General features: G+C 40.1%; 4 protein-coding genes and 1 pseudogene across 4 annotated transcripts; 1 reads left to right on the top strand and 4 right to left on the bottom strand.

Annotated features, from left to right (window-relative positions):
- The first annotated feature begins 24,118 nt into the window (after nucleotides 1–24,118).
- Nucleotides 24,119–24,773, top strand: LOC104239735 (uncharacterized). Its single transcript, XM_009794453.2, has 2 exons — nucleotides 24,119–24,324; nucleotides 24,421–24,773. The coding sequence occupies exons 1-2, from the start codon at nucleotides 24,209–24,211 to the stop codon at nucleotides 24,638–24,640; spliced, it is 336 nt and encodes a 111-aa protein (XP_009792755.1). The 5' UTR covers nucleotides 24,119–24,208; the 3' UTR covers nucleotides 24,641–24,773.
- Nucleotides 24,774–25,352: 579 nt separating this feature from the next.
- On the bottom strand, nucleotides 25,353–36,263 carry LOC104239736 (WD repeat-containing protein WDS homolog). Its single transcript, XM_009794454.2, has 5 exons — nucleotides 36,069–36,263; nucleotides 34,751–35,484; nucleotides 33,716–33,817; nucleotides 26,125–26,760; nucleotides 25,353–25,812 (listed from the first exon to the last, which is right to left on the bottom strand). Exons 2-5 carry the CDS (start codon nucleotides 35,396–35,398, stop codon nucleotides 25,648–25,650), a joined length of 1,551 nt encoding a protein of 516 aa, XP_009792756.1. The 5' UTR covers nucleotides 35,399–35,484; nucleotides 36,069–36,263; the 3' UTR covers nucleotides 25,353–25,647.
- Nucleotides 35,584–52,486, bottom strand: LOC138877668 (uncharacterized; annotated as a pseudogene).
- A 323-nt stretch (nucleotides 52,487–52,809) lies between these two features.
- On the bottom strand, nucleotides 52,810–53,574 carry LOC138877667 (uncharacterized mitochondrial protein AtMg00860-like). Its single transcript, XM_070157294.1, has one exon. The coding sequence runs from the start codon at nucleotides 53,572–53,574 to the stop codon at nucleotides 52,810–52,812; it is 765 nt and encodes a 254-aa protein (XP_070013395.1).
- A 608-nt stretch (nucleotides 53,575–54,182) lies between these two features.
- On the bottom strand, nucleotides 54,183–55,211 carry LOC138877666 (uncharacterized). Its single transcript, XM_070157293.1, has 2 exons — nucleotides 54,794–55,211; nucleotides 54,183–54,676 (listed from the first exon to the last, which is right to left on the bottom strand). Exons 1-2 carry the CDS (start codon nucleotides 55,209–55,211, stop codon nucleotides 54,183–54,185), a joined length of 912 nt encoding a protein of 303 aa, XP_070013394.1.
- Between the last annotated feature and the right edge of the window lie 16,878 nt (nucleotides 55,212–72,089).

The following is a 72,089-nucleotide window of genomic DNA, read 5'->3' as shown; positions in this document are numbered from 1 at the left end:
ATATTGATTTCGGCATTGATCTGTTGCCGGGTACTCAGCCCATTTCTATTCCTCTGTATCGTATGGCTCCTCCTGAATTGAAGGAGTTGAAGGATCAATTACAGGAATTGCTTGATAAGGGTTTTATTCGGCCCAGTATATCACCTTGGGGTGCTCCTATCTTGTTTGTGAAGAAAAAGGATGGTTCTATGTGTATGTGTATTGATTATCGCTAGTTGAACGAGGTTACAGTGAAGAACCGCTATCCTTTGCCTCGTATTGATGATCTGTTTGACCAGCTTCAGGGCGCACGGATGTTCTCTAAGATTGACTTACTCTCAGGTTACCATCAATTAAAGATTCGGGAGCCAGATATCCTGAAGACTGCTTTCAAGACTCGGTATGGTCATTACGAGTTCCTTGTTATGTCATTTGGGCTAACCAATGCCCCAACAACCTTTATGTATTTGATGCACAGTGTGTTCCGACCGTATCTTGACTCGTTCGTCATCTTCTTTATTGATGATATTTTGGTTGTATTCCCGGAGTCGGGAAAATCATGAGCAGCACTTGAGGACTGTGCTTCAGACTCTGAGAGAGAAGAAATTATATGCTAAGTTCTCGAAATGTGAGTTTTGGTTGGATTTTGTGGCATTCCTAGGCCACGTGGTATCGAGTGAGGGTATTCAGGTGGATCCGAAGAAAATAGAGGCCGTGTAGAGTTGGCCCAGACCATCCAAAGCTACAGAGATCCGCTGTTTCCTTGGCTTGGCGGGTTACTACCGTCGTTTTGTGGAGGGTTTTTCATCGATTGCAGCCCCTATGACCAGGTTGACCTAGAAGGGTGCTCTGTTCTAGTGGACGGAGGAGTGTAACACGAGCTTTCAGAAACTCAAGACAGCTTTGACTATGGCCCCAATTTTGATACTGCCTACAGGTTCGGGGTCTTATACGGTTTATTGTGATGCCTCGAGGATTGGCCTCGGAGGTGGTGTTGATGTAGGACGGTGGGGTGATTGCCTACGCGTCTAGATAGTTAAAGGTCCATGAGAAGAATTATCCGGTTCACGACCTTGAGTTAGCTGACATTATTCACGCCCTGAAGATCTGGCGCCATTATTTATACGGTGTGCCTTGTGAGATCTATACTGATCATCGGAGCTTGTAGCACCTGTTCAAGCAAAAGGATCTAAATTTGCGCCAGAGGAGGTGGTTAGAGTTGCTGAAGGACTATGATATCATTATTTTGTATCACTCAGGCAACGCCAATGTGGTGGTTGATGCTTTGAGTCGCTAGGCGGAGAGTTTGGGGAGTTTGGCTTATTTACCAACATCAGAGAGGCCTATGGCGATGGATGTTCAGGCCTTAGCCAACCAGTTTGTGAGATTGGATCTTTCAGAGCCCAGTCGGGTTCTAGCTTGTGTGGTTTCTCGGTCTTCCTTATTTGATCGTATCAAGGAGCGTCAGTATGATGACCCTCATTTGCTTGTCCTCAAGGACAAGGTTCAGCACGGTGATGCCAGAGATGTGGCTATTGGTTATGATCATGTATTGGGGATGCAGGGTCAGATTTGTGTACCCAATGTTGATGGGCTTCGGGAGTTGATTCTAGAGGAGGCCCATAGCTCGTGGTATTCTATTCATTTGGGTGTCGCAAAGATGTATCAGGATTTGAGGCAGTACTACTGGTGGAGGCGGATGAAGAAAGATATAGTTGGATTTGTAGCTCGGTGCCTCAACTGTCAGCAGGTGAAGTATAAGCACTAGAGACCGGGTGGGTTGCTTCGGCAGATAGAGATTCCGGAGTGGAAGTGGGAGCGGATCACCATGGACTTTGTAGTTGGGCTCCCACGGACTTTGAGAAAGTTCGATGCTATTTGGGTGATTGTGGATCAACTGACCAAGTCCGCTCACTTTATTCCTGTATGTACTACTTATTCCTTGCAGCGGTTGGTGGAGATCTATATCCGGGAGATTGTTCGTCTGCATGGTATTCCAATTTCCATCATTTCAGATAGAGGTACTCAGTTCACATCACGGTTCTGGAGAGTCGTTCAGCATGAGTTGGGTACTCGGGTGGAGTTGAGTACAACATTTCACCTACAGACGGATGAACAATCCGAGCGCACTATTCAGATTCTTGAGGATATGCTTCGTGCGTGTGTGATTGAGTTTGGAGGGTTTTGGGATCAGTTCTTGCCATTGGCGGAGTTTGCTTACAACAACAGCTATCAGTCTAGCATTCAGATGGCACCGTATGAGGCTTTATATGGTAGACAGTGTAGATCCCCAGTGGGTTGGTTTGAGCCGGGTGATGCCAGATTATTGGGCACAGACTTAGTTCAGGATGCTTTGGAGAAGGTTAAGGCGATTCAGGATAGACTCCGCACAGCCCAGTCCAAACAGAAGAGTTACACGAACCGGAAGGTTCATGATGTTTCCTATATGGTTAGAGAGCGGGTTCTGCTTCGAGTTTCGCTTATAAAGGGCGTTATGAGATTTGGGAAGAAGGGAAAGTTGAGTCCAAGGTTTATTGGCCCTTTTAAGATATTGAGGCGTGTTAGGGAGGTTGCTTATGATCTTGCCTTACCTCCCAGCTCGGCAGGAGTTCATCCGGTATTTCATGTTTCGATGATCCGGAGGTATCACGATGATCTGTCACACGTGTTGGATTTCAGTTCAGTCTAGTTGGACAAGGATCTATCTTATGTTGAGAAGCTAGTGGCAATATTGGACAGGCAGGTTAGAAAGTTGAGGTCAAAGAACATTGCATCAGTAAAGGTACAGTGGCGGGGTCAGCCGATCGAGGAGGTGACCTGGGAGGCCGAGCAAGATATGCGCAGCCGTTACCCTCATCATTTCACTACTTCAGGTATGTCTCTATGCTCGTTCGAGGACGAACGAATGTTTAAGTGTAGGAGGATGTGACGACCCGGCTAGTCGTTTTAAGAATTTACGCCCCGATCCCCTATTAACTGCTTTCCCTGAGTTTATTTCTGCTATTTTGATTTGCCGGGATGTTCGGTTTTGAGTTTCGAAGAGTTTTGGGATACGTAGTCAATAAATGAGAGCTTAAGTGTTGGAAAGTTGACCGTAGTCGGAACAGTATGAATACGGCCTCGGAATGGAAATTCGATGGTTCCGTTAGCTCTGGTGGGTGATTTTGGGCTTAAGGGCATGTTCGGATTGTGTTTTGGAGGTCCGTAGCTAACTTAGGCTTGAAATGTCGAAAGTTGAATTTTTGAATTTTCGGTTCGATAGTGAGATTTTGATCCGAGGATCAGAATGGAATTCCGGAAGTTGGAGTAGCTCTGTAGTGTTTAATGTGACGTGTGTGCAAAATTTTAGGTCATTCGGACGAGGTTTGATAGACTTTTTGATCGAAAGTGTATTTTTAGAGTTTTTGGAATTCTTAGGCTTGAATCCGAAGAAAAATAGGTGTTTTGATGTTGTTTTGAGCGTTCCGAAGGTTAGAACAAGTTTGAATGATGTTTTAGGATTGGTTGGCAGGTTTGGTTGATGTCTCGGGGGCCTCGGGTGAGTTTCGGGTGGTCAATCGGACCATTTCATGATGTTTGAAGTTGTAGAAAACTGTTGTGTGTGTTGCAGACCAGTTGTTCTTCGCGTTTGCGAGTGGACCCTCACGTTTGCGAAGGGTTAGGATGTGGAGCTGAAGGTTTGGACTTCGCATTCGCGAGGGAGGTCCTGCGTTCGTGAAGGGCTGGGGTCTTTGAACTACGCGCTCGCGAGAAGGGAACCGCGTTCCCGATGGGCTGGAAAGCGGAGCTTTCACATTTGCGAATAAGGGGACGCGTTCGCGAAGAAGGAAAAGTGGTCAATGTCAATTTGTGCTTCGCGAACGTGTGGCTTTGACCGCGTTCGCAAAGAAGGATTTACCTGGGCAGATTATAAAATTTCAAAGTCGAGGGTTTAGCCATTTTTATCAAACTAGAGTTTAAGAGCTCGAATTTGAGCGGGATTTTGAGGGATTTTCAGAGATATCAATTGGGTAATGATTCCTTACTCTTTTTTGCTTGTAACCCATTAATCTAAACATGAATTCATCATATAATTTCGGATTGGAGATGAAAATTGGGGAAAAGTTGGAAGAAAGTTCTTAGACCTAGAATTCGATTTTTAATTGGGAATTTGACCTTGGATTTGGATAATTTTGGTATGCATGAACTCGTGAGAGCGTGAGGATTCTGAAAATATAAATTTTACTCGATTCTGAGACGTGGGCCCAAGGGGCATTTTTGTTATTTTATCTAATTTCGTGTATTAGCTTAGAATTTCTTTGTAGAATCCGTTACTTAAAGTGTTATTTACATTATGCAATTGAATTGAATAGATTTGGATCATTTGGAGTCGAGTACTCGTGGTAAGAGCGTGGTTTCGGGTTGATTTTGAGCCGGTTCGAGGTAAGTGGCTTGCCTAACCTTGCGTGAGGGACCTTTTCCCTTAGGATTTGGTATATTTGGTAATTGAAATGCCTTGTACGTGAGCTGACGAGTGCGTACTTGTGCTAATTGTTGGAAGTCCGATTTTCATTAAGTAATTACTAGTATGTTTCCTTTCCTATTTTTATTACTCGCACTATTAAGCATGTTGTTAGCTTAGGAAAGCATGTCTAAGTGATTTATTTGCTCAAACTGCCTTACCTGAATTGTGTGAAGCACGCTAGGCTAGAATTACTTGTTGCCCTAATATGAAATTTGTCATTTCTGAATATTTTCATGTTGCTGTTGTGTATTTACATTGGGACTATGGATGTGGGATTCTGGTAGTTTCCACCTTGTCTGTTTATTTGGGATTACGGATGTGGGATTCCGGTAGCTCCCCTCTTATCTGTTTATTTGGGACTACGGATGTGGAATTCCGGTAGCTCCCCCTTGTCTGTTTATTTGGGACTACGGTTGTGGGATTCCGGTAGATCCCCCTGCACAGTTATATGGAACTACGGGACTGCACCCGGTAAATTCCCCCAGTACTAGGTATTTATATTTGGGACTACGGATCGGGATTCCGATAGATCCCCGCGCACTGATAGTTGGACTACGGGACGGGATCCCGGGAGATATTTCGGATATATATGATGGACTACAGGATGATATCCTGGGAAATCCACTGGATAGATGTAATTGGTACTACAGGACGGTATCCTGGAAGGTTCCCTGGTTGTTATCTCTGTGTTGAGTTGTATTTCCTTTCCGTGATTATTTTGTCTCTATTCTAGCTGTTGTTGTTCTTTCTATTCTGTGTTATTTCTTACTGTTGCACTTATTTATACTATTTTATTCCACACTGTCAACCCTTATATTTTATTTAATTTCAGTAGGACCCTAACCTTCCTCGTCACTACCCGACGAGGTTAGGCTTGGCACTTACTGAGTACCGTTGTGGTGTACTCATGCCCTTTCTACGCATGTTTTTCATGTGCAGATCCCGGTACTTTCACTCAGTCTTATTATCCTTGAGGCGAGGCGCTTCTGTAGAGACTTCGAGGTATATCTGCCGCGTCCGCAGACCGAGGAGTCCCTTTCTATCTTTCTGTAATAGTATAACCCTTCAGTATTTCCCTTTTGTTCAACAAATTCTGGAGTTAGAGCTTTTTATGTATCTCTTAGCTTGTGATTCATGGGTTTTCGGGTTTTGGGAGAGATATATATATTAGATTTGAGAGTTATATATTGTATGTTGAGCGATACTTTTAAACGTTGTTTTATTATATTATTTCTGTTTTAAATTGCATTCTTCAGCAAATTGATTTATCTTTCGCGTTTTAGGCTTACCTAGTCGTAGAGACTAGGTGTCGTCACGATGGTTCACAGAGGGCGAACCGGGGTTGTGACAAAATCGCTTACCCCGATTAATTTTTTCAAAATCCCTCTCAAAATTGCCACAAACCGAGGTCTCTAGGTCAAAAGAGAAAGAATGAAATTAAACCCTCGAACTCACCCTTTTCTACCGCGTGATCTCGCTGATGCGAACCCTTAGCCGCATCTGCGGCTCCGCACCTGCAGAATTTTCATTGCATGTGCGGCTTTAACTTAAGCCATGAAGATCCACTTCTGCAAACACAAACGTGCATCTACGCTTCTGCTCCAGTGGACATAGGAGTGCTTCTGCGCAGCCGCTCCTGCGGACAATGTTTGCTCCTATGACCACATACCAAACTGGCCCAGTCCGCATCTACGACCAGCTCCTCCGCACCTGCGGGCTGGCAGATTTAGAAATCTCCTCGTATATGCGGTCACAGGCAAACCCACTCAAGGTCGCTTCTGCAATACCCTCTCTGCATCTGCATGTCCGCACCTACTATAGGTGCGATGACACCAGAACAGCAACAGCTTCAACAATCAACTAAGTCCAAAATTATCCCGATTCCAATCTGATTCACACCCGGGTCCCCCAGGACCCCATCCGAATATACCAACAAGTTCCAAAATACATAATGGACCTACTCGAGGCCAAAAATCATATCAAATAACATTGATTCTACGAATCGCAACCCAATTCAAACCTATTGAAACCATAAACATCAAAGTTCCAAAAGTAATGCGGATTCATATCAAACCAACTCCGATTGACCTCAAATTTTCTCACAAGTCATAAATGACACAACATACCTATTCAAAATTCAAGAATCAGAATACGACACTGATATCAATAAAGTCAACTCCCGGTCAAACTTCTCAACCTTCAAAATCTTCAACGTTCTAATTTTCTTCAGTTCGCCAAAACGACCTACGAACCTCCAAATAAATATCCGGATATGCTCCTAAGTACAAGATCACGATACGAAGCTAACAGAGCCGTCAAAACTATATTTTGGAGTAGTATACATCAAAGTCAAACTCCGGTCTACTCTTTCAACTTAAGCTTCCTACTTAGGGACTAAGTGTCCCATTTCACTCTGAAACTCACCCGAAATCAATACCAACCACCCAGACAGGTCACATAACCACATTATAACATAGAAGAGACAATAAATATGGGAACATCTCTAAAATACTCAAAATGATTGGCCAGGTTGTTACACCATGATACCCATATTAATTGATGCATATTTATAATGGATTTGAGAATGAGTAATTAATATGATAGGTATAATAGAAAAAAAATTTATCTTCTCTTGATATGCTAAAAGTGACAAGTAAAAGTGAACATCTATTTTAGAATACTGGACAAGTAAAAGTGAATGAAGGAAGTACTTTTAATCAGTTAAGCCAAACAGACTCTAAGTACTTTTTTTGAAGATTGTACAAATTGGGTATAGGTTAAAAATTTACAAAAGTACATTCAAGTTAAATAGTAGAGTGAAAATAGGGCGATGCATGAAATATTTGTCTTCTTGAAATTCGTTAACTACTCTCGCTTCTTAGACTTGGGCTCTTCAACTTCAGGTCCAAACACTTGCTGGGCAGCTACCTATTGCAGTTTATTTAGACATTGGGATCATAAATAGCATGGACGAACAGCTCATGTTGGCTTAGCTTTTTGGGAAACAGTCAAATATGTCGTTTTATAAGTAGCTTATTACAAAAACTGACCAATTCATAAAATATTACTAATATTAGCCAAATGTTACTAATATTAATTAATTAGCTACTTATAGCCAAAAAAGGTCAAATTTTTACTTTCTTTTGAGTAGGTGTAATTAGAATAGATTGGGCACATCTTAAAGAGTTTGAATCTCAATTTTGGGATGATTTAAGGAGTTTTGATGTGGTTAAATTGAAAATTCAAAGTAGAAGATGAACATGGAAAAAACCAATTATGTATCACATATGTATCAAATGTGTATCACATGTATATTTATGCATACCTATGTGTGAAATACATATGTTATACATGTTTGATACATGTGTTGCAGAATAGTCTTTTTAACTCAATTTTAACCAGGAATTTTGATGCCAAACCAGTCAAAATCACCTCCATTCTTGCTCAAATTTTGTATATTGCCTCATCTATATGCTACCAACTAATTCCAACCATATCCATCGGGAAAACAAAATCCTTTCCCCCCTTTATTTTTAATATTTTATACCATTGGTAATGAATTTTGACTCCAAACTAGTCTAACTCGCCTTCAAGCTTCATCAAATTTTGTATATTGCTCAAATTTTGTATATTTCCTCACATTGAAAAAAAATGTGCCTATATATTTTGAATGCTGTATATTATTGGTAATTCTTTTGGATATTTTTGATAGCATGACTTAAATGGCTAGTTGTTGGTAAATAATGTCTTTCTTTGGTACATTCGCATAAGATTCCCTAGATTTTTTCTGCATTATGAAAGACCAATGAAACATGAAGTTACAATTGCACAGAGTTGCACACCCGCACTAAATTTGGTCCCTCTAATTTTTGACAATCCTACTATCGGAGGGTGATTTTATACATGTTCAATTACACTCAAGTACACATTGATGGAAGGCTAGGAACACTTATTTTAGCTGCATTTTGCACTCTAATTACTGCATTATGAGCATGTTTAAGCTTAAATTATGGTGATTTATACTTATTACGTGCTTTATACTTTGTAGGAGATGATTCCAAGTTAAGAAGATGTTCTGGGGCTAAATTGAATAATTTTGAGCTTTGAGTTATGAGTAAAAGCCCAAGAACCGGGATCGCACCCGGGGCTCGTGGACCGGCGTTGCATACTAAATTTGGAAGAAAGCGTAGGGGCTAGAGAAAAATGTACTGGTGCGTCACATAAAGCGTGGAATTAAGTGTCGCATTAGTACAAAAGTTCGTCAAAAGTTTGAGAAGTTCAGAGACTTGGAGTTTCTGGGTCTGACAAAAAAATACACTAATGCGACGCATGAAGTGTAAAAGTTTACAGGTTTTCCCACTTCGGCTCAAGGATGGTAGTTTGGTCCAGGCACTTTCTGACTTGGTATAAATACACTAGAAGCACATTTTTAGAAAACCTTTGACCTTGGAAGCTTTTGGAGAGCATTGGAGGCTACAAGACACAAGATTTCATCATATGTCCATCAATTCAATACAGGAGTTTGGATTATAACATTTAATTCATGTTTTATTACTCTTTAGTTATATTTGTAATGACTTCCTCCATAATTAAGGAGTAGTTTCCCATAGGGTTTGACGGATATGGTATTTTGATTATTATTTATGGATTTTAACTCTAGTTCTTTGGTTGAATTCGTTTATGGAGCTTTAAATTATTTGCAACTTTATTCACCACTTTATTTAATCAGAAGAGGAATATTGTGGTGATTATCTTGCATTATTTAATTTTGTTTAATTTAGTGATTCTCTTAAGTAATCGAAAAGAGTTTGTTGAATTGACTATTAAGTCATATTAGGAGAATATTCGAGAGACGTTTTCCTGAAGACTAATCCATTAACACATGCTTGCATATTTTCACAATGCTAATATTAGTTCACCTCGTAGAATTAAGATTTAGTCGAGAGAGAAGTCTTGACGACACGTTTGAACTAATCATCGAGTGGATTCGTGAGAGTTAATAGAACATTATAGTGAATTGAACTAGAGTTAGGTCCCAAATAGCTATCTTGCACCTATCCTGGCATGACTCTTATTACTCCCATTGATATTTCAGTGTTGCTCAACTCTTGTCTTCCAGTGATCAATTGTTAATTGTTTAAGTTTTATAGTCAATTTTAGTTATTAATCATCCCAACCAACGTATTAATCATCTTGAATAGCATTAAGCTAGAAATTACTTGAACATTATTTAAATCAAATCCCTATGGAGACGATAATTATAACTATAATATCTTTGGCTAGAAAGCATTAATTTTGTGTTGTGTTTTCGCCCGTCAAACTTTGGCGCCGTAGTCGGAGCAGAGGTACCCAGGTTTCTCTAAGCGTTCACCAGGTGGTAGTGCGAATGCATGGTAGCAGAATACCTCCAGAATCTAAGGACATGGAGCTCCAAGTCTTCTCAATCAGCAGAGGCAACAATATCAACCTCCACAGTCTAGTTAGTCTAGCATGGAAGATATGATAAATGTCTTTATTATTAAGACATATGAGAGGCTTGAAACTCATGGCACATCTATCCAAGAACAAGGCGCAACTATCCGAGAACAGGGCACAACCATTCAAAACTTGGAAAGATAGGTGGGACAACTTGTTCATCAATTGTATGAGAGGGTTCCTGGAACACTCCTTGCTAATACTGAAAGAAATACAAAAGAGACAATAAATGTGGTGTCTTTGAGGAGTGGGGACGTATTGAAGGACCCCATGGCAAAACAAAAGGATTAGTTCATTGAAGGACAGGTAGAGACTATGTAGGAGCGAGAAAATAACAACATTCACGAAGATGAAGTGATGGTAGATGATGGTCTGGAAAAAAAAAAGGGAAGACTAGAGCTTAGAAGAAGAAGAAAGATGGTAATGCATTAAATGAGGTGAATGAGGAAAGCAAATACATGCTTGCTCTACCTTTCTCTCAGAAGCAGAGAAGAGAGAAGTTGGACAAATAATTTGGGCATTTTCTAGATGTGCTCAAGAAGGTGCATGTTAATCTACCATTCATAGATGTGCTCTCTCAAATTCTAGTTTATGCTAAATTCTTGAAGGAAATATTGTCTAACAAGCGAAAAGTGGAAGAGACATCGGTTGTCAAGCTCACGTAGCATTGCAGTGCCATCTGCAAAACAATCTCCCTCAAAAGTGTGGAGATCCGATGAGTTTTACTATACCTTGCTCTTTAGGAAGTACTAAGTTTGAAAAATCTCTGTGTGATTCGGGTGCTTCTATAAATCTTATGCCTTTGTCTATTTTCAGGAAATTGGAGTGAGAGATTGGAGAAATCCTATCGATACTTGTGTCCTTGCAGCTGGCGGATCAGACCACAATCATACCTGAAGAAATAGTGGAAGATGTGCTAGTTCGGGTGGACAAATTTATCTTCTCTATGGACTTCATTGTGGTAAACATGGAAAAGAATAGGGAGGTCCCTCTGATTTTAGGGAGACCCTTCTTGGCTACTGGCAGAGCTATTATAGACATTCAAGAAAGGCAGTTCATGATCAGAGTGGGAGAAGAAAGGGTGTTCTTTAATTAACACGTACGATTGTGGACATAAATATGTTTTAACTACGTACGAACTCTCGTCACCGTGTATGCACGTAGCACCCACAACTAGTTGCACATAACAATAAATATCGCCTAGGGGTAGTTTCCCTCTTACAAGGTTAGACATGAGACTTACCTCGCTCCGAAGTTCCATAACCAGCTCCAACGCCACGTTAACACCTCAAACCATTATTCGTCGCTCCAAAACTAGTCAACCAATATACAAACAATAAAAATATACTCTAATACTCATAATAAATCAATTTATAACAATTCCCAACTCCGCTCAAAAAGTCAATAAAGTCAACCCTCGGGCCCACGTACCCGGATTTCGAAAATTATTGAATATAAATATTACCCATAAATCATATGGTCTATATCCATAAAATCATCCAATTTTGTCCATCAGTCGACCCTCAAATCAAGAATTTACCATTTCTCAACTTTGGGGCTCAAAATCCCAATTTTTACAATCCAAACACAAATAAAAATAATAAGAAATAGAAATTATCATGGAGAAACATAAAAATAAAGGTAATATATTTACCCCATATTTGAGACGAGAATAACACCGCAAAAATCACCTCAAACGGAGATCTAGAACTCAAGATATGCCCAAAATATTAAAATTCTCGGTTTAAAACACTGTCCAGGCGATTTTTCTTCTTCGCATTTGCGGGAAAACATTCACGTTCATGAAGAGAAATTATTTGTGTTGACCAGTAAACCCAAATTTCCTTCTTTGCATTCACGGGACCTCCCTTGCGTTCGCAAAGAAAAAAGTCTGCACCAGAAACCAGCAATCTTTCCCGACACGGAAATGGGCATAACTTTCTCATACGACATCGGAATTCGATGATTATTGATGATTTGACTCTGTAATTACGATACACATATAATGGTTCAATACAATCACAAATCAAAGGTCATTTACTCAATATGGTACCCTTTATGTCTAAAGAAATGACGTTGAAACATCAAATAAGAGTGTGATACAACCCAAACCCATCCGAAACACACCCGAGGCCCTCGGGACCCCGTCCAATCATACCTAACCGCTGCATAACATAACACGGACCTGCTCGAGGTCTCAAATCATACCAAATAACATCAAAACTACAAATTGCACATCAATTCAAGCCTAATGAATTATTGAACTTTTAAATTCCACATCTGATGCCGAAACCTATCAAATCACGTTGGATTGTCCTCAAATTTTTGCACACAAGTCACATTTGACATTACAGACCTACTCAACTTCCGAAATTGGAATCCGAACCCAATATCAAAAAGTCCACTCCCGGTCAAACTTCCCAAAAACCCTAAAAAATTCCAACTTTCGCCAAATGACCCCGAAATGATCTACGAACCTCCAAATCCACATCAGGACGCGCTCCTAAGATCAGAATCACCTTACGGAGCTATTTCCAGGCTCGGAATCCCAAACGGATATTGATAACATTGAAATGCACTTCAACCCAAATTTATAAAATTCTTCCAAAATGCCAACTTTACACAATAAGCGTCGTAACGCTCCCGGGTCATCCAAAACTCAGTCCGGACATACACCCAAGTCCAAAATCATCATACGAACCTATTGGAACTTTCAAATTCTAATTTCGGGGTCGTTTACTCAAAAGTCAAATCTTAGTCAACTCTTCCAACTTAAAGTTTTCGAAATTAGAGATTTCTTTCTAAATCAACTTCGAACTTCCCGAAATCCAGTTCCGACCATACGTACAAGTCATAATACATTAAGTGGAGCTACTCAGGGCCTCAAACCGTTGAACAACGCGCTAGAGCTCAAAACAACCAGTCGGGTCGTTACATTCTCTCCCACTTAAACATGCGTTCGTCCTCGAACGTGCTAAGAACTACTCCGGAGTTGTCCGAAATTGATGTTTAACCCCTTGAGCACCTACTCGTGCTACCACAACCCAGTTGAGCATATTAGCTCGAGCCAGTCTAAAGATCCTCTTTTTTATTTAGTCAAATAAGCCTTAGAGCCAAATTCCAACATCTAAAATTCTCTACTAGGTCTGTTTCCAACATACGAACATCGTATCAATCACTACACACTATACCAAACATGATTGTATGCCTTTACTGAATCACACCATGCACCGTCGTAACTTACTTGCCCCAGACAATCTCCCTCAAGCACAACAACTGAAATTCCCATTAACCTGAAGCCCGTAGTATACCTCATAACAAATATAAGCCTTGTTCCAACTTTTGCAATAATGCCACGACGAAATAGATGTGTAGAAACTCATAACTACCTGCCAAGTCACAAATTAGGGAGTTTCTGCTCCTGAAAAAACCTTTACCTCATTCTAAACTGAATAATGATATTTGTTCTTTAATATACCTTATATAAATCTGATCGTGTTGATCCTAGGTTCAATAATCTCGCCTCACCCAGTACAAGCTACTCAGGCAATAAGATACTTCAGACACCGCCAAAAGTCTCATATGACACCACAATGTGCCAACAAGCTATAAACTCGAATGTGATACATAAGAAAAACAAACTCTAGAAAGAACTACTCAACCACGTAACTAATTAAACAACCAAAAATATTTTATGAACCTTCCTCAGAAAATGAGAAACAAAATACACAAGAATAGATATGGGGAACTGTACTCAACTTCACACTGTTGCGACGTGCAACCCTATCCACACATGATACCGTTGTGGCATGCAACCCAATCCAACCATGATACCCGTGGCGGCGTGCCACCCGATCCACACATAATAATCTATAAGGAAATACTTACCGAGCTAGAATGATCATACCTACAAAATACCCCAATGTCGATCACAAGCACACCAAGTGCATAATACCATCCTTGGGGAGGCAGATAACACCATATGCTACAAAACTTAAGCACGACTAATATGCAATAAATGACCTACATCTCGAGACCCATCATGCTCATATAACACCGCAAGCTACACGGGACCATAACACATGTGCGACTAATCAAGTCATCTCACAACCCACATGGCACAATAAAGTATTACAAGGAATTGCTTACGACAAAAATAACATCCAAAGTCTGAAGACTCCTCCATAAACAACGCTATGCTGAAATGAACACATCCGGCCTGATATAGAGCCCATATTCAGATTTAGATCCATCCACAAACCTCAAGCTGATTCTGATCGTACCGCACTGGGCTAATAACCTTTCAAGGATCCACAATAATTCTTTTCCCATGACACACAAGAACATCCGTCAAATTCGGAACAAACTTCCACAGTCCACAACCAAATGAATAGAGCGCCTTCCAGGCCTAAACTCTCACATTAGCAATAGTACTGTAATCTCCATACTTGGTTTCAATCTTCAATCAATCAAGTGAATACATGTCATACTTATACAATCTTCCCGTGGAATACGCTCCCACGACCTTCCGCACCAAGTAACAAAGTCTGCACATCCATACCATCGGCCATACAATGCTGTAAAGCGAATCAAGGATCCGCAAATCAATACACAAAGCCTCTTACACATGACACCGATCAAAGGTGATGTTGAACATAATACCAGCTTACTCTAAACATCTGAATTCTTTCCTGCTCATTTGAGCTCGTAACATTCTTCTCAACACCGAACTGCAACCTTGATCTTCAGCTTCCAATTCCCATGTCGCTCACTGCACCTAGTATGCCACAATGCGAGAGTACAAGAATTTTATCATAACTTTTGAACCACTAATATAATAAACACCTCATCACCAAGTAACCTTTCACTTAGCTCATATCTGGAAAACTATTGCAACACGCAACCAAATTCCTATAACCGCAGAAAATAAAACCTCAAGTTGTGGTCTAAACCACCATAACTCTTCCGAGATCCATCTACACATAATAGGCCATAATACTAGAATGCCTCCAAATAAAATTGATTACGGCGTTCGTCAAGCCTCGTACGTACCGTCACAATCACCTGTATAACTTAACACACTGAAGGAACTGATCATTGCCACCATCATGTCGATTCAACCATTGATAACCGAACTAACTTCTTCTGATTTACTCTGGACTTGCCTTAGAAATAATAATAGCTCCATTCAAAATATAATAAACTCAATTCACACTCATCCTAAGCGACCCAATTTACGAGACCCCGTTGTCTTAAACCCCATGAACCATCTTGTACCCTCCTTGTGCGCATATTCTCATTAGCTAGTACACCCATTTTGATAATCCCTCTGCGAATCCGAAGTTATTTTCTCCCATTCCTCCAATGTTGCACCACAGACCGATGATAACATAGAACACTCCAAGTCTCTTTCATAATCTACTACAAAAGCTCATACTTAACCACATCGCAGAATCGAAATCTTTAAGCACCGCACTTTAATTTGAACCCACTAGGACCGCTGTTGAGATTCACCCACTCCGACTTGGTACGAAATATAATCAACTCCAAGGCTATGCTAGCACATGAAAACCCTCTCAAAGAAGCACCCAGTTGAATTATTTTCCTTTTACATCACATCTACACGAAGCATAAACTCTAAGTCTTCCCAAAGCCTAAACATGAATTGATAAGACCAAATATAGCACACATTCCTCAAATCCTTTGCTCAAATTACTACAGATGTATTCTTTAATTAGTCGTAATAACCCACCAATATACCGATAACCAGAAACCATACAAGTAGACAACCACGCAATCCAATTGTAGACAGTAGAGCTCCCCCACCTAGCTTGAAGCTACAATTACATAACCCCGGGACCCACCAAAATTTCTTTTTCCCCATTGATATTAACTGAAAGTCCAACAATACATTCCAAACTCAAAGTCATGTTGCATCCAAATAAAATCCATGGACCTAGTCACTGCCCATCATAATTCCCAAATTGCTCTAAACTTTACTCAAAGCGTGTGGCCATCCTACCACAGAACCCATATGTTACTCAACCACTCTCCCACTTTGGTTAAACCCTCTCCTTTAAGCAACTCCTCGACTTCTGCTTTTCATACTTGAACTTCTAGCAATTCAATCACCGTAAAACACCTCCCATATGCCCTTTCTCATCCTTTGCTGACCAGTTATTCCCTCAAATTCGAATCCATCTCTGTAACACTTGCGCTAATAAATTGTCACCAACTCCAAGCCTCCTAGAAGATCATCCATCTCGAGCCATCAACATTAGAAATACCCATTGGATTCCAAAATTGCTACACTCCGCTATCTCTGACAACCGCTTCTCTGACACCATTTTACACTACCCTTCCCCAAAGGCAAATTGATGAAGACTATAACATTGGCGAACCTTAACGTGTTCAACAAGGACGATAACACCGCATCATACTTGAGAATTCCACCACGCTCGAAAATACCAAGCCTCATTACTCCATTATCCCAAACCTGAACATTCATAGTCCGATTGCCTTTCCTCCCCTGGAAATAAAATGTTGAACCTCTAAATCATGCACTGAGAAAAACCTCCTTTCAAGTCATTCACTGCCTCGACACATAAACAAGCACCATACCATTACACCAACACAGTGTGATAACAACGTCTGAACATCATAGCAATCTGCGCGTAGCCTCGAAACTATTAAAACACAGCTACTGAGCCAAAATGACAGAACATCCTTCTGTAAGAAGACGATAGTGACTTGCTCGAATGCGCATGGAGAAACATCCTGCCCATGTCTATAGTACCACTATAACTCCTCGATGCCCAATTGGCACGAGTGTTGAACATCGTATAAGAATGAGTAGGAAGGATATAAAGGCATAAGCCTCAAATGAATCAAATCGCACGATGAGGAATCAAGAAAGGGAAGTGCTCCTAAAAGTCATGTAGCCTCTCGAAGATAAGTACAGATGTCTCTGTACCGATCTGCAAGACTCTATTAGACTTGCTCATGACTCATGAGACCTAAATGAACCTAACGCTCTGATACCAAACTGTCACAACCCAAAATCCACTATAGGTCATGATGGCGCCTAACGCCGCTGTTAGGCAAGCCAATGTTGATTTATCAATTTATTTACTCATTTTATTACTTTCAAAATCACAATCTTCATTAATTCAATGATATAAAATAGAATTTATAAGGTAAATGATGATAATTACGTGACCTTTAATAATAAACAACTAGTAGCAACTCCCAAAGTCCGATGTCACAAGTGCATGAATATTTGCTAAGGAGTACAATAATAATACAACATCTGTCCTGAATGTAATAAGACAGAATAAAATAAATAATACAATGGAGACTCGATGAACTACGGAGCGTAGCCTGGAATTCAACTCACATAAAATCTCCTCAACATGGGCATTAACGCGCCTAGATGATCACCAAATGACCTGTGAGATCCTTCACATTTAGTACAAAAGTGCAGCATGAGTACGTAAATCAATGCGCACCCAGTAAGTATCTTGCCTAGCCCCGGAGAAATAGTGACGAGGGGTCGACATCGACACTTACTAGAGGTTCGAATAAAATAATATGATAATTCATAAAAGATATGAAGTGCACAGCAATAGTGAGGTAAAATCTAAAATTTCAAAAAAAATCGATTATTCCCTTTAAAGCATACGTTTCTCGATCTTGCATTCTACCTTAATATCTCAGAAAATGTCAAGGGTCAATACTAAAAAAATAAGAAATATTGTAAAGTACCGGGCATCAGTAGGAAGATTAGCCTGTGAATATTCGGAATACTAGCGATATAACACACGATTCTGCCGAGGTCGTTTGGCCCGATCCAGAATAATGTGTACACTGCCGAGGGTCTAGCGGCACGAACCATAGATGCATCTATATAATGTCGAGGCGTTCGGCCCACTCCAGAAGAAAGAAAGGAAGTTATGAAATTTCAAAACACGTGTTCGCAATACAGTACATCAGCACAATAATAGGTACATCTCTATACATTTATCAAATATCTTGGCAACCACTCAAGGTGATAAAGCTTGGCCATATATATATTTATTTCTAAATCAACTTCAGGTATAAATTTAATTAATTAAGCCAGCAGAACTCATTCAAATAATTTAATTATTACATGATAAAATCCTAAGTCTACCCGGACATAAACATGATTTAGTTATGTACGGACTCTCGTTACCTCGGACACATGTAGCACCAACAACTAGTTGCACATAACAATAAATATCACCTAGGGGTAGTTTTCCCACACAAGGTTAGACATGAGACTTACTTTGCTCCGAAATTCTATAACCGGCTCCAACGCCACTCTAACACCTCAAACCGATGTCCGTCGCTCCAAAATTACTCAAGCAATGTGCAAACAATAAAAATATACTCTAATACTCATAATAAATAAATTTATAATAATTTCCAACTCCGCTCGAAATGTTAATAAAGTCAGCCTTCGGGCCCACGTGCCCGGATTCTAAAAATTATTAAAAATAAATATTACCCATAACTCATATGGTCTATATCCAGAAAATTATCCAATTTTGTCTATGAATCGACCCTCAAATCAAGAATTTACCATTTCTCAACTTTTGAGCTCAAAATCCCAATTTCTTCAATCTAAATACGGATAAAAATAATAACAAATGGAAATAATCATGGAGAAGCATCAAAATAAAAGTCATATATTTACCCCTTGTTGAGACAAGAACAACGCCACGAAAATCACCTCAAACGAAGCTCTAGAACTCAAGATATGCCCAAAATACTAAAATTCTCAGTGTAAAACATTGTCCAGACGATTTTTCTTCTTCGTGCGTTGACCGGTCAACCCAAATTTCCTGCTTCGCATTCGCAAGACCTACCTCTCATTCGCAAGGAACAAAGTCTGCACCAGAAATCAGTAATCTTTCCCGACACGGAAATGGACATAACTCTCTCAAACAGCATCAGAATTCGATGATTCTTGTTGATATGACTCCGTAATTACAATATGGATCTAATGGTTCAATACAATCATAAATCAAAGGTATATTTCTCAATATTGTACCCTTTATTTCAAAAGAAACGATGTTGAAACATCAAATAAGAGCGCGATACAACCCAAACACATCCGAAACACACCCAAAGCCCCCGGGACCCCGTCCAATCACACCGACCTGCTGCATAACATAACACGGGCCTGCTTGAGGCCTCAAATCATACCAAATAACATCCAAACTATGAATTACACATCGATTCAAGCTTAATAAACTATTAAACTTCTAACTTCCACATCTGATGCCGAAACCTATCAAATCGTGTCCGATTGACCTCAAATTTTGCACACAAGTCACAATTGACATTACGGACCTACCCCAACTTCTGAAATAGGAATCCAAACCTGATATCAAAAAGTCCACTCCCTATCAAATTTCCCAAAAACCCACAAATTTCCAACTTTCGTCAAATGACCCCGAAATGATCTACAAACCTCCAAATCCACATCCGGATGCGCTCCTAAGGCCAAAATACCATACGGAGCTATTTCCATGCTCGAAATCTCAAACGGACATTGATAATATTGAAATACACTTTAACCCAAATTTATGAAATTCTTCCAAAATGCCAACTTTCCATAATAAGCGTTGTAACGCTTCCGGATCATCCAAAACCCGGTTCGAACATACGCCCAAGTCCAAAATCATCATACGAACCTGTTGGAACTTTCAAATCCCGATTTTGAGGTTGTTTACTCAAAAGTCAAATCCTAGTCAATTCTTCCAATTTAAAGTTTCCGAAATTAGAGATTTCTTTCTAAATCAACTCCGAACTTCCGTGAATCCAGTTCCGACCATACGTACAAGTCATAATACATTAAGTGGAGCTACTCAGGGCCTCAAATCGTTGAACGACGCGCTAGAGCTCAAAACGATCGGTCGGATCGTTACATTAAAAGAGCGAGTTGGAAAGAGTAAGCATGATAAGTGTTGGGTATACCCAAAGAAGGCAGATAAAAAACTTTCTACATGATGTGTGTATTGGGTCGGTCGTGCAAAGAAGATCACGACTTCGATTCCTACCCCGAATAGATGATTCAAGGAAGTTTCCTTTACCTCTTATTTTAATTATATGTCATAGGGACATGTCACAATTTAAAGTGCGGAGTGGGGGGTATAAACTATATACATGTGCATTTGTTTTCTTTTGTTTTGTTTGAAAAGAAAAAAAAATTAACTTTTCCCGTCAATGAATTTCCTCGACTGTCTTCTTGAGGGATCAAAGTCGAAGAGAAAAAAATATTTTTTTTAGCTTAGGTAGTGTAAATCCCCCCTTGGTTTTTCTTTGTGTCGTGGTTCTTTTCCAAGGGTTTTGCTTGAACCGGATGTAATTAGTTTTTTTTGTTAGGAATAGGTTAGTCTTGTGCTCTGGTGGTAAATAGAGATAATTTTTCTTAACTTTGTTGTGCCTTGAGAGTAGTAAGTTCCTTAATCGTGATGCCTAGGCTCTGTTCTTGACTCTTGGATAAGTGTATGAAATTATTTGAGTTTGATGTTGCTTAACTGCTTTGACTAGGGAGTCGGGTTAGATCTGGTCTTAAGTGAGTTATATGCCAATATGTGTGTGAGGTATTTGTTGATATTCTTTTCATGTCAGTTGATATCTAGAACTTACCATGTGTGTTTGCAAAGCGAAATGGCAGTCTTGTTCAGTCTAAGAAGGGATATAGGCATTTCTTTATTCAGCCAAATATATGTTTTTACCTACCTAATTGTGATGTATCTTATTTAGCCCCGTTGATCTTGTAATCATATGTCTTTGACAACACACTACAAGTCCGACCCCTTTTGTTTGAATTGACTATTTATTTGAACTTTTTACCTCTTTTTAGCACTTGAATTTGTATGAGCTTGTTAAAAGCTAAGTTGAGGTATGGTTAGGTATTTGAGTAAAACTATTGATAAAGGAGAAATGTGCATTATTTGAAAAATTGTGAGAGCCACTTATAGGGGATTGAAAAAAAATTGAGTTTGCTTGGGGGAAAAAAAAAAGAAAAATCAAAACTTTAAAGTGAAAAAAAGAGAGAGTTTGTATATTTATTAGAGTATATGTATTATAAAGAAGAAAAATATTGATTCCTTGCTAGTGGTAGTGCTCATCTTGTTTGCGCTTAAAGAATTGGGAGCTTGATGCTATTATGTGTGAAGGTTGGGGTTTGGTTCAACACAAGTATGGGGTTTAAATTATTTATGTATATGTATTAAAGTTCTTATATCCAAATGTATCTTGCCCGTCCCGTAGCCTACATTACAACCAAATAAAGTCCTACTTGATCGTTGACTGAATGAGCTCAATTAGTAGAGTATTACACTATGGGCAAGCAAATGGTGTGTCTTATGTGGTACATGAATTTTAATTCTGAGAGTGAGTGACATCCGGGGCTCGTGGACCGGCGTTGCATATGAAAGTTGGAAGAAAGTGCATGGGCTGGAGCAAAATATACCAGTGCGTCCATAAGGCATGGCATTAAATGTAGCACTAGTATAAAAGTTCGTCAGAAGTTCAGAGACTTGGAGCTTTTGGGTCTAACGGAAAAATACAAAAATGTGACGCAGGGCGCGTGGTATAGTGCGACGCATTAGTATAAAAGTTTATCAAACAAGCTAAGTTCAAAGAGTTTACAACCGAGAAAATTACACTAATTTTTCGATGTAGGGTGCGTAGTACTGTGCGACACATAAAGTGTAAAAGTTTACAGGTTTTCCCACTTCGGCTCAAGGAAGGTAATTTTGTCCACGCACATTCCGACTTAGTATGAATACACTAGAAATACGTTTTTAGAGGACTTTTGACCTTGGAAGCTTTTGGAGAGCATTGGAGGCTACAAGACACAAGATTTCATCATCTTTCCATCAATTCAATACGGAAGTTTGGATTATAACTTTAGATTCATATTTTCTTTCTCTTTAGTTATATTTGTGATGACTTCCTCCATGATTATGGAGTAGTTTCCCATAGGGTTTGACGGATATAGTATTTTGATTTCTATTTGTGAATTTTAACTCTAGTTCTTTGCTTGAATTTGTTTATGGAGCTTTGAATTGTTTGCAACTTTATTCACCACTTTATTTAATCGGAAGAGGAATATTGTGGTGATTATCTTGCATCATTTTATTTGGTTTAATTCAGTGATTCTCTTAAGTAATCGAAAAAACTTGTTGAATTGATGATTAAATCATGTTAGAAAAATATTCGTCAGACGTTTTCCTGAAAACTAATCCATTAACGCATGCTTGCATATTTTCACAATGCTGATATTAGTTCACCTCGTAAAGTTAAGATTTAATCGAGAGAGGAGTCTTGACTAAACGTTTGAACTAATCATCGAGTGAATTCGTGAGAATCATTAGAGTTGGGTCCCAAAGAGCTATCTTGCGCCTATCTTGTCACGACTCTTATTTCTCCCATCGATATTACGGGGTTACTCAAACATTGTCTTCCAGTGATCAATTGTTAATTGTTTTAGTTTTATAGTTAATTTTAGTTATTAATCATCCCAACCAACGTGTTAATCATCATGAATAGCATTAAGCTAGAAATTATTTGAACATTATTTCAATCTAATCTATGTGAAAACGATAATCATAATTATACTATCTTTGGCTAGCGAGCATTAATTTTATTTGGGCACGTCACACCTCCAAATTTACATAACAATTTTTAATGTAGAAAGTCTCGAAATCTGTATATCCCTAGTTATGATTACGTGAAGGATTTCAAGAAGCAGTCCACAAAAGAAAAAGTTTGAACATAATTTTAACTTAATTGAACTAAAAAGCGTTGATGTTGAAATAAACAATTAAAAACTAATGGATGTAAATTAATACTGTAACTTTTAAGATCATGATACCCTGGTCAAACGGATGTTTGCATCGTCTACTATAATGTTGCCACGTTTCCTGCCAATTAAGATAATTCTCTGGTCTTTGCACAACAAAAAAAAACGTTATTTCTCTGGTCAACTTTTTGACCAGGTGAATCCTATACTCGATCTATCAGTTTTTACTGATCTGTTAACGAGCGACGGAGGCAGGATTTCCCTAAGAAATTAAAAAATATATATATATAACTAGTGAGAATTGAATCAATAATCTTACAACGGTTTTGAACTCCTTGACCATTAAATTATGCTTTGGACTAGGTCACGAGAATTCATAACATAGTATATAAAAGTAAAAAACAGATTTTGTCTTATATATAGAGTATAATTTTTCGGCGAAAGGGGTTCGTCTCTAATTTTTCTATTCTAATTTTTATCTTACCAGATCATGCTAAAAATAGAAAGAAAAAGAGCGAGAGAATAGTTTTAAGATTATCAGACTCCGTTTAAGAGACGATATTTTGTTCGTTGGAACGTTGTCATTTTCTTTCTTTTTCTCAAACTAGAATGTATCACCATGAATTTAAGAAATGGACGTAATTAGTTGTCATGATGATAATTCCAATAGGATGACCATGACAACTGTAAATAGTAGTAGTAGCTTATGGCTTGAATCTAGCACTACGGCTGGTAATAGGGAGCCAGTTAGGCCCCGACTCTCTGTACGTATTCACTAGTAATATATGTTATCTTTCTGAACCAAAAAAAAACAAATTGAATCATATTTGTAGAACTAGTACAAATTATACTACCACCAGGGACAAAGCTATGTATGGTCAAGGGTAGTCAACTGAACACCCTACATCGAAAAATTATACTTTATATAAGATAAAATAGTACGTGTTATTGAGTAAAAAATAGGCTTTGAACACTTTGCATAGCTAACTGGCAAAGGATATTCAAAATTTGAACACCCTTATTGAATTTCATTGCTTCCCCACTGACTATCACAAGTACAAGCCAATTTAAGTTTTCAAATCAAAAATTACAAGTGACACAACAACAAGAACAACAATAATAATAAATAATAATAATAATAATAATAATAATAATAATAATAATAATAATAATAATAATCTCAACACAATAACAATACCAACGATGCAAGAATTAAGCAGCTAAAAATTCCAATTATTTTTCTGAGCCCGACAGGCGACATGGTTGGATGTAATAAGTCAAAGAATGTTACTACTCCTACATTACAAGGAAGTAGGTAGTATATAAAACCGAACAAAGCACCCATCCCTTTTTAAAAGATTCTTCCTTTACCTTACAAATAACTTTATAAGATTACGCATAGTTTTTCCATGGATGCTGATCAGTCCAACTCAGACTCTTTTTCATCATCAAATCTAAGAATCATTGTCCAGAAAAACCCTTCAGAAGCCCAACTCTCTGAATTAGGCATAAAATCTTGGCCAAAGTGAGTACTTTTGTATATTCTTTGGTTTATAACTTTCATTAAACAAGTAATTTATTAGTCTAATGAGTTTTTCTTTTGATGTTTATATATAAACAGATGGGGTTGTTCACCAGGGAAATACCAATTAAAATTTGATGCAGAAGAGACATGTTATTTGTTGAGAGGGAAAGTCAAAGTGTACCCAAAGAACTCAACAGAAACATCAGTGGAGTTTGGAGGAGGAGATCTTGTGATTATTCCAAAAGGACTTAGTTGCACTTGGGATGTGTCCCTTGCTGTTGATAAACACTACAAGTTTGATTCTTCTTCTTCCTAAAACCATTACTATTACTGTTTCGGATTTAAGTTATAGTATGTACTAATAGTATAAATTATAATTTCTATTATTTTTTGGTTTGCTCTCATCAAACTACAGCTGAAATAATTTAACTTAAAGAGATTGTTATCATTTAATGTATTATTTCACCATCTTGGTTCTTTTTTCTTTTTTCTTTTTTTTTCTATTTCAAGTAGTAGTAGTAGTAGTAAGTTTTACGTTTTGATTATTTGGCAATTAATCTTTAATGGGTAGTGAAAAGAAAAAAAAAAATTTAAAATATTTCTTTGACTGGTCAACTCCTTCATATTTATATCACGTAAGCACATTACATTTTGTCAGCAATGATGATTTTTGCTTGAATTAGGTGTATGGTTCAGGTGGTGAATCAAAGTAATATTTAATTGATGGGCTTGAGTTTGCTACTATAGAATATATTTTATTGTTTTAAATTGCTGCATGAACATACCTCTCACCTAGTCATATAATTGTCTGAATTTCAAATCAAGTGCAAGATGTTACAACAAACTCAGTCAACAAGATGTTACAATTTAAAGAACACTTTAAAGAAATGGGGATGCAGTTTCGCCACTTCTTCCTCAAATAAAACTACAATTTACAAACTTCAATTGAGACAGAAAAATAGCCTCCAGATGGTTCATTCCATGAAAGTGAAGCGAAGAGGGAAAAAAAAGGAGAATTTTCCCCAGCATTTCATAGGCTAAGCAACGTCTTCATACTCTTCATTATAAAAGTGAAACTTATTAGCATCCAAAATGGAGCAGGGTGGGAAATCAACCCTGCCCTTGTACAAATACAAGGAGTCAAAATTCTTCTCACTACCTACCCTGTGGAAGGGATCGGGAAAAAATCAACAGTGGCAATTTACAGGGGATCGACACGCCAAAATTTGGAAAAATATCGAGCGGAAAACTATCAGATTTACATGGCAAACGAAAATCTTAACTGAGAAAAATTCCCATTTACATACAACAGCTTACTCATTACTATCTACTTTGAACGTTAGGCCCCCATATGCGAATAGTTTGATCATCACTCGCTGAAGCTAACATATGAGGCCTTTTAGGATTCCAGCTCACACAGTTCACAGTCATTGTATGGCCACACAAGATCTCAATAGGCTTTGAACCTCGACGATTCCATATATACACCTGTTACAACTCGAACATCATTTCCTTGCATCGATATACAAAATGAAGGAATCGGCTCTACCAAATATCGGAATTCACACGCATGAAAAATAATATGCTGAATCATGCATAGATATGATGTAGCTACTTTGCAAACAGATGCAGTCTAAGACAAACAACCAACATATGAAATGAGACTATTAAGCTTAAAGAAAAGTAGTGTCCAACAAATCATTCACATTAAAGTTTGAAGTTCTGGAATTTCATGCTTATTTGTAGTATTATTTTTTTCTTTTTCTTCTTTTGATGGTGGGGATTAAAGAACAAGCATACCTTTGAATCTTCACTACCACTGGCAATGAAAGTGCTATCCAATCCTCCGAAACAGGAGCGTATCACGTACTTATGTTGTCTGTGGCCTTTATATTTCATGGGACTAAGCCACTCGCCTGCAACATCCCACATATGGATCTCTTGACTATTAAGGTTTACTATGAAGAATTTACCATCCCCTGATAACGAAAGGGATGTGATTGGATGCTCCTCTGGAATCACACGTTCAGCACCTGTCCCCACATTCAATATTCGGATATCTTTGTCAGAAAATATGCTGATAAGTTTTTCTCCATCAGGTGTAACAGCAAGATCTAAAACCTTCGGCATCCGCTGCCCTCTCCACGATTTGATCTCCTTACCCTCACAGTCCCACATGTATATGCCTTTTTCAGGGTCCGAACTGCCACAGACGAATCGCTTAGAATCAGGAAACCAAGCACAAGAGCTGACAATGAAACCATCACCGCCATATGTGTGCTTGCATGTACCTGTTTCCACGTCCCAGAGCTTGAGCACTTCCATGTTCCCGCAGGTTAGCAACATTGTATCATCAGGACTCCATGCTACAAAAGAAACTGGCTTTTTGTGGCTCTGCAGCACATGTCTCTGGGTCAGGTTCCCATCATCCAGTACCTGAAAGTAATTATCAATCCAACTTAGGAAATAATGGTCAATCAAAATCTCGTAGCCTTGAGAATATGAGCTAATAGTTATGTTGTACACGATGATTAACCCTCATCCCAGAAACCTGCTGATGCCCCGTGAAATCAAATCATTTTTAAACGCAAATTGGACAAAGAGTTAGACGAGTGAATGACAGATTGATGGCGATTAAGGTAGTAGTTGGAGGGAGCACTCTGAATGTCATTAGCGCTTACGCGCCGCAAACAAGCTTGGACGAGGAGCTTCTGGGAGGCGCTAGATGAGGTGGTGCGGGGTATTCCGCCTACGGAGAAGCTATTCATAGGAGGGGATTTCAATGGTCATATTGGGTCGTCTACTAGTGGCTATGGTGAGGTGCACGGTGGCTTCGGCTTTGGTGATAGGAACGGGGGTGGTACCTCACTATTGGATTTCGCTAGAGCTTTTGAGTTGGTGATAGTGAACTCTATGTTCCCGAAGAGGGAGGAACATCTGATTACTTTCCGGAGTATGGTGGCTAAGACTCAGATTGACTATCTCCTCCTCAGGAGGGGTGACAGGGGTTTGTGCGAGGATTGCAAGGTGATCCCGAGCGAGAACCTCGCAACTCAACATAGGATCCTGGTGATGGACGTCGGTATCTTGTTGAAGAGGAAGAAGAGATTTGTAAGGGGTCAGTCGAGGATCAGGTGGGGAGCTTTGTCTAAGGATAATGTAGGAGTTGGAGGGGCGGCTGATGAATATGGGTGCCTGGAAGAGTGGTGGGGAAGCTAGCGTTATGTGGACGGCGACGACGAACTGTATAAGGGAGGCAGCAAGAGAGGTGCTGGGAGTTTTGAAAGGTTACTCTGGTGGGCACCGAGACGACTGGTGGCGGAATGACGTGGTCCAAGGTAAAGTGGAAGCCAAGAAAGCGGCTTACATTAAGTTAGTTGAGAGCACCGACGAGGACCAGAGGAGAGCAAACAGAGAAAGATATAAAGAGGCTAGGAAGGAGGCGAAATTAGCGGTCACAGAGGCCAAGACTGCTGCTTTTGGTCGGCTTTATGAGGAACTTGGGGGCAAAGGTGGGGACAAGAAGTTATTTCGGTTGGCCAAAGCGAGGGAGAAGAAGGCTCGCGACCTGGATCAAGTGAGGTGCATCAAAGACGAAGATGGTCGAATATTGATGGAAGAGGCCCAGATTAGGCAAAGATGGCAATCGTACTTTCATAAACTTCTGAACGAAGAGGGCAATGGAAACATCGTGTTAGGGCATTTGGGGTACTCAGAGAGTCACCGAGACTTTAGGTATTGTAGGCGCATTAAGGTTGAGGAGGTCGTGGTGCGATGGGTAAGATGAGTCGGGGCAAAGCGACCGGACCAGATGAGATTCCAGTAGAGTTTTGGAGATATGCGGGTAGAGCAGGCTTGGAGTGGCTGACTGGGTTGTTTAATGTTATCTTCAGGACAAAGAGGATGCCTGGTGAGTGGCGGTGGAGTACAATGGTTCCGGTGTACAAGAACAAATGGGATATCCAGAATTGTAACTATAGGGGTATCAAGATACTAAGTCATACCATGAAAGTTTGGGAGAGGGTGGTGGAAGGGAGGATAAGAAGGGCGGTGTCTATATCGGAAAACCAGTTCGGATTCACGCCGGGTCATTCTACCACGGAAGCTATCCACTTTATCAGGAGGTTGGTGGAACTATACAGGGATAGGAAGAGGGATTTGCATATGGTGTTTATTTACCTAGAGAAGGCGTATGACAAGGTCCCTAGAGACGTCCTTTGGAGGGGTCCCTAGAGACGTCCTTTGGAGGTGCCTGGAGGTGAAAAGTGTGTCGGTGGCTTACATTAGGGTGATAAAGGATATGTATGATGGAGTTATGACTCGGGTTAGGGCTGTAGGAGGTGACTCAGAGTCTTTCTCGGTTGTTATGGGGTTACACCAAGGATCGGTGCTCAGCCCGTTCTTATTTGCTCTGGCGATGGACGCACTAACACACCATATCCAATAAGAGGTGCCATGGTGTATGTTGTTCGCTGATGATATAGTTTTGATTGATGAGACGCGAGACGGCGTTAATGGGAGACTGGAGGTATGGAGGCAGGCCCTGGAGTCTAAAGGTTTCAAGTTAAGTAGGACTAAAACGGAATATGTGGAATGTAAGTTCAGTGACGTGACGGGGGAAGCGGATGTGGAAGTCAGGCTTGACTCACAGGTCATCCTCAAGAGAGAAAGTTTTAAGTACTTAGGGTCAATTATCCAGCGAGATGGGGAGATCGACGGGGATGTTACGCACCGTATTGGGGTGGGGTGGATGAAATGGAGGTTAGCGCCTGGAGTTCTGTGTGACAAGAATGTGCCACCGAAACTCAAAGGTAAATTCTATATAGCGGTGGTTAGACCAGCCATGTTGTATGGAGCTGAGTCTAGAAGATGAAAGTAGCAGAAATGAGGATGTTGAGATGGATGGGCACACTAGGCTGGATAAGATTAGGAATGAAGATATTCGGGAGAGGGTGGGCGTGGCTCCCGTGGACGACAAGATGCGGGAAGCGCAGCTTAGATGGTTCGGACACGTGAGGAGGAGAAGCCTAGATGCACCGGTTAGGAGGTGTGAGCGGTTGACTTTGGCGGGTACGAGAAGAGGCAGAGGGCGGCCAAAGAAGTATTGGGGCGAGGTGATTACGCAGGACATGGCGCGGCTTCAGATTTCCGAGGACATGGCTCTTGATAGGAACATGTGGAGGTCGAGCATTAGGGTGGTGGGCTAGGGGGTAGTCGAGAGTTCTTCCCTCTTTGTACCGGGTAGACTGATAGAGTTCTGTTTAGGTTTGTTAGCGGTCTATGCTGTGTTCACATGGTTGGTTGCATAGTTTTGTGTTATTGTCCTTTCCCTTATTCGTGGTTGTTATTTTCTTTCTAGCATCTTTTGTTGTTACATGCCTTTTCTTTTGTTTCTTTTCTGATATTATTGTCTCTCTTGTTGAGCCGAGAGTCTCCTGGAAACAGCCTCTCTACCCTTTTCAGGGTAGGGGTAAAGTCTGCGTACACTCTACTCTCCCCAGATCCCACTGGTGGGATTTTACTGGGTATGTTGTTGTTGTTGTGGTTGAAAAGTACCAAAAGAAATCCGTCAGTTTGAAATTAAAAATATAAAAAATCTAATTTAGTACAATAAAAATGCAACTAACTTTAGCATCTAATATACATTAACGCTGATATTAATCCAACTCCAAAAAAGTTGATGATTCAAAGAAAGTGACGGATTCTCTTTGAATCATTTTGTGCTATGTTATTTGAAGCGCAAACTTCTCTAAATCGCATGGCTTCACCCATGAAGCAATAACCCCTCGTTTCGCATTGTTTCATCACTTATCAGAATCTAAGAGAAATTATCTATGGTTTAAGACAAAATATCTTGACCAAGCCATACGTACACAATCACCAAGGATACTTATAAACCAAATGCTTAGTTACTGTCAGAAATATCAAAACTAGATGTCATGTCTCCCAAAATCTGTTCGGATCAGTCACATGACTAGATGTGACATCTGACAATGTTACAAAGTACATGCACTAAGAAAAGGTTGAGAAGTCTACTTATTCCCGATGAAGGTCTTCATGGAATCACAAGCTCAATTTTATTGTTTCTGCTTAAAATTAATGTTAATGGTTATTATTCTTATAATAACAACGACAAGATCTAAAATAATTTAGCCTTAATGATGTCCTTCCAATGTCTTTTGGGTCCATCCCTTTACGAAGCACATGACGGTCAACATTCTTTGACCCATTTGTATTGGTTGCTACATTTGTCCTTAACAATTTCCGTTAAGCTAACCCGGCCAACCAATTTATGGTAGAGGGACGGGATAGAGGAACCATCTAACACTAATTTCAACCTTAGTGCCTAGGATTGTTATATGGCACAAAAGGAATATAATCATACATAAATCAAAGTTTAGCTTCATAATGCTGGTAATGCTTGACCACTTTAAGATTGATCCTAAGACTTATCTCTGCCTTTCCACTGGCCACATGACTGCTGTCAAGCTTTACTTGAAAATTAGAATACAACGGGAACACTTAGCTCTAACACCTCAAAATTTCAGGACAACAGATTGACCAGCTATGAGTATTGAGTACACCAAAGTAGCCTTATTTAGGCAACTTGAGAGCACGAATTTGCTGGAAAAGTTGCACTTTATTGCTTGACAAAATGCTAATTCTGCAGCTTAGTTGTCGCAATTCAAGATACACCTATGAGATGAAATCCCCCCCCCCCCAAACACCAAATAATCTTTATCGAAAGAAATAAATTCTCAGGAGACATAAAATAAGTTCAAGAAATAAGTATCATTTACGTGTTCTCTAAAATATTTCCTCATGAGTATGCTAGTAAAATTTGAAGGCAGACTTTAACATTTAGCTAGGTGGGAAACTAAATTGTGGCAGCTACCTTTAGATTGGATGACACTGAACCTACTATCCAACGCAAGATTGAGAACTTCCCCTCTCCCTCCTGAGATTTAGTTATAAGCCTATGTGCACCCAGATTGTGATCTAGCGGTCAATAATGTGGAATATAAACTATGGGGAACCAGGGTCCAAATCCTAGCAGAGGCAAAAAACGCTAGGTATAATATCACTGTTCAGGAGCTAACTCTTCTTTTTGGTGGTTCACCAACATGTAACCTTCAGCACCTACTGGATGAAATTTAAGTGGAATTCCATCTTACCTGATTAAAAAAACGCTAGGTATGATTTCTTCTCACATACATAAACCTTGGTAAGTAGAGTACCAGGTACCTGTGTCGGTGGGAGATAGGAGGTAATAGGTGGAATAGTCAAATTATAAGCCTATGTTGCTGATAACTAGGGATGGCAATGGGGCGGTGCAGGGGCGGGGCGGGTTGCGGGTTTAATGCGGGTTCAATGCGGGGCAACTTTAAATTTTAACTTTTTTGAAACAAAGCAATCATTTCAACTACAATTTCACATTCTTCTTTACTAGCACGAATACTATTTTGATTCATAATTAACCAATTTGCATAAGTTTCACCAAAATGATATTACATAAGTCAAGATATCATATTAGTAATAGGAAATGATAATAACTCATTTATTTTGGAAGATCAGCGTAATACTCTCTCAGTTTTATATTTATGTGATTCTATTAAACTCTCCATTTTAAATGTAAAAGTTAAACTTATTAGTCATCAATTGATTAACCATTTTCTAAGTGGAAAATATAGTTCCCATCCATATTTGACTCAGTTTTGAAAAGTTAATTATCCAACCAATTTTTTAATGGATAATATAGGTAAATAAATATTTTCTTTTAACCATTTTGCCACCCTAGTAATCACTTTCCCATGCATTTACGGTTTACCATAAAATTAATACATCAGCTAATTAAAACATAATATCCTACGTAAAAGGGTTTAACAGTGTAAAAATATTATATAGTCTTCTAAGATGGTTTTTCGTGAAAAATATAATGTAGTCCATGAAAAAATTTCAAACACATAATACTCTCTCAACGAGTATTACTTTCCTGGAATTTAATAATTTTAATATTGTAACATCTCTGTCCGAATTTGCTCTAATTGCAAGTAATTTAATTGAAGCTTGTTCTTGGGGGATTATCTCTAAGTCATTTTAATTTAGCTTTACCATCCATGAATTTTAGAGTCATTTACTAATCTCTTGTAAACTACGAGCGTTCGACGCTCTACCAAAAAAATTAAAGAAAAATTAAGTGAGGCGGGGCGGGGTGGGGCGGGTCCAAGCAGAGCGGGTTGAAAACTGAAAAAATAACTATGCGCGGGGCGGGTTGAAATTTTTGTGGGTTTTGCTAAACCCGCATCCGCCCCGCCCCGCCCCATTGCCATCCCTATTGATAACTACCACCTTTGGATTTTCATCCTACTAGATAGTTTTAAGGCTATATCGAAGTTACAGGATACTTCTCATTTTCCGGTGATAATTGCTAAGTAAATGAGTGCGTAATCTTTTTTTTAGTTAATACTTATTCAGTCTTCCAACTTCAGTCTCTTTAATTTTGTACTTACCATCATAAATTATCATTCAATTTGAAGCTATAATTGATACACCATTAGGGGTATGGAATAACCACTCCACCATATTCACAGCCCGTGCCCATTAAGCTATTAAAGAAATAAGGCTTTATTTTCTTTATAAGAAAGTTATAGCTGCAAAATCCTAAATGAACACCATCTATCAAATAAACAACACACACACACACATATAGAGAGAGAGAACTAACTTCTTTTTGATAGATGGTGTTCATTTAGGATTTTGCGGCTATATTTTTTTTAAAAGAATTATAGCTGAGGACAGGTAAATTCTTCAACCGAAGCATAAACCTGGAAACCACTTCCCTACCTTTCTCCTCAGAAAAAGAATCTTGACTGGATTATTTCCTGCTAGTAACAGTCAAGTGAACAACCTAAATTCACTTAGAGCACAATTTCTTGATAAAAGATTCAATTGACCAAAGGAAAAAAAGTTTCTTATATAGGCTTTTAAGAATGCATAAAGGACCTGCAACTAAGACATGGATTTCTTGGTAGCATTTATCCAGAAAGCAGAATAAGTAACTTTTTCTGTTTAATTTGGTTTCATCCAATCTTATTACTCTAATTCTAATTCATCTTGCAAAAAGACATGAATAAATTTCTCCTGCTTATTCCATGAAAGCACTTACTCAAACAACGTAAATAGGTTAACTCTGACAAATTCCTAGCTTATGGAGTTTCAAAGCTGCAGGGGAGTGATCCTTAACAAGTATCCCCTCTATCCATGATTTAGGTCTATTTTTCAACAGCACAACTAATCAATTTACCGGAATAACCCAAATTAGCAGTAGGAGTAAACTCCTGGAGTTTTAAGACTTGCATAGCAAACTTAATTGTGATATTATGAAACACACCTTCCATATGATGGCCGTGCAGTCACTTGATGATGATGCCAAGTAGTTTCCGTTGTTAGAGAACTGCACATACCAGACCTCATTCCTGTGGTTAGTCAGAATCTGCAACAGTGTTAAAGACATTAAACACGTCTCTCCTAGAGAGAAGCTAGACGAACAATGACAACAAATTAGTAACGAGAGAAATTACTCATGATCACGGAGTGATAAGTCCAATCTTCATTAACTCCACACAGATTAAACGATTCTATAATAGAAAACCATTCCTTATCAAATAAATTTAAAAAAAAAAAAAAAACTATAATAGAAAACCATTAATAGCATTTGCAATTTCATTGTGACTAGATCATTAGCAAATCATAAAGCAATATTTGCCATAGAATTGCGAGGCTACTAGCATTCTACAAATTTGCCTATATGTCAGAAGCTTATTTCAGACCATGATCCGACATTCACAACAAAAGATAGTCAAATTAATGAAATAAGTAAATGGCCTTTTCAGGATACACAGTACTGCTGGGAATGTGGCTTCTTTAGTCTTGGATCTTTCCAAACTTATCTAAAGTGACAAATTATAACACTAGAAAAAGAAATTCATTACGAGCTAAGTTGCACCTTAGATACACTGTGTTATCCCTCTGTCAAGCCCTTTCAGGTCAACAGAGAAAGGAGCCCAAAGGTAAGGCAAACTAGTTCAAATATCCTAGTGTATCACTTGGGAATTAATGAAATTATCCCATATAACAGTCCTACTTTCCTTTTCAATTTTGGTATTCTGCAAAACAATTTTTCCAAGATTAGCAAAAAGGTAGCAGTAGAACCACTTTTGAGCTATTGACAGTTTACTTCCAGGGTTAAAATGGTAAGTGAAAATTAAGCTATTGAACTGTAAGTCGATAAGCGTGACAATCTGATATCCTATTGAGCAAAAAAATTAATGGATCAAAATGAAAGTAATTTAAGATAACATTAGACTTCTAAGATCAGATGCAATCTTCAAAAACAATGGCAATACATGGTCCTCTCAGTGCTCACCTGAGTGGTCTTAGTTGGAAACTGACTTCCATCACAATGGTGATCTTTGTAGAGTGAAATTGCATCAACTGAATTATGATACACACAGTTATCTATCTGCGACCATACAGCCATTTCAACCAAGTACTCTAATCTTCGTTCGGGCAATGTAATGGGTGGCGGCAGTACTTTTTCAAGTTCCATCAGCAAAAAATTTCGCAAATTAGAAATAACATCAAGATCTGCCTTACCCAACCCCAACTCCTTCAAGGAGAGAAATCCAAAAGCAAGCTTATGAACCTTCTCTTTCTCCACTTGTAAACCAGATATCTGTTTCTGTAAGATTTCCAAAGCTGAAGAGTCGTCCCCACGATTCAAATACTCTGATAAGCACTGTTTGAGAACAAGAAACAAAGCCGGCACTCTTGTCTCATTGGTCAAGCCATTAAGTCTATTAAGGCGGTCAATACACGCATCCCAATTAGCATCAAGAATATGCGACTCAAGGGACTTAAGTTCAACAGATTTGTAGGCAATCCCAGATTCTGATTCCAAAGAAACAGCAGACTTTCTGTAGCCTAAAGAATAGAGACACTGAATAATGATCCTCACAAATTCATGCTTCTTTATTAGGTGTTTTGACCCAAGATTCTCCAATGGATTCTCCATGATTGGAACAGCCTCAACAACTAGTTACATTCTAAAAGATTACCCTAATTTCCACTTGTAACCCGCTGAAAACTCGAGAAAATGCTCTGCCACCAATTTAGAAACCCAAATCAGAAATGAACCACTAAAGTTAGCCTGAGATAAATGGAATAAGGTAAACAAAGAATCTTCAACTAAGTATGCCATCAAATTGTTGAATAGCAACTGAGGTTAAGTTCATCCAAGAACAAGAATATATGATCCAGTAATCCAAAAAACACTACAGAAGATGCAGAAAAGCGTAATAAGTAATGGAAAGAACAGAACAAGATTGATTACAATTAACTAACACCCAAGAAACTAACATTCAATTTCTAAAGCTACCCTTTTTTCCAGTTGTAGACCAGCTGCAAACCCATTATGACGCAAACTTCTGCCCATCATTTTACAAACCCAATTCAAAAGTAAAGTAAACGAAGACATTTCCAACTTAGTATGTCATTAAGTTGTTGAATAGCAACTGGGGGCATGAAAAATATGATGCAAAAATCCAAGAAAATATGCAAAGAGACTACAAGAAGATACAGGAAAGCGTAATAAGCTACTGAAAGAACAAACAACAACGATTTACAAACAATTAACAGCGAAGAAACGGAGACATTGAAGGGGAAAAAGAAAACAAAATATGTACCTGATGAAAATTCAAACACTGCAACTGCTTAACTGGAATCAGTAATGACGAGACGATAATAAGAATTACAGGCTAAGAATGGGGAATCTAGTCTAGTGAATCTAGAGAGACGATTAATTGAAGGCGAAAAGATTAAATCGTAATTAAAGAAGACGAGCAAAGCAAAGACAAGAGATCACTGAAGCAGGGGAACACGTGGATGGATGGTAGCTACTTCCAGAGTTTATCAACGGCGTCGTAATATACTTTTTTGTCCTACTGGACTCACGGGTCTGTGAATTGGGCCTACCAAGACATGGGCTCCTAGTACTACTTCTTGGACCGACTACAAGTGGGCCATAAACAAGAAGGTGCACAAATAACCCTTTTTAGGACCCCTATTTCAAGAAAAAATGACCGAAAACTACAAAAAAAATTAGAGTTTGGCCTGAAATTTTAAATTTCAGATATCCGAATATGAAGTCAGGTTGAATGCAATTCAAGGTCTAAATTTGGTCTCTAACAAAGTCTAAAGTTTCAATGAAATGCACAAAATGACCTTCTTTAGTAGTCCGGAAAAAAAATTATATTCAACCATTTTTATAGATAAAAATTAACCTGCTAGGCTATCCGGGGACAAAATTGAAGGAGTGTCCTTAAGAAAGGCAATGTGGTGCAAATAATCGGGATCCAAAATATCATTATTTTTTCCTTTTTCGCAGTTTATTGGGGAAAAATGTTTTAACTGTTATGAAAATATTATATTAGATGTTCATTTAATAATCTGTATTATCCATTTAGTAATCCATTAAAGTTTATCTACAACCAACTGATGCAGGCAGGTTGCAAGCAACTCAATGAAATGATTAACAGCTTCTTATTAAACAGACAGGTTGCAAGCAGCTCATGCAGACAGCTTACAAGCAGCTCAAGAAAAGCTTCGCAGCTGCTTCCTGAAAAGCCTTGTAGCTGCTTCCTGAAACTCGCAACTACTTCCTTTCTTCTATAAATAGAGGAATTTTCAGTTTATTATGAACATCAGTTTGAAGTTGAATAATATCAATCTCTCTCTATACTTGTCTTCCGTTTATTGCATTTACAATCTTTATTTTATAACATGTTATCAGCACGAGACTCTGCCTTGAGCACTTACCTTGTCACGGCCCAAAATCCACTAAGGGTTGTAATGGCGCCGGACACCGCTGTCAGGCAAGCCAACCAAAATACTTAATTAAATTCTCGTTTTAAATATTTCCGAAATCACTTCTTTTATACGTTTAAACAGTACATAGTAAATTCCTCTGATTAAATAATGAAATATTTAACAACTTTTAAAATATCTGAATAAACCCATAGACATCTCAGAACTCAGTATCACAAGTGCATGAGCAATTTCTAAGAAATAATGTAATACAAAAACCGTCCGGAATACAATATTGGACGAAAAATAAATACAGTAATCTGAAAGAGACTTGCTGGCTGCAGGTCGTCTCGGGAAATGTAGCTCACCTAAGTCTCCGAATCAACCATGCTGCTACGTTCACTAGGCCACTAGAGATGCATGTGTCTGTGCAACAAAAAATGCACAGAAGTGTAGTATGAGTACGAAAATAACGTGTACCCAATGAGTATCCCGTCTAATCTCGAAGAAGTAGAGACGAGAGGTCGACTTCGACACTTACTAGTGGTCCAATAATGTTATATCAATAATATATTAAATCGTGGATTTTTATAAACATGATTGTAATTCGATAGGTTGAAGCAAGTAAATAATTCTTTCTTTTATAAGAAATTTTCAAATTCCTTTTCATAATTTATACATATATTCTTAAGCCGGGAAGAGGCAATAACAACTTCAATAAGTTTCAAGGCAAGCAATACAAGCATACGCAAATCATGCCGAGGTCGTACGGCCCGATCCAACAGAAATGTAAAATGTGCACTGCCGAGGGTCGAACGACGCGAACCATAGATGCATCTATTACCTCGCACGCGAATCCTCCATGCGACGCGGTCAACATAAAATAAACAAACACCCTGCTCGCGAATCATACATGCGACGCAGGTACACATAGAATCACATATTCAAATAGTTAATCTAGACTTCATTAGGGAACAACTATCTAAGGAAAATCCAAATCCTCCTTTTTTAAAACGATTTAAGAAAAAATAAGTTTAATCCTTTTAGAAATTCATTTACCAATTCGATAGAATTTAAGCAAGTCAAACCATCAATAGGATTACAAATATTTCCAAGTACAGCATGCTTTTGGGTCCTAGACTACCCGGACAATAGCATAATAGTAGCTACGCACGGACTCTCGTCACCTTGTGCATACGTAACCCCCACAAATAGGAGCACATAACCAATTAACTCACCCATGGGGACAATTCCCTCTTACAAGATTAGAAAGGAGACTCACCTCGCTCAGAAGATCCATAACCGGCATTCCACGCTCTTTTGAAGACTCGAATCGATGCACAATGCTACCAAAACTAGCCAATAATTATGCAAATCCATTAATATATGTTCAATTACTCATTACAATCCAATTTATAACAATTCCTAACTCCGATCGAAAAGTTAACAAAAATACCCTCGGGCCCACGTGCTCGGACTCCAAAATTTTTTGAAGGATAGGTTTACCCATAACCTCACGAACTCAAATATATAATTTACTCTAAATTTCATACCCAAAATTGCGGTCAAATTCCAAGAATATCAATTTTCTAGGTTTTCCCTCAAACCCCAAGTTTCTACCAATTTTCATGATCAAATCCGAAGCGAAATCATGTATTTAACGTCTAATGAGTGGGAACAACATACCTTGATATAGATGAAGAAAATCTCTCTTCCAAAAGTTCCAAATCGTCCAACCTGAAGTGAAAATGGGTGGAAATGAACCAAAACTTGATTTTTAAAGAAACCTCACTGACTCCAGTCCTTTCGCACCTGCGGTCTCTTGGCCGCTTCTGCGGTCCCGCAGGTGCGGACCAAATGCCGCTTCTGTGGTCCGGGGCTCCCAGCCCATTTTCGCTTCTACGTTCCTCCTTCTTCCACAGGTGCGGTCCCACTTCTGCAGTGACCTGACCGCATCTGCGGTCCCAGCCTTCACCCTTCATTACCGCATTTGCGCCCCTTCGGCCGCTTCTGCAACTCCGCACCTGCGAGACTTGGGCCGCAGGTGCGGTTATACCAGCAACCAGCAACTTCAGCTCTTCCTCCAAGTTTTAATTCGATCCGTTAACCACCCGGAATCCACCCGAAGTCCCTCGGGACCCCAACCAATCATGCCAACCAGTCCCAAAATACATTATGGAATTGCTCGAGGCCTCAAATCATATCAAACAACTCTAAAACTATGAATCACACTCCAATTCAAGCTTTATGAACATTGAAATTTCAAACTTCTACATTCGATGCTGAAACCTGTCAAATCACGCCCAATTGACCTCAAATTTTGCACACAAGTCATATTTGATATTACGGACCTACTCCAACTTCCGGAATCGGAATCCGACCCCGATATCAAAAAGTCTGCTTCCGGTCAAACTTCTCAAAAACCTTCAAATTTCTATCTTTACCCAAATGACTTCAAAATGATCTACGGACCTCCGAATTCACTTCCGATCGCGCTCCCAACTCCAGAATCACCATACGGAGCTACTCCCAGACTCGGAATCCCAAACGGACATCGATAACACTAAAATACACTTCAACCCAAACTTATGAAATTTCTTCCAAAATGCTAACTTCCACAATAGGCGCCAAAACACTCCCGGGTCATCCAAAACCCAATCCGGGCATACGCCCAAGTCCGAAATCATCATACGAACCTGCTGGAACCTTTGAATCCCGATTCTGAGGTTGTTTCCTCAAAAATCCAATCTTAGCTAATTCTTTCAACTTAAAGCTTTCGAAATAAGAATTCTCTTTCCAAATCAACTCCGAACTTCCAGAATTCAATTCCGACCATGCGTACAAGTCATAATACCTGAAGTGAAGCTGCTCATGGCCTCAAACTGTTGAACGACGCGCTAGAGCTCAAAACTACCGGTCGGGTCATTACATTCTCTCTCACTTAAACATGCGTTCGTCCTCGAACGTGCTAAGAACTACAGCGAAGTTGTCCGAAATCACTGTTTAACACCTCGTGCACCTACCCGTGCTACCATAACTCAATTGAGCACCCTAGCTCGATCAATCTGAAGATATCCTTTTTCACTTAAGCAAATAAGCCTTAGAGCCCAATTCCAATATCCGGAATTCTTTGTCAGGCATGTTCCAACATACGTTCACCATATCAATAGCTACACGCAGCACCAAAATATGACTACATACCTTAGCTGAATTCACACCTTACACCACTTTACTCACAGGGCCATAATAACATTCTCTGATCCATTTAGTCGAAATTCCATGAATCTGATGCTCCCATTACACCTCATGACATACATAGGTCTTGCTCCAACTCTTACAATACCGCCACGATGGAAGAGATGTGTAGAAATTCATAATCAACTACCGAATCGACAAATCATTGGGTCTATACTTCTGACAAGAACCATCAGCTCATTCTGAACCAAATAATGGTCTTAGCTCCGTAATATACTTCATATAATCAGATTGCGCTGATCCTAAATCCAATCATCTCATATCACCCAGTACGAACTGCTCAGGCAATAAGCCACCTAGACATGACCAAAAGTCTCATATGATGCCACAATGCGTTAATAGGCTACCAATTCGAACGCGATACAAAAGGAAAACGAACTCTGAAAAGGAAATCCAATTACCCCACTCGCGAATCATACATGCGACGCGGTCAACATAATTGAACAGACACCCCGCTCACGAATCATACATGCGATGCGGGCACACAGCTAACATGAGCTTTTCTCAAAAAAATAGGAAACAAAACACAAAAAAAAACAGATACGGGGAACTGTACTCAACATCACACTGTTGCAACGCGCAACCCGATCCAAATAACATACCCATGGCGGCATGCTACCCGATCCACACATAAAATTCACATAAGGAGATACGCACCGAGCTAGATTGCTCATTACATCAAAATACCAAATGTCAGTCATCAGTATGTCAAGTGCATAGAACCATCCCTAGGGAGACATATAGCGCTATAAGCTACAAACTTAAGCACAACTGAGGTGCGATAATTGATCTGAATCTCAAGAGCCATTCTGCTTATATAACATCATCTCTACGCAGAACCTCAACATATAAGAAATTCACCAAGTTGTCTCACGACTAACACGGTGCAATACATCATTACATGAAATAGTTGACGACGAAATAACACCCCGACTACTCTTTCATAAGGAGCGCATTGTTGAAATGAACACATCTGGCCTGATATAGAGCCCACATTCACATTTAGATCCATCCACAGACCTCAAGCTGATTCTGATTGCACTGAACTAAGCTAATAACCTTTCAAAGGTCCATAATAACTCCCCTTTTCTCATAACACACAAGATCAACCATCATAACCGGAGTAATCCTCCACAGTCCACAACCCAATAAACCGAGTGCCCTCCAGGCATCAATTCTCAATTTAACGTCATCGCCCCAATCTTCATACTTGGTTTAACTCTTCAATCAATCAAGTGACTACCTGCCACACTTATACAACCTTTCCGTGGGGCACACTCCCACAATCTTCCGTAACAGATGACAGGTCTGTATATCTAAACCACCAACCGCACTAACGCTGGAAAGCGATTAAGAATCCTTAACCAGGATGTAAAGCTTTTTTCACAAAATACTGATCTCAGGTGAAGCTGAAGACAATACCAACTTACCTTAAACATCGAAACTCCTTTCCTGCTCATCCGAGCGCGTGACATCCTTGTCAACACCAAACTGCAACCTTGATCCTCACTTCCAATTCCATACCACTCACCACACCCAACATGTCAGTATACGATAGAACACGTTTTTCATCATAACTTCGAAACCACTAATAGATTAACACTTCATCATATAAAAACTTTCCACTTAACTCACTTCAGGAGAACTATAGCAACACACAAGTGAACTCTCATAGCCGTAGAATATGCAAATCTCTAAGTAGTGGTCTAAGCCACGATAACCCTTCCAGGATCCGCCTATACATAACAGGCCATAACAGTAGAATACCTTTGAATAATATCAATTACGGCGGCCGACAAGCATCACACGTACCATCACAAATCGCTTGCATAGCTTGATCACACCGAAGGAACTGATCACTACCGCCAATATGCCAATTCAACTATGGCTAACCAATCTATCTTCTTCCAATTTATCCTTGATTGTCTTGGAAATAATGATGACTCCATTTAACACATAACACACTCCATCCACACTCATCTCGAGTGACCTTGAATCACGAGACCATGTTGTCTCAAATCCCACAAACTATTTCATACCTCCTAAATGCTACACTACAAGTTAAAATATCATAGAACATCCTGGGCCTCTTCTCATAAGCTGCTGCAAAAGCTTGATTCTTAACTGTACCTATAGGCTCGAAATCATTAGGTACCACACTTTAACCTTTGAATCCACTAGGACTGTTGTTGAGAGCCACCCGCTCTGACTTGGTCCCGAATATAATCAACTCCATGAATCTTTTAGCATATGAGTACCCTCTCGGTGAAGCACCCGACAGAATCACTTTCCTTGAAACCCGTATCTATACAAGGCATAAATTTTGAATCCTTCCCCAAGTTTGAACATGAGCCAATAAGGCCAACCATAGCACACCTTTAACAATCCATTTGCTCAAATTACCACTTATGTTCTTTTTCCATAGCTGAAATAACCCATCAATATGCTAATAACCACAAACCTCGCAAGTAGTTAACCGTGCAACCCAATCATAGGCGGTGGGACTCTCCCACTTAGCTTGAAGCCACTATTACATAATTCTAGAATTCACTAGGATTCCTTATCTCTTCTTGACATAACCCTGCGTAATCGACCACCAAAATTCTCGGAATCTTTCTGTATAACCCCTTCTTATACTTTGAATCATCAAGCACATTCGCACGACCGATCTTTTTGTTGTATAACCAATAGAATTCTTCGCAGAAGCCTCGCCAACCACGCGACCGTTAATCTGCTCACAGGGAATAACCCACATGTGGGAATCACTTCCCGACATCTTCCAGCGCTGCTACACGGGGCACAATCACTATGACATCAATAACCCATCCTGAGTCTGAGCTCACTCTCTAGCTGCATAAGTCCATTCACATATCGTGGACATCAATTAGATGTGCGGCAACATCCTGCCAATTCAAAGTTATCCTTCTTCGTTTCAAGTAGCTCCCTTCTGTTATATCAAATCTCTTACCGCATAATAGTCCATGCTCCAAATTAAATCCGTAGGCCCCAATCACCAATCTCTAAAATTCCCAAATCATTCCAAACTCTCCTTAAGGTGCGCGACCATCCTACCGCAAAGCCCATATGCAACTCCGCCACTCTCCCAATTTGGCGGAACTCACCCCTTTAATCGACTACTCGACCTTTGCTTCTTATACCTGGCCTTCTAGAAGGTTTAACCACCGCCTGACACTCCCTACATGTCCTTCCTCATCCTTTGCTGCTCAGTTGTTGCCTTAATAAAATCTATCTTCGTAGCATTTGAACCCATAAATTGCTACTAACTTTAAACCTTTCTTGAGATCATCTTTCTCGAGCCGTCGACATTAGAAACACTGATTTAATCCTGAACCACCACACCCTGTGATATCCAACAGTCGCTTCTCCAATTTTATTTCAAAATATCCTACCCCAAGGGCGAATTGTAGAAGATCATAACACCAGCGAACTTAGTACATTCAATAGGGACAATGACACCTCATCGTAGAAGAAAACTCCACCACGCTCGCAAATACCAAGTTTCATTACTCCATCAACCCAAATCGGAACATTCTTAATCCGATTGTATTTCCCCTGCCGGGAATAAAATACCGAATCTCTAGATCGTGCACTAAGTAAACCTCCCTTCAAGTCATTTACTGCCTCGACACGTAGGCAAATATCCTACCATCATATCAATACTGTGGAACAATCGTTCATAGCATAATTGCATCTTGTGCCTAGCCTCAGAGCTCTCAGAAGTACCGCTACTGAGCTGAAATGATAGAATATCCTTCTACAAGGCGACGATAATAGCCCAGACATCCCCGCAGGGAGAAACGCCCGCACCACATTCGTAGTGCCATTACAATCCTTCTATTCTCGACTTATAACCAGCGGTTCGCGTCGCGTAAGATTGAGTAGGAAGGAAACAAGGGCATAACCCTCAAGGAATCAAATCGCACGATGAAGAATCAAGAAGGGAAGTACTCCTAACAGCCCTGTAGCCTCCCAAAGATAAGTACAGACGTCTTCGTACCGATCCGCGAGACTCTACTAGACTTGCTTATGACTCGTGAGACCTAGGGAACCTAGAGCTCTGATACCATATTGTCACGACCCAAAATTCACTAAGGGTCGTGATGGTGTCGGACACCGCTGTCAGGAAAGCCAACCAAAATATTTAATTAAATTCTCGTTTTAAATATTTCCAAAATTACTTCTTTTATACGTTTAAACAGTACATAGTAAATTCCTCTGAATAAATAATGAAACATCTAACAACTTTTAAAATTTCTGAATAAACCCATAGACATCCCAGAACCCGGTGTCACTAGTGCATGAGCAATTTCTAAGAAATAATGTAATACAACAACCGTTCGGTCATCTCGAGAAATGTAGCTCACTTAAGTCTCCGTATCAACCATGCTACTACGCTCACTAGGCCACTAGAGATGCATGTGCATGTGCAACAAAAATGCACAGAAGTGTAGTATGAGTACGAAAACAACGTGTACCCAATGAGTATCCCGTCTAATCTCGAAGAAGTAGAGACGAGAGGTCGACTTCGACACTTACTAATGGTCCAATAATGTTATATCAATAATATATTAAATCGTGGATTTTTATAAACATGATTGTAATTCGATAGGTTGAAGCAAGTAAACAATTCTTTCTTTTATAGGAAATTTCCAAATTTCTTTTCATCATTTATACATATATTCTTAAGCCGGGAAGAGGCAATAACAACTTCAATAAGTTTCAAGGCAAGCAATACAAGCATGCGCAAATCATGCTGAGGTCGTACGGCCCGATACAACAGAAATGTAAAATGTGCACTGCCGAGGGTCGAACGGCGCGAACCATTAATGCATATATTACCCCGCTCGATAATCCTCCATGCGATGCGGTCAACATAAAATAAACAAACACCCTGCTCACGAATCATATATGCGACGCAGGTACACATAGAATCACATATTCAAACAGTTAATCCAGACTTCATTAGGGAACAACTATCTAAGGAAAATCCAAATCCTCCTTTTTAACGATTTAAGAAAAAAAAAGTTTAATCCTTTTAGAAATTCATTTACCAATTCGATAGAATTTAAGCAAGTCAAACCGTCAATATGATTACAAATATTTCCAAGTACAACATGCTTTTGGGCGCTAGACTATACGGACAATAGCATAATAGTAGCTACACACGAACTCTCGTCACCTCGTGCGTACGTATCCCCCACAAATAGGAGCACATAACCAATTAACTCACTTATGGGGACAATTCCCTCTTACAAGGATAGAAAGGAGACTCACCTCGCTCCGAAGATCCATAACCGGCATTCCACGCTCTTCCGAAGACTCGAATCGATGCACAATGCTCCCAAAACTAGCCAATAATTATGCAAATCCATTAATATATGTTTAATTACTCATTACAATCCAATTTATAACAATTTCTAACCCCGATCGAAAAGTTGACAAACGCCCTCGGGCCCACATGCCCGGATTCCAAAATTTTTTGAAGGATAGGTTTACCCATAACCTCACGAACTCAAATATATAATTTACTCTAAATTTCATGCACAAAATCACGGTTAAATTCCAAGAATATCAATTTTCTAGGTTTTCCCTCGAACCCCAAGTTTCTACCAATTTTCATGCTCAAATCCAAAACAAAACCATGTATTTAACGTCTAATGGGTGGGAACAACTTACCTTGACATAGATGAAGAAAATCTCTCTTCCAAAAGCTCCAAAATCGTCCAACTCGAAGTGAAAATGAACCAAAACTCGATTTTTAAAGAGACCTCACTGTCTTCAGTCCTTTCGCACCTGCGATCTCTTGACCGCTTCTACAGTCCCGCAGGTGCGGACCAAATGCCGCTTCTACGGTCTGGGGCTCCCAGCCCATTTTCGCTTCTGCGTTCCTTCTTCCACAGGTGCGGTCCCGCTTTTACGGTGACCTGAACGCATCTGCGGTCTCAGCCTTCACCATTCATGACCGCATATGTGCCCTTCGGCCGTTTTTGAGGCTCCGCACTTGCGAGACTTGGGTCGCAGGTGCAGTTATACCAACAACTTCAGCTTTTCCTCCAAGTTCCAATTCAATCTGTTAACCACCTAGAATCCACCCGAGGCCCCCGGGACCTTAACCAATCATGCCAACCAGTCCCAAAACATATTACGGACTTGCTCGAGGCCTCAAATCATATCAAGCAACGCTAAAACCATGAATCACACTCCAATTCAAGCTTTATGAACTTTAAAATTTCAAACTTCTACATTTGATGCTGAAACCCGTCAAATCACACCCGATTGGCCTCAAATTTTGCGCACAAGTCATATTTGACATTACGGACCTACTCCAACTTCTGGAATCAGAATCTGACCCCGATATCAATAAGTCCAATTCCGGTCAAACTTCTCAAAAACCTTCAAATTTCTATCTTTACCCAAATGACTTCAAAATGATCTACGGACCTCCGAATTCACTTCCGATCACGCTCCCAACTCTATAATCACCATACGGAGCTACTCACAGACTTGGAATCCCAAAGAACATCGATAACACTGAAATTCACTTCAACCCAAACTTATGAAATTTCTTCCATAATGCTAACTTCCAAAATAGGCGCCAAAACGCTCCCGGGTCATCCAAAACCCGATCCGGGCATACGCCCAAGTCCAAAATCATCATACGAACCTACTGGAACCTTCGAATCCCGATTCTGAGGTCGTTTACTCAAAAATCTAATCTTAGCTAATTCTTTCAACTTAAAGCTTCCGAAATGAGAATTCTCTTTCCAAATCAACTCCGAACTTACCGGAATTCAATTCCGACCATGCGTACACGTCATAATACCTGAAGTAAAACTTCTCATGGCCTCAAACTACTAAACTACGCGCTATAGCTCAAAATGACCGATCGGATCGTTACATACCTTGAAAGATGTATTACTATAGTTATCCTCGTCCAAAGGCATCAGTTCTCACTGTAAGTAAGATCAAACTGTTGTATTTATGGATTTTTACCCTTTTTACAATGGGTTGAACGATTGATATTTCTTTGGTTTTAGTATTTTATAATATTAGCAAAGTAAGCATGGAAATGATTCCATATTTGGTTTAAAGGTTTTACTATATCACTTTGTCTTTACGAACGACAAATTATTTTCCCTTGCTACTTTGCTATCTTGAAGTAAGTTTGTAGCAAAGGACTTATGACATTAATTTTTGCACTTTCATATATTACTTAACACTAACTATTTGTTGAGTTGAGTTAGCAAAAATCTATGGATATAAGTCAGATCCAATCACCATAATTAAGAGTTCTACTCAAAAGGTTAGTACTTTCTTCATATCAGACATTCCTGGTTTTTTCTACTAACAATATGATTTTTGTTCATTGGTCCTAAGGAGTCTAATTGGTTCACTTAGGAGTTCATGCCATAAATTTGTTCCTAGAGAAAATATTACGAGAAGGGACCATGATTTATTATTTTCATCTCTATTGATGGCTAAGTAAGGGAATTTTCAAGAAATATTTAGCCACCAGTAGTGGCAATATTTCCTAAGTCTTGTTATGGCTTAATTTATGGTTCACTTGAACTCTAACAGAGTACGACCACCAGAAGTGGTAATGTTTCGTGTATCTCATTGTAACTAAATTTTGTTAACCACCAGAAGTGGTATATGCATATGACCACCAGAAGTGATAATTTAGGCTTTCTATGGTTACAATTGAAGATAAGTTTTTTTGAAATTTTTTCTATATTACTAGCATGCCCCGATTTGCTCCTGAAGTAGCATTGCCTTAAAAGAGGTTCTAAGCTATCACACGATTTGGTGTGATTAATGCACTTTCAGATAATTATGTTCCGTTCCCTGAAGGATGAGAACTTTTGATAAATATTAATCCATTCCCTGAAGTGAATGTGATAATATTAATAAAGCTCCTAATATGAACGCGCTTTTGATGTAAATGTATTACAATTCACCTCTAGAAGAGGTAATATGATTGAGAGAATATATACTCAATTTTTCGTATTTTAAATTTGCTCCCGAAGAAGTAACACAATTGAAATTTTCTCCTGAAGTAGGAAAATATTATGAAATTGTGTTTGTCTGTGCTTAAATAAAATAATAAGCTATTCAAAGTTATTTTTGAAGCACATTTTCATTCCCCGTAGTGAATGAAGAAATACCACAACTCACCTCCTAAAGAGGTAGAATGTCATGCCCCGAACCTGGGCCTAGACGTAACACGACACTCGGTGCCTGACTACATGTGACCGAGCGAACCAACTGGCTGGCTGAATCAACATGTGGTGTAACTATGAGCTAGAGATAAATATAAAACATGATAATCTACTAAAGAGTCTGACTGAAATATCATAGATGCGGAAAATACTAAAAGATCTGCAAGTATAAACAAGTAGCCGACAAGGCTAACACATGAAATCCTGCTAAGATCTGACTGACTAGGTTATAGTCTGCGAAGCCTCTAAAGAATACTGAAAATACTAACTGTTTACCGGAACAAGGTCCCCGGTATACCTTATTAACTGAAATACTAGAATGACTAAAACAAAAGAGAAATAAGGCCCCGGAAGACTGGGGCTCACCAATAGTTGATACGAGATGTCGTAGCAAGCAGAATCGTCAACCTACAAATCATTACCTGCATCGCAAGATACAGGCCCCGGGCAAAAGGGACGTCAGTACATTTGAATTGTACTGGTATGTAAAATAGCTGAACAAAAGAACTGTCAATACTGAAACTGAAACTGAACTGCTAGCTGATAAACTGATAACTGAACAAGGAAGTAAGGATGTGAATACTCCCTTTTTTTTGAATGATGAACAACCTGTTTAACTGAATATTAAAACTGCGGCCTCAGGCCCAATATATATATGTGCACAACTGCGGCCTCGGGCCCAAGTATACGTATATATAACTGCGACCTCAGGTCCAAAATGCATAAAGCATAAACTGCGGCCTCAGGCCCAAATGCAGGTGTTCAACATTCAGGAATTTAAATCAGGAACTGAGAATCATACTGTAATATGTGATACTGAAATAATGAGCCATACCAGCTTACATGATACTGGTATAGTGAATAGGATTAAACTGAGATGAGTATTCGTAATAAGTTGATTTGTCATAACTGAAACTCATAAAATATCGAATGATCATGAAACTATGTCATCTAGAGAATATAAGTTCTACTTCTATTCATGGAACCAAGGCATAATTACTTTCTGAGGAAACTAGTAATGTTCATGATGAATGGGACGTAGGGAGAATCAAAGATATTCCCTAACGTAAAGAATTAGCCTTACATACCTCAATTTTCCCCTTAGTGATACTACAATTATCCAAACTACTACGAACCTTCAATCTACAACAACAACATCCAATGGAACCCAATATTAGTAATAAATTCCATAACTTATGCCATTTAGGCATATTATCAAACACCTTGTAGGCATAGATATTTACACCTCATAACTATAGTGTTGGTTCATCCAACTATCACCATTAACCAACAATTCATTCCACCATCATTCCTAACAAATTTATAACTTCCAACAACATATGTATGACCATCCATTCACACCCAACCAACAAATCCTATCAAATAATCACCTTTAAATCCCTACCATGGTCATGCATTTAAATTGGGAATTTATGACTTCCAATCACCATACCATAAGTTGTAATACTTGATTCATACTCATAATTCCATAATAACACCATATATGTAAGTCTAAGGGTGTAGGATTACCTCTTGTAGACCAAATCTTGAAAGACAACTTTTGGGGTGTTCTTGAGATTTTGAAGAAATCCTATGAAACCCAATCAAAATCATGTTGTAACTAGTGATCGAGAAGTGAAATCACCATGAAAACACACTTAAAAACTCACCTTAGGTGTGCAATTGGATGCCTTGGTCGAGTTGGGGTGTAGAGGAAACCCTAAGCTTGAGAAGTGACTCAATTTCTATTATTTCCAGCCTTTAAAGTATTTAAAACTTTCCAGATGCGAGAGTTCGCGCACTTGTTTGCGCGCTTGTTCGCGCGCGAGGCAGAATGCTCAGCAAAAACGCGCGACTTCGCGCTAGTGACACCTGCCCAGTAAAATGGTCATAACTTTCTGTATACACCTCCAAATGACAAACGGTTTATTGCGTTGGAAACTAGACTCAAAGGGATTTAATTTGATAGGTTATGAATCACAACTCGTTATATAACCGGAGATATGATCGTTCAAAGTGAGGTCTTGTGCGCACTCATTTACAGATTTGTCTAATATGAAACTTTTCCAACTTGGCTTAGACTTAGGCCTTCCCTTAGACCCCAATTCACCTCTAATATGACTTATACACTTATTAACATAACCACTCAATTACCATCACGATAATGCTCGTTTAATGCATCCACAACTGATTCAAATTACGGGGTGTTACATTATCTCCCCCTTGGGATCATTCGTCCTCGAATGATGGTCCTGGCTGCAACTACGGCTATCTATGGTCATTAAATGGGTGTTATGGAGATATGAGAATACTAAAATATTATGAATATATGTATATCAAACTGAACGAGCACGTGATCACTAAATACTAAGCTAAGTAGATATTGTAGGACACAGAGATTATAATATAAGACCTGAATGGAAAGGTTAATTACCTTCCACATTTTCCTTTTGCTCTTCAAAGAGATGGGGATATATGGACTTCATGTCTTCCTCGGCTTCCCATGTAGCCTCTTCAACCTTTTGATTTCTCCAAAGCACTTTTACTGAAGCAATTTCCTTAGTTCTGAGCTTGCGGATTTGTCGATCAAGAATAGCTACTGGAATTTCCTCATAAGACAGGTTGTCCTTAACCCCTATAATCTCCGTAGGAACCACAAGTGACGGGTCTCCCATGACTTTCTTCAACATGGACACATGAAACACTGGGTGTACAACAACTAGTTCTTGTGGCAATTCTAACTCATAAGCCACCTGTCCGATCCTTCGCAGGATTCTATATGGACCAATATAGCGGGGGCTAAGTTTCCCCTTCTTTCTAAATCTCATAACGCCTTTCATGGGAGATACCTTCAGAAATACCCAATCATCAACTTGGAACTCTAAGTCTCTACGTCGTACGTCCGAATAGGACTTTTGGCGACTTTGAGCTGTCTTCAAATGCTTTTGTATCAAATTAACTTTCTCCATGGCCTGATAGACCAAATCGGGTCCTAACAACTTCGCTTCTCCGACTTCGAACCAACCAATTGGTGATCTACACCTTCGCCCATACACAGCTTCATACGGTGCCATCTTGATACTAGAGTGATAACTGTTATTATAAGAAAACTCTACAAGAGGTAGATGATCGTCCCATTTACCTTTACAATCAATAACATATGCCCTCAACATATCCTCAAGGGTCTGAATGGTGCGTTCCGCCTGGCCATCTGTTTGAGGATGAAAAGCGGTGCTAAGATTCACCCTTGTGCCCAATCCCTTCTGAAAGGATTTCCAAAAGTTTGCTGTGAACTGAGCACCACGATCTGAGATAATGGACAAAGGAGTCCCATGCAATTGGACAATTTCTTTGATATACAACTTGGCATAATCCTCGGCCGAATCTATAGTCTTCACTGGCAAGAAGTGAGCTGACTTGGTAAGTCAGTCTACAATCACCCAAATTGAATCATGCTTCCGGAACGAGCGAGGTAGACCTGTTATGAAGTCCATGTTTATCATCTCCCATTTCCAAATGGGAATTTCTATATTCTGAGTTAAACCGCTAGGCCTCTGGTGTTCGACTTTCACCTGCTGGCAATTTGGACACTTAGCCACGAAATTTGCTATATTCTTTTTCATATCATTCCACCAATAAACCTCCTTAAGATCATGATACATCTTTGTGGAACCTGGGTGAATAGAATACCTGGAATTGTGGGCCTCTGACATAATCCGCTATCTGAGCCCATTTACATCTGGAACGCATAGTCTGCCTCTGTATCTCAAAGTGCCATCATCTCCCCCTTGTTCAAAAGCCATAGTCTTGTGTTTGCGAATTCCTTCCTTCAGCTGCAATAAGTAAGGATCACTGAACTGTTTTTCTTTTACTTTGGCTACTAAGGAGGATTCAGCCCTGTTCTGGAGAACAACGCCACCATCTTTGGAGTCCAAAAGTCGAACTCCTAGATTTGCTAAGCGGTGGACTTCCTTCATCATAGTTCGCTTGTCTGCCTCAACATGAGCTAAGCTCCCCATAGAACGCTGACTGAGAGCATCGGCTACAACATTTGCTTTCCCCGGATGATAGAGGATATCAACATCATAATCCTTAAGTAATTCGAGCCACCTTCTCTGACGTAGATTTAATTCTCTTTGCTTGAAGATGTACTGGAGACTCTTGTGATCTGTAAAAATGTCAACATGTACCCATACAAATAATGGCGCCAAATCTTAAGCGCGAACACCACAACTGCTAATTCAAGGTCATGAGTCGGATAATTATTCTCGTGAGCCTTGAGCTGTCTCGACGCGTAGGCTATGACTTTACCGTGATGCATTAGTACACACCCCAGACCAACCCCTGAAGCATCACAATAAACAACGAACCCTTCGTTTCCTTCTGGTAGTGTCAAGACTGGAGCTGAAGTCAATCTCTTCTTTAACTCCTCAAAACTTTTCTCGCACGCGTCCGACCATTGAAACTTGACTTTCTTCTGAGTTAATCTAGTCAAAGGGGACGAGATAGAAGAAAATCCCTCTACAAAACGCCTATAATATCCTACTAGGCCCAAGAAACTTCTTATATCGGATACTGAGGTGGGTCTAGGCCAATTCTTCACTGCCTCTATTTTCTGAGAGTCCACCTTCTCGCCTTCCCCTGAGATGATATGGCCCAAAAATGCTACTGATTTTAACCAGAATTCACACTTAGAAAATTTGGCATATAGCTTGTGATCCTGCAGTGTTTGCAACACAATTCTGAGATGTTCGGCATGGTTAGTCTCGCTGCGGGAATAAATCAAGATGTCATCAATAAACACGATAACAAACAAATCAAGATAAGGCTTGAAGACCCTATTCATAAAGTCCATGAAAGCTGCTGGTGCATTCGTTAAACCGAATGACATTACCAAAAATTCAAAATGCCCATATCGAGTCCTAAAAGCTGTTTTAGGAATATCAACTTCCTTAACCTTCAACTAATGGTATCCCGATCTGAGGTCAATCTTGGAATAATACTGGGCGCCCTGAAGTTGATCAAATAAATCATCTATTCTGGGAAGAGGGTACTTGTTCTTGATGGTGACTTTATTCAACTGACAATAGTCAATGCACATGCGCAACGACCCATCCTTCTTTCGGACAAACAAGACCGGTGCGCCCCAAGGTGAGACACTTGGCCTTATAAATCCCTTATCTAGCAGGTCCTTCAACTGGACTTTTAACTCTTTCAACTCTACTGGGGCCATTCTGTAAGGCGGAATGGATATTGGCTTAGTGCCTGGAAGTAGATCAATTCCAAAGTCAATCTCTCTATCAGGAGGAATTCCAGGGAGATCTTCGGGAAACACTCCTGGAAACTCATTTACAATTGGTACCGACTGGAGAGTAGGGATCTGAGCATCTGCATCCTTAACTCGAACCAGGTGATAGATATATCCCTTGGAGATCATCTTTCTGGCTTTAAGATAGGAAATAAACCTACCCCTAGGTGCTACTGCATCACCCTTCCATTCTAAGACTGGTTCACCGGGAAACTCAAACTTACTATTTTAGTTCTACAACCCACTTTGGCATAACATGACTCTAACCAATCCATGCCCATGATCACATCGAAGTCTAACATCTCCAATTCTACTAAGTCTGCTACAGTAAGACGATGACGCACTTTAACTGGACATCCCTTATAGATATACCTTGCTATAACTGATTCTCCAACTGGAGTGGACACTTCAAAGGGTTCACAAAACTTTTCTGGTTCTATCCCAAATTTCTTTGCAATATATGGGGTTACATAAGATAGGGTGGATCCTGGATCTATAAGAGCATAGACATCAAAAGTGAATATTGTTAGCGTACCTGTGACAACATCTCCACGAGCCTCTATATCCTGACGGTCTGCCAGTGCATACAAGCGGTTTCGACCACCGCCTACATCATTAAACTTTGCTGCACCGCGCCCTTGTTGGGCCTGAGAGTTATGATGGGTTGCTGAATTAGTGGACTGAGCTGCATTGACTCCATTGTTCTATTTTGCCGATGGACAATCCCTCAAGAAGTGGCCCTGTTGACCGCACCCAAAGCAACCATTTGTGCCCAAACGACACAACCCTGGGTGCCTCTTACCACACGTGTTGCAAATAGGGTAACCAGGGACTCTATAGCCTACACTAGCCTGTGACTGCGAATCTGCTGTTCTGAAATTCTGGTTTTTCTTGTTAAACTTCGACCTCGGAACCGGTGCACTAGCTGAAGATGGAGCAGGTCCTGATTTTGATTTCTTGAAAAACTGGCGATTGCCTCCTGCTTGAGATCCCCCATGGTTGAAATTTCCTGCAGACTTAGCTCTCTTGCTGAATTCCCTCTCCTTCTCTTTCCGTAGCCGCTCTTCTTCCTCCAACCTGTCTTCGTTCCCTTGAACAAAGACAACCATCTTAGTGATGGTCATGTCATTATTCTGAGCAGCTATATTAGCATCAGCAAACAATTCATCTGAGAGCCCCAACACAAACCGCATAACGCTGGCCCTCATTTCACGTACCATTTACGGAGCATACTTGGCCAGAGAGACGAACTTGAGGTAGTACTCATTCACACTCATATCATTCTGTCTGAGTCTCTCAAACTCCAAAGCCTTAGATTCCAAGACCTCAATGGGTAGAAAGTGCTCAAGGAACGCATCTGCAAAATCCTTCCAAGTCGCAGGATCTGCATCCTCCCCTCGGGACTCTTCCCATGTTTCATACCACGTGTTGGCAACATCCTTCAGCTGGTACGCAGCAAGCTCTGCTGCCTCAGTGTCTGTAGCATGCATCACTCGAAATATCTTCTAAACCTCATCAATGAAGTTTTGCGGATCCTCATCCTTTTTAGACCCTGTAAAGACGGGAGGTTTCCTGTTGAGGAATTCCCTAGACCTGGAACTACCCGTCTCATGAACATCACTTGTTCCCTGCCTTTGAGCCTGATTAGCAACAATCTGGGTGAGCAACTGGATAGCTCCCCTGACATCCATGTCTGAAGCATTGGGCACTGAGCCCGATGCAACTCCCTGGGCTGGAGTGTCCTCCTCCTGAGCAACATTAATTGTGGCCCCCTGGCTAGTAGCTGAGGCCCTCCTGGTGTACTTTCTTTTTGTAGGCATTTTTCTGAAATATGCAATTCGCACGGGTTAGAAAGATTCCTGAAATCAAATCTCTAACTGCACGATCTAGAGTATGAAAGAAATGGAACAATCCTAGATGTTTTGGTGGTCAACTACTTACATGTGTGGCGCGCACACACACATAAAAGAGACCCCACTAGACACGGCTTCGTAGACTTCCTAGGACTTTTGAACCTAGGGCTCTGATACCAAGCTTTGTCACGCCCCGAACCTGGGCCTAGACGTAACACGGCACTCGGTGCCTGACTACATGTGACCGAGCGAACCAACTGGCTGGCTGAATCAACATGTGGTGTAACTATGAGCTAGAGATAAATATAAAACATGATAATCTACTAAAGAGTCTGACTGAAATATCATAGATGCGGAAAATACTAAAAGATCTGCAAGTATAAACAAGTAGCCGACAAGGCTAACACATGAAATCCTGCTAAGATCTGACTGACTGGGTTATAGTCTGCGAAGCCTCTAAAGAATACTGAAAATGCTAACTGTTTACCGGAACAAGGTCCCCGGTATACCTTATTAACTGAAATACTAGAATGACTAAAACAAAAGAGAAATAAGGCCCCGGAAGACTGGGGCTCACCAATAGCTGATACGAGATGTCGTAGCAAGCAGAATCGTCAACCTACAAATCGTTACCTGCATCGCGAGATACAGGCCCCGGGCAAAAGGGACGTCAGTACATTTGAATTGTACTGGTATGTAAAATAGCTGAACAAAAGAACTGTCAATACTGAAACTGAAACTGAACTGCTAGCTGATAAACTGATAACTGAACAAGGAAGTAAGAATGTGAATACTCCCTTTTTTTTGAATGATGAGCAACCTGTTTAACTGAATATTAAAACTGCGGCCTCAGGCCCAATATATATATGTGCACAACTGCGGCCTCGGGCCCAAGTATACATATACATAACTGCGACCTCAAGTCCAAAATGCATAAAGCATAAACTGCGGCCTCAGGCCCAAATGCAGGTGTTCAACATTCAGGAATTTAAATCAGGAACTGAGAATCATACTGTAATATGTGATACTGAAATAATGAGCCATACCAGCTTACATGATACTGGTATAGTGAATAGGATTAAACTGAGATGAGTATTCATAATAAGTTGATTTGTCATAACTGAAACTCATAGAATATCGAATGATCATGAAACTATGTCATCTAGAGAATATAAGTTCTACTTCTATTCATGGAACCAAGGCATAATTACTTTCTGAGGAAACTAGTAATGTTCATGATGAATGGGACGTAGGGAGAATCATAGATATTCCCAAACGTAAAGAGTTAGCCTTACATACCTCAATTTGCCCCTTAGTGATACTACAATGATCCACACTACTAAGAACCTTCAATCTACAACAACAACATCCAATGGAACCCAATATTAGTAATAAATTCCATAACTTATGCCATTTAGGCATATTATCAAACACCTTGAAGGCATAGATATTTACACCTCATAACTATAGTGTTGGTTCATCCAACTATCACCATTAACCAACAATTCATTCCACCATCATTCCTAACAAATTTATAACTTCCAACAACATATGTATGACCATCCATTCACACCCAACCAACAAATCCTATCAAATAATCACCTTTAAATCCCTACCATGGTCATGCATTTAAATTGGGAATTTATGACTTCCAATCACCATACCATAAGTTGTAATACTTGATTCATACTCATAATTCCATAATAACACCATATATGTAAGTCTAAGGGTGTAGGATTACCTCTTGTAGACCAAATCTTGAAAGACAACTTTTGGGGTGTTCTTGAGATTTTGAAGAAATCCTATGAAACCCAATCAAAATCATGTTGTAACTAGTGATCGAGAAGTGAAATCACCATGAAAACACACTTAAAAACTCACCTTAGGTATGCAATTGGATACCTTGGTCGAGTTGGGGTGTAGAGGAAACCCTAAGCTTGAGAAGTGACTCAATTTCTATTATTTCCAGCCTTTAAAGTATTTAAAACTTTCCAGATGCGAGAGTTCGCGCACTTGTTCGCGCGCGAGGCAGAATGCTCAGCAAAAACGTGCGACTTCGCGCTAGTGACACCTGCCCAGTAAAATAGTCATAACTTTCTGTATACACCTCCAAATGACGAACGGTTTGTTGCGTTGGAAACTAGACTCAAAGGGCTTTAATTTGATAGGTTATGAATCACAACTCGTTATATAACCGGAGATATGATCGTTCAAAGTGAGGTCTTGTGCGCACTCATTTACAGATTTGTCTAATATGAAACTTTTCCAACTTGGCTTAGACTTAGGCCTTTCCTTAGACCCCAATTCACCTCTAATATGCTTATACACTTATTAACATAACCACTCAATTACCATCACGATAATGCTCGTTTAATGCATCCACAACCGATTCAAATTACGGGGTGTTACATAGAATAACAAAGGATATAAATCTTGTTTTGTAGCATAAAGATCATTGCTGCACGTACCAGTTGTACGTAAAATATCTTGAATAATTTTACTAAATATCATTCTAAGGCAAAAACATTCTTGTAGAATGCGTTATACTACAACCACATTAATATGTTATGGTTAGTTATCGAGTTCCCCGAAGGAAATAACAACTCATGTATCTTTCCCTGAAGGATGTAATGATTATGTGGTTGCCGCTTTGATATAAAATATTCAGATGTTAATGGCGTTTCTCCCTGAAGGAGATATTTGTCACAAAGTTGGTGGTAAAAATACTGAAATTCTTAATTTCTTACATTTATAAATTTAGAATTGTCTTTATAATGTTCATTTTATTATGATTTTCTCTCATGATACCAGAAGTATCTGAGCAATATTTGATAGTACAAAATATATCAACAACTCTTGAAGAGCTAACTATTTGTCTAGAAGACACATGACACCAGTAGTGTCTGATAAATATTAGACTGTGGATAATAAATGAAGGCTCTCGAAGAGTTTATATACAAATATGTCATTCATATTATATGATAATGGTCGAAACATTTGTTGTAGTAAACCTGAAATTTACTAATACAAATGACTATCATATTGAGACTACAAATGATTAGAAGAATGAAAATCTCCATGTTTCCACAATCATAGGGGGTAAAATAATATGTATGTGAGAAGTTACCCGCCTTATTCTTCAATTTTGTACTATATCATGTATCAGAGTAAACCATAAGTTTACTAATGCAAAAACAGTCACAGTAAATTAGAAGTTTACTAATGCAAAAGTTTATGCCACAGTAAACCAGAAGTTTACTAAGAGATAGCACATGTCATGATAAACTTGAAGTTTTCATTTGCCATTTTTAAATGAGCTATTTGAGAATTCAGATAAGCATATATTGAAGAACTAGAAGATTCTTCAAGAATTCTCCTGGGCTTATTCTCATAATAAATTGATTATACCAGCTAAAGTTGGGACTAAGATCCCTAATTTTGAAATATATAAAAGGTGAATATGGGCCCATTCACCTATCATGTGAACCACTTATAAATGCATATATGAGATGGTTACATGTGTGTTTATTGTCAACATGTTGTTTGGCATTTGAAAATGCTTTTATCAATTAAGAGCATAATTTTCAGGATTATGAAATCAAGATAGTTCATCTTGATAATGCTGGTTTATATCCAAGCTGGTTTAGCATTGAATACCTCCTATTAATGGCTAAATCATTGCTTATGAGAACAAAGCCTCGTGTATTGGTCTAAGATTTTCTAAATTGCATATAGCAGCACTTGTATGCATCAGACCAACAATATATGATAAGTCCTTCCCCTCACAATTGGTTTAGGATTAGAAACCAAATATTTTTACTATCTTTTGATGTGTGGTATATAATTATTTTCTCTACCACAATGCACAAAGATATGTTTCCCAAAGAAGAATTGAGGATATATGTTAGTTTTTCTAACATTTGGGGGATGAAATAAACAGTTAAAAAATATGCTATATGAATCGAATTATCATTAATATGATCCTCACTTAGAAGATAATTCAAGTCAAATGCCAGAAGCATTTGCTAATCCAAAATTAAATATCATATTTCAGCTGCAAATGCTCCTATTAAAATTAAAGTCTCTGAAGGATAGAGTTTATTGTACGCATGAAGCGTGGTAGACCAATCGGTTCCAAAGGTAACAATCCTTGAAAAATGATAGGAGCTAATGATTAAAATAATCATAATGAGGAGCAAATGAGCTCTAGAAGAGCCCACGACATAACATTTCATGAAACTCCAGAAGAAGTTCAAGTACCTGAAAATAAAGAAAGTGATGAGATCTCAACAAGTTATGTCACTTAGGAACCGATACAAAATAATCGTCGACGATATATTTGATACAATATAGTGCACAATACTGTGAAATATTGTGAAGATCAGACCAGTAGTCCAGACACTTGAAGATGTCATGCTGTTTAATGCAAGTCATAACCTATATGACTCATTTGATTAAATCTCTATAAAGATCCCTAAAGGATTTAAAATACATGAAACATATGGTTCAAAGTCTCGAGAAATGTACTTGATCAGATTACAAAGGTCATTGTACCGTTTAAAATAATTTGGGTGCATGTGGTATAATCGCCTCAATGAATATTTGCTAAAAGAAGGTTACAAGAGCTCCAGAAGGCAATTAAATATCTTTCGAAAGAATTTGAGATGAAAGATCTTGGAAAGACAAAACTTTGTCTTGGTCTGCAAATTGAACATTGAGCAGACGTGATCTTTATCCATCAATCTGCCTATACAGAAAGGGTGTTAAAACGCTTTTACATGGGCAAAGCGCACCCATTGAGTACACCAATGGTTGTTCGATCACTTGAAGTGAATAAGGATATGTTCCGACCTCTAGAAGAGGATGAGCAACTCATTGATCCCGAAATACCTTATCTTAATGCAATTGGTGCACTTATGTATCTTGCTAATGCTACAAGGCCTGGCATAGCATTTTCTATTAATTTACTAGCAAGATATAGCTCTTCTCCTACAAGGAGATATTAGAACGAGATTAAGCATATATTGTGATATTTAAAGGGAACTCCTGATATGGGGTTTGATTTATGCTAGCAAAGGTAGTACAGATCTTTTTGGTTATGCAGATGCGAGTTATTTATCTAATCCCTATAAAGTTTGATCTCAAACCGGGTACAATTTACATGTGGAGGTACTGTCATATCATGGCACTCCACAAAGCAATCTTTGTTGCTACTTCTACAAATCATGCTGAGATAATAGCTATTTATGGAGCAAGTAGGGAATGCATATGGTGGATATCGATGATTCATTTTATTCGAGAAAAATATGGTCTGGAATGTGATAAAAGATCCATAATTTTATACGAAGACAATGCTGCATTGCCACGACTCCGGTTCGCCCTCCGTGAACCATCGTGACGGCACCTAGTCCCTACGACTAGGTAAGCCTAAATTGCAAAAAATAAACCAATTTGCAAAAGTAAATCAATTTAAAACAGAATTAGAGTAATAAGACAGTGTTTAAAAGTGCCTCTAGGCATACACAATATTTAACTCTCAAAAACCAATAGATATCTCCAAAACCCGAAAACCCATGAATCACAAACTAAGGATCACTACACAGTACTCTAACTATAGAATATCTAACAAAGAAAATAAATACAAAAGGGAAAATGTTTAAAAACTAGAATAGAAAGGGACTCCTCGGTCTGCGGACGCGGCAGATATACCTCGAAGTCGCTGGAGTAGTCGTCTCGCCTTAAGGGTGATAGGACTGAGTCGCAGTACCTGGATCTGCACATAAAAAACATGTGCAAATGGGGCATGAGTACACCACGGTGATACTCAGTAAGTGTCAAGCCTAACCTCGGTTGGGTAGTGACGGGGAAGGTCAGGGCCCTACTGAGGTTAAATACAATACAAAGTATAACAGTGTAGAACAAAACATTATAATTAAGTGCAACAGTAAGAAATAACATAGAATAGAAAGAGCAACAACAACTAGAACAGAGGTAAAATAATCACGGAAAGGAAATACAACTCAACACAGAGATAACAACCGGGGTACCTTCCAGGATACCGTTCTGTAGTCCCAGGTACATCTATCTAGTGGATCTCCCAAGATACTATCCCGTAGTCCATCATATATATCCGAAGGATCTCCCGGGATCCCGTCCCGTAGTCCAACTATCAGTGCGTGGGGATCTACCGAAATCCTGATCCGTAGTCCCAAATATAAATACTCAGTATTGGGAGAATCTACCGGGTGTAGTCCCGTAGTTCCATACAATTGTGCAGGGGGATCTACTGGTATCCCATATCCGTAGTCCCAAATAAACAGACAAGAGGGATCTACCGAAATCCCACATCCGTAGTCCAAATGTAAATACACAGCAGCAACAGGAAAAATACTCAAAAATGGCTAATTCATATTAAGGCAACAAGTAATTCTAGCCTAGCATGCTGCACAGAATTCAGGTAAGGCAGTTTGAGCAAATAAAGCAATTAATTCACTTATACATGCTTTCCTAAGCTAACAACATGCTTAATAGTGCGAGTAATAAAAATAGGAAAGGAAACATACTAGTAATTGCTTAATGAAAACCGGATTTTCAACAATTAGCACAAGTACACACTCGTCACCTCACGTACAAGGCATTTCAATTACCAAATATACCAAATCCTAAGGGGAAAGGTCCCCCGCACAAGGTTAGGCAAGCCACTCACCTCTAACCGGCTCAAAATCAACTCTAAACCACGCTCTTGCCACTAGTACTCAACTCTAAATGGCCCAAATCTACTCAATTCAATTGCATAATGTAAATAACACTTCAAGTAACTGATTCTACAAAGAAATTCTAAGTTAATACGCAAAATTAGGTAAAATAACCAAAACTCCCCTCGGGCCCACATCTTGAAATCAGGTAAAATTTATATTTTCAGAATTCTCAAACACTCACGAGTTCATACATACCAAAATTATCCAAATCTAAGGTCAATTCCCACTCAAAAGTCAAATTTTAGGTCTAAGAACTTTCTTCCAACTTTCCTTCCAATTTTCATCTCCAATCCAAAATTAAATGATGAATTCATGTTTGGATTAATTGGTTACAAGAAAAAAGAGTTAAGAATCGTTACCCAATCGATATCTCTGAAAATCCCTTAAAACCTCGCTCAAATTCGAGCTCCCAAGCTTTAGTTTTCACAAAAATGGCTAACCCTCGACTTTGAAATTTTATATTCTACCCAGACGCGTTCCTCTTCGCGAACGCGAGACTACTATCGCGAACGCGATGCACAAAGAAATCTACTGGCAACTTCCTCTTTCACGAATGCGAGGTCTACTCGCAAACGCGTAGCTCTCACTGGCAGACCCTACGCGAACGCGAGGATGATGTCGCGAACGCGAAGACCAACGGGTCCATACTTTCGCGAATGCGGGACCTTATCGCGAAAACGAAACATGATTTAGATGCTTCACCCAGATGCTCTGTACGAACGCGAGACCCTCTCACGAATGCGATTAATGTTTCCTCTGCAACACAACAGCAGAAAATCTGCAATCTTTCCAAGTCCAAAAATGGTCTGTTGAGCATCCAAAACATACCTGAGGCCCCTGGGACCTCAACCAACCCTGTCAACCAATCCTAAATCATAATTCAAACTTGTTCCAACCTTCGGAACGCTTAAAACAACATCAAAACACCTATTTTTCATTGGATTCAAGCCTAAGAATTTCAAAAACTCTAAAAATACGCTTTCGATCAAAAAGTCTATCAAACCTCATCTGAATAACATGAAATTTTGCGCACACATCACATTAAACATTACGGAGCCACTCCAACTTCTAGAATTCCATTCCGACCCTCGGATCAAAATCTCACTATCAAATCGGAAACTTCAAAAATTCAACTTTCGGCATTTCAAGCCTAAATTAGCTACGGACCTCCAAAATACAATCCTAACACGCGCCTATGCCCGAAATCACCCAATGGAGCTAAAGGAACCATCGGATTTCCATTCCGAGGCCATCTTCACACTGTTCTGACTATGGTCAACTTTCCAACACTTAAGCTCTCATTTAGGGACTAAGTGTCCCAAAACTCTCCGAAACTCAAAACCGAACATCCCGGCAAATCAAAATAGCAGAAATAAACTTGGGGAAGGCAGTTAATAGGGGATCGGGGCATTAATTCTTAAGACGACCGGTCGGGTCGTCACATCCTCCTACACTTAAATATTCGTTCGTCCTCGAACGAGCATAAAGACATACCTGAAGTAGTGAAAAGATGAGGGTAACAGCTGCGCATATCCTGCTCGGTCTCCCAGGTCACCTCCTCGATCGGCTGATCCCGCCACTAAACCTTCACGGATGCAATGTTCTTTGACCTCAGCTTTCTAACCTACCTGTCCAATATTGCCACTGGCTCCTCAATATAGGATAGATCCTTGTCCAACTAGACTGAACTAAAATCCAACACGTGTGATGGATCACCATGATACCTCCGGAGCATCGAAACATGAAATACCGGATGAACTCCTGCCAAGCTGGGAGGTAAAGCAAGCTCATAAGCAACCTCCCCAACACGCCTCAATATCTCAAAAGGACCAATAAACCTCAGACTCAACTTCCCTTTCTTCCCAAATCTCATAACGCCCTTCATAGGCGAAACCCGAAATAGAACCCGCTCTCCAACCATATAGGAAACATCACGAACCTTCCGGTCTGCGTAACTCTTCTGTCTGGATTGGGATGTACAGAGTCTATCCTGAATCACCTTAACCTTCTCTAAAGTATCCTGAATCAAGTCTGTGCCAAATAGTTTAGCCTCACCCAGCTCAAACCAACCCACCGAGGGTCTACACCGCCTACCATATAAAGCCTCATACAGTGCCATCTGAATGTTGTACTGATAGCTGTTGTTGTAAGCAAACTCCGCCAATGGCAAGAACTAATCCCAAGACCCTCCAAACGCAATCACACACGCACGGAGCATATCCTCAAGAATCTGAATAGTGCTCTCGGACTGTCCGTCTATCTGAGGGTGAAATGCTGTACTCAACTCTACCCGAGTACCCAACTCATGCTGAACGGCCCTCTAGAACCGCAATGTGAACTGAGTACCTCTATCTGAAATGATGGACACTGGAATACCATGCAGACAAATAATCTCCCGGATATAAATCTCCGCCAATCGCTCCGAAGAATAAGTAGTACACACAGGAATGAAATGAGCGGACTTGGTCAACCGATCCACAATCACCCAAATAGCATCGAAGTTTCTCAAAGTCCGTGGGAGCCCAACTACAAAGTCCATGGTGATCCGCTCCCACTTCCACTCCGGAATCTCTATCTGCTGAAGCAATTCACCCATCCTTTGGTGCTCATACTTCACCTACTGACAGTTGAGGCACCGAGCTACAAACCCAACTATATCTCTTCATCCGTATCCACTAGTAGTGCTGTCTCAAATCCTGATACATCTTTGCGGCACCCGGATGGATGGAATAACGCGAACTATGGGCTTCCTCTAGAATCAACTCTCGAAGCCCATCGACATTGGGTACACAAATCCGACCCTGCATCCTCAACACCCCATCATCACCAATAGTCACATCTCTGGCATCACCGTGATGGACCTTGTCCTTGAGGACAAGCAAATGAGGGTCATCATACTGACGCTCCCTGATACGATCAAATAAGGAAGACCGAGAAACCACGCAAGCTAGAACCCGACTGGGCTCTGAAAGATCCAATCTCACAAACTGGCTGGCTAAGGCCTGAACATCCATCACTATAGGCCTCTCCGATGCTGGTAAATAAGCCAAACTCCCTAAACTCTCTGCCTGGTGACTCAAAGCATCGGCACCACATTGGCATTGCCCGAGTGATACAAAATAGTGATGTCATAGTCCTTCAGCAACTCTAACCACCTCATCTGGCGCAAATTTAGATCCTTTTGCTTAAACAGGTGTTGCAAACTCCAATGGTCAGTATAAATCTCACAGGGAACCCCGTATAAATAATGGCACCAAATCTTCAGGGCGTGAACAATGGCAGCTAACTCAAGGTCATCAACAAGGTAGTTTTTCTCATGTATCTTCAATTGTCTGGATGCGTAGGCGATCACCCTACTGTCCTGCATCAACAGCGCTCTAAGGCCAATACTCGAGGCATCACAATAGATGGTATAAGACCCCGAACCTGTAGGTAATATCAAAACTGGGGTTGTAGTCAAAGTTGTCTTAAGCTTCTGAAAGCTCGCCTCACACTCCTCCGTCCACTGAAACGGAGTACCCTTTTGGGTCAACCTGGTCATAGGGGCTGCAATCGATGAAAATCCCTCCACAAAAGGACAGTAGTAACCTGTCAGGCCAAGGAAACTACGGATCTCAGTAGCTGAGGATGGTCTGAGCCAACCCTACACGACCTCTATCTTCTTCTGATCCACCTGAATACCCTCACTCGATACCACGTGGCCTAAGAATGCCACTAAATCCAACCAAAACTCACATTTCAAGAACTTAGCATATAACTTCTTCTCTCTCAGAGTCTGAAGCACAGTCCTCAGGTGCTTCTTATGATCTTCCCGACTCTGGGAATACACCAGAATATCATCAATAAAGACAGTGACGAACGAGTAAAGCTACGACCGGAACACACTGTGCATCAAATGCATAAAGGCTGTTGGGGCATTGGTTAGCCCAAATGACATAACAAAGAACTCGTAATGACCATACCGAGTCCTAAAAGCAGCCTTCGGGATATCTGGCTCCCGTATCTTTAGCTGATGGTAACCTGAGCGTAAATTGATCTTAGAAAACACCTGCGCGCCCTGAAGCTGGTCAAACAAATCATCAATACGATGCAAAGGATAACGGTTCTTCACTGTAACCTTGTTCAACTGGCGATAATCAATACACATACTCATAGAACCATCCTTTTTCTTCACAAACAAGACAAGAGCACTCCAAGGTGATACACTAGACCGAATAAAACCCTTATCAAGCAATTTCTGTAACTGATCCTTCAACTCAGGAGGAGCCATACGATATAGAGGAATAGAAATGGGCTGAGTGCCAGGCAACAAATCAATGCCAAAATCAATATCTTTATCAGGCGGCATGCCTGGAAGATCAGCTGGAAACACATCGAGAAAATCCCGTACTACTGGAACTGAAACAACTGAAGGGGTATCAATACGGACATCTCTCACATAAGCTAAACACGCGTCACACCCCTTCTCAAGCATACACTGAGCTTTAAGAAAATAAATAACTCTACTGGGAGTGTGATTAAAAGTACCCCTCCACTCAACACGCGGTACACCTGGCATAGCCAGAATCACGGTTTTAGCGTGACAATCAAGAATAGCATAATGGTACGGCAACCAGTCCATGCCCAATATAATATCAAAATCTACTATGTTGAGCAACGATAAATCAGCTCTGGTCTCAAAACCACTAAGAGCAACCAAACATGACCGATAAACGCGGTCCACAATAAGAGAATCTCCCACATGAGTAGAAACATAAATATGGGAACTCAAAGAATCCCAAGATACACCCAAATGCAGAGAAAAATAAGAAGACAAATAAGAATAAGTGGAGCCTAGATCGAATAGAACTGATGCATCTTTGTGACAAACCAGTATAATACCTGTGATGATAGAATCGGAGGCAACAGCCTCGGTACGGGCAGGAAGGGCATAATATCGGGCCTGGCCTCCCCCTCTAGGGCAACCTCTACCTCCCCGACCTCCACCTCTGGCTGGATGAGCAGGTGGGGTAGCAACTGGAGTTGTAACCATAGCCTGAGAACTCTGCAGGGCACGCTGTGGCTGAGAAATCTGTGGAGGTGCACCCCTCCCAATTCTGGGGAAATCCCTCACCATATGATGTGTGTTACCATACTCAAAACAAGCTCTGGGAGGGCGTGGTAGCTATGATTGGCTCGGGCCAGGTCTGCTGGACTGGCATCTGAAAGCACCCCGCGCAGGAGGCGCGCTAGATGCCGGTGGCCCATAATAAGGCTCCTAAGGTCTAGGAGGAGCTGGAATACCACTGGCTGCTGGAAGAGCTGAATGAATAGGGCGACTCATATAACCCCTACCATGACGACCTGCAGTTGGGGCACAGGCACCAGAGAAATGGCCCGACTCTCGAGACCTCTTGGCCTCTCTCTTCTCTCTCTCTCTAGCATGCATACCCTCAATTCTCCTAGCAATGCTCACCACCTGCTGATAAGAAATATCCATCTCCAACTCACGAGCCATGCTAGACTTGATGCTGGAAATAAGGCCCTCAATAAACTGGCGAACCCTCTTACAAACAGTAGAAACCAAGGCTGGTGCATGCCTAGCCAAACTAGTGTAACAGACAACATACTCTGAGACAGTCATAGCACCCTGGCACAAATGCTCAAACTCTGCGTGCCATGCGTCCCTGAGGCTCTGAGGAACATACTATCTGAGGAACAGATCTGAAAACTGAGTCCAAGTCAGCAAAGTAGCCTCATCCGGACTGTCTAACTCATAGGTGCGCCACCACTCATAGGCGACTCCTCGAAGCTGGAAGGTAGTGAAGGAAACCTCGCTCGATCCTGATATACCCATGGTACGGAGAATGCGGTAACTCTTATCTAGAAATTTCAGAGCATCCTCCGATGCTAGACCGCTGAATACATAAGGCTTGTACTTCTTGAACCTCTCAAGCCTCAGTTGCTCCTCCTCGAAAGTCGTTGCCCTGCCCTCGGGCTAAACTGGCATTGCAGGCGATTCTCAGTGACCTGCTCAACATGCACTCGCTGCTCAGGAGTGCGGGCGGCGGGAGTCTGTGCTCCTCCCCCGGCCTGAGACATAGTTGCAGCAAGGGGAAACAACCCTGCCTGAGCCAAAGTGGTGTACATGCTCATGAACTGTGTCAGAGTCTCCTGAAGTGCTGGAGTAGTAGTAGTAGTAGGCGTATCAAGTGCTTGGACTCCGGTTGGATCTGCTGGTGGTACCTCGATGGCAGCTCGCGCAGGTGCTCTGGTTGCACCACGTGCGCGTCCTCGGCCTCTACCCCAGCCCCGACCTCTGACGACTGTCGTATGGGGCGTGGGTGCCTGATCATCTCTAGTAGCGCGTGTGCTCACCATCTGTGAGAGAATAGAAGTTTAGAATTGTGATGTCAAAATATCGCACGACAAGGAAATCAAATAAAGTGGAATTTTCCTAACAGTTACATAGCCTCTCGTAGATAAGTACAGACGTCTCCGTACCGATCAGCGAGACTCTAATAAATTGGCTTATGATCCATGACTCCTATGAACCTAGAGCTCTGATACCAACTTGTCACGACCCCGGTTTGCCCTCCGTGAACCATTGTGATGGCACCTAGTCCCTACGACTAGGTAAGCCTAAATTGCGGAAAATAAACCAATTTGCGGAAGTAAAACAATTTAAAACAGATATAGAGTAATAAGACAGTGATTAAAAGTGCCGCTCGACATACACAATATTTAACTCTCAGAAACCAATACATATCTCCAAGACCCGAAAACCCATGAATCACAAGCTAAGGATCACTACACAGTACTCTAACTCCAGAATATCTAAAAAGGAAAAGAAATACAGAAGGGAAAATGTTTAAAAGCTAGAATAGAAAGGGACTCCTCGGTCTACGGACGCGGCAAATATACCTCGAAGTCGCTGGAGCAGTCGCCTCGCCTCAAGGGTGATAGGACTAAGTCGCAATACCTGGATATGCACATGAAAAACATGCGCAGAAGGGGCATGAGTACACCAGGCGGTACTCAGTAAGTGCCAAGCCTAACCTCAATTGGGTAGTGACGAGGAAGGTCAGGGCCCTACTGAGGTTAAATACAATACAAAGTATAACAGTGTAGAACAAGACAGTATAATTAAGTGCAACAGTAAGAAATAACATAGAATAGAAAGACCAACAACAACTAGAACAGAGGCAAAATAATCACGGAAAGGAAATACAACTCAACACAGAGATAACAACTGAGGTATCTTCCAGGTTACCGTCCTATAGTCTCAATTACATCTATCCAGTAAATCGCTCGAGATACCGTCCCATAGTCAATCATATATATCCGAAGGATCTCCCGGGATCCCGTCCCATAGTCCAACTATCAGTGCGTGGGGATCTACCGAAATCCTGATCCGTAGTCCCAAATATAAATACTCAGTATTGGGAGAATCTACCGGGTACAGTCCCGTAGTTCCATACAATTGTGCAGGGGGATTTACTGGTATCCCACATCCGTAGTCCCAAATAAACAGACAATGAGGATCTACCGGAATCCCACATCCGTAGTCCAAATGTAAATACACAGCAGCAACAGGAAAAATACTCAGAAATGGCTAATTCATATTAAGGCAACAAGTAATTCTAGCCTAGCATGCTGCACAAAATTCAGGTAAGGCAGTTTAAGCAAATAAAGCAATTAATTCACTTATACATGCTTTCCTAAGCTAACAACAGGCTTAATAGTGCGAGTAATAAAAATAGGAAAGGAAACATACTAGTAATTGCTGAATGAAAACCGGATTTTCAACAATTAGCACAAGTATGCACTCGTCACCTCACGTACAAGGCATTTCAATTACCAAATATACCAAATCCTAAGGGAAAAGGTCCCCCACACAAGGTTAGGCAAGCCACTACCTCGAACCTGCTCAAAATCAACCCGAAACCACGCTCTTTCCACGAGTACTCGACTCCAAATGGCCCAAATCTACTCAATTCAATTGCATAATGTAAATAACACTTCAAGTAACTGATTCTATAAAGAAATTCTAAGCTAACACGCGAAATTAAGTAAAATAACCAAAATGTTCCTCGGGCCTACGTCTCGGAATCAGGTAAAATTTATATTTTCAGAATCCTCATACACTCACGAGTTCATACATACCAAAATCATCCAAATCTAAGGTCAAATTCCCACTCAAAAAGTCAAATTTTAGGTCTAAGAACTTTCTTCCAACTTTTCCCAATTTTTCATCTCCAATCCGAAATTAAATGATGAATTCATGTTTAGATTAATGGGTTACAAGCAAAAAGGAGTTAAGAATCGTTACCCAATCGATATCTCTGAAAATCCCTCAAAATCTCGCTCAAATCCGAGCTCCCAAGCTTTAGTTTTTACAAAAATGGCTAACCCTCGACTTTGAAATTTTATATTCTTCCTAGACGCGTTCCTCTTCGCGAACGCGAGACTAGTATCGCGAATGCGATGCACAAAGAAATCTACCGGCCAACTTCCTCTTTCACGAACGCGTAGCTCTCACTGGCAGACCTTACGCGAATGCGAGGACCATGTCGCGAACGCGAAGACCAACGGGTCCATACCTTCGCGAACGCGGGAACTCATCGCGAACGCGTAGCATGATTCAGCTGCTTCACCCTGATGCTCTACGCGAACGCGAGACCCTCTCGCGAACGCGATGAATGTTTCCTTTGCAACACAACATCAGAAAATCTGCAATCTTTCCAAGTCCAAAAATGGTCCGTTGAGCATCCGAAACAAATCCGAGGCCCGCGGGACCTCAACCAACCATGCCAACCAATCCTAAAATGTCATTCAAACTTGTTCCAACCTTCTGAATGCTCAAAACAACATCAAAACACCTATTTTTTATCGGATTCAAGCCTAAGAATTTCAAAAACTCTAAAACTACGCTTTCGATCAAAAAGTCTATCAAACCTTGTCCGAATGACCTGAAATTTTGCACACACATCACATTAAACACTACGGAGCTACTCCAACTTTCAGAATTTCATTGCGACCCTCGGATCAAAATCTCACTATCGAACTGGAAACTTCAAAAATTCAACTTTCGGCATTTCAAGCCTAAATTAGCTACGGACCTCCAAAACACAATCCGAACACGCCCCTAAGCCCGAAATCACCTAACGGAGCTAACGGAACCATCGGATTTCCATTCCGAGGCCGTCTTCACACTGTTCCGACTACAGTCAACTTTCCAACACTTAAGCTCTCATTTAGGGACTATGTGTCCCAAAACTCTCCGAAACTCAAAACCGAACATCCGAGCAAATCAAAATAGCAGAAATAAACTTGGGGAAGGCAGTTAATAGGGGATTAGGGCATTAATTCTTAAGACAACCGGTCGAGTCGTCACATGCATGCGTAGCCCAATTGAAGGGAAGATTTATAAAAGGAGATAGAATGAAGCACATTTCACCAAAATTATTCTACACACATGATCTTCAGAAAAATGGTGACATTGATG

Source organism: Nicotiana sylvestris, chromosome 9 (assembly GCF_000393655.2).
Source record: "Nicotiana sylvestris chromosome 9, ASM39365v2, whole genome shotgun sequence".
Taxonomy (NCBI): Eukaryota; Viridiplantae; Streptophyta; class Magnoliopsida; order Solanales; family Solanaceae; genus Nicotiana; species Nicotiana sylvestris.
This window is presented reverse-complemented; position numbering and strand designations above follow the sequence as displayed.

What these genes read in the sequence shown, in the direction of transcription:
- LOC104239735 (XM_009794453.2), top strand. Translation starts at nt 24,209, where the DNA reads ATGGATGCTGATCAGTCCAACTCAGACTCTTTTTCATCATCAAATCTA. An exon ending in GGCATAAAATCTTGGCCAAA is followed by an intron (nt 24,325 to 24,420) that starts GTGAGTACTTTT and finishes ATATATAAACAG; the next exon opens with ATGGGGTTGTTCACCAGGGA.
- LOC104239736 (XM_009794454.2), bottom strand. Translation starts at nt 35,398, where the DNA reads ATGGAGAATCCATTGGAGAATCTTGGGTCAAAACACCTAATAAAGAAG. An exon ending in TTCCAACTAAGACCACTCAG is followed by an intron (nt 33,818 to 34,750) that starts GTGAGCACTGAG and finishes ACACTGTTGCAG; the next exon opens with ATTCTGACTAACCACAGGAA. An exon ending in GCACGGCCATCATATGGAAG is followed by an intron (nt 26,761 to 33,715) that starts GTGTGTTTCATA and finishes AATTACTTTCAG; the next exon opens with GTACTGGATGATGGGAACCT.
- LOC138877667 (XM_070157294.1), bottom strand. Translation starts at nt 53,574, where the DNA reads ATGTCATTCGGTTTAACGAATGCACCAGCAGCTTTCATGGACTTTATG.
- LOC138877666 (XM_070157293.1), bottom strand. Translation starts at nt 55,211, where the DNA reads ATGGTACGTGAAATGAGGGCCAGCGTTATGCGGTTTGTGTTGGGGCTC. An exon ending in CCCTATTTGCAACACGTGTG is followed by an intron (nt 54,677 to 54,793) that starts GTAAGAGGCACC and finishes GAGTCAATGCAG; the next exon opens with CTCAGTCCACTAATTCAGCA.